The sequence below is a fragment of the Mustela erminea genome, chromosome 20, assembly GCF_009829155.1.
Source record: "Mustela erminea isolate mMusErm1 chromosome 20, mMusErm1.Pri, whole genome shotgun sequence".
In the NCBI taxonomy this organism is placed as follows: Eukaryota; Metazoa; Chordata; class Mammalia; order Carnivora; family Mustelidae; genus Mustela; species Mustela erminea.
Window position 1 is genome coordinate 24,048,837 of NC_045633.1, and position 67,045 is coordinate 24,115,881.

At 55.8% G+C, this 67,045-nt stretch overlaps 4 protein-coding genes across 13 annotated transcripts; 3 read left to right on the top strand and 1 right to left on the bottom strand.

The window, feature by feature from the left end:
• Positions 1-1,107: 1,107 nt before the first annotated feature.
• RHBDF1 (rhomboid 5 homolog 1) lies at positions 1,108-14,800 on the top strand. 9 transcript variants are annotated; one of them, XM_032327603.1, is made up of 17 exons: positions 7,430-8,033; positions 8,103-8,233; positions 9,118-9,331; positions 9,751-9,960; positions 10,045-10,167; positions 10,239-10,396; positions 10,875-11,132; positions 11,263-11,374; positions 11,493-11,567; positions 11,656-11,817; positions 12,508-12,608; positions 12,740-12,803; positions 13,186-13,280; positions 13,413-13,488; positions 13,560-13,660; positions 13,792-13,945; positions 14,155-14,800. In XM_032327603.1, exons 1-17 carry the CDS (start codon positions 7,875-7,877, stop codon positions 14,572-14,574), a joined length of 2,613 nt encoding a protein of 870 aa, XP_032183494.1. In that variant the 5' UTR covers positions 7,430-7,874; the 3' UTR covers positions 14,575-14,800. The 9 variants fall into 9 exon arrangements, with proteins under 9 accessions (XP_032183488.1, XP_032183489.1, XP_032183490.1 ...); XM_032327597.1 differs by adding an exon at positions 1,108-1,205 and having other exon boundaries at positions 7,894-8,233; positions 12,508-12,803; positions 13,203-13,280; positions 13,560-13,693; XM_032327598.1 differs by adding an exon at positions 1,703-1,807 and having other exon boundaries at positions 7,894-8,233; positions 12,508-12,803; positions 13,203-13,280; positions 13,560-13,693.
• A 592-nt stretch (positions 14,801-15,392) lies between these two features.
• On the bottom strand, positions 15,393-18,229 carry SNRNP25 (small nuclear ribonucleoprotein U11/U12 subunit 25). Its single transcript, XM_032327647.1, has 6 exons — positions 18,149-18,229; positions 17,937-18,088; positions 16,948-17,038; positions 16,611-16,716; positions 16,035-16,109; positions 15,393-15,596 (listed from the first exon to the last, which is right to left on the bottom strand). The coding sequence occupies exons 2-6, from the start codon at positions 17,976-17,978 to the stop codon at positions 15,539-15,541; spliced, it is 372 nt and encodes a 123-aa protein (XP_032183538.1). The 5' UTR covers positions 17,979-18,088; positions 18,149-18,229; the 3' UTR covers positions 15,393-15,538.
• Positions 18,230-18,287: 58 nt separating this feature from the next.
• Positions 18,288-22,226, top strand: POLR3K (RNA polymerase III subunit K). The gene is made up of 3 exons (XM_032327666.1): positions 18,288-18,461; positions 20,384-20,471; positions 21,680-22,226. Exons 1-3 carry the CDS (start codon positions 18,351-18,353, stop codon positions 21,805-21,807), a joined length of 327 nt encoding a protein of 108 aa, XP_032183557.1. The 5' UTR covers positions 18,288-18,350; the 3' UTR covers positions 21,808-22,226.
• Positions 22,227-26,855: 4,629 nt separating this feature from the next.
• IL9R (interleukin 9 receptor) lies at positions 26,856-36,541 on the top strand. 2 transcript variants are annotated; one of them, XM_032327624.1, is made up of 9 exons: positions 26,856-26,938; positions 30,379-30,492; positions 30,786-30,897; positions 30,995-31,173; positions 31,689-31,834; positions 32,153-32,360; positions 32,856-32,964; positions 34,151-34,235; positions 35,738-36,541. In XM_032327624.1, the coding sequence occupies exons 1-9, from the start codon at positions 26,911-26,913 to the stop codon at positions 36,236-36,238; spliced, it is 1,482 nt and encodes a 493-aa protein (XP_032183515.1). In that variant the 5' UTR covers positions 26,856-26,910; the 3' UTR covers positions 36,239-36,541. The 2 variants fall into 2 exon arrangements, with proteins under 2 accessions (XP_032183515.1, XP_032183514.1); XM_032327623.1 differs by lacking the exons at positions 26,856-26,938; positions 30,379-30,492; positions 30,786-30,897 and having other exon boundaries at positions 31,090-31,834.
• Positions 36,542-67,045: the final 30,504 nt, after the last annotated feature.

Sequence of the window (67,045 nt, forward strand, 5' to 3'; positions counted from 1 at the left end):
AGCAGTGAAAGTGTCCTTAGGGGACCTATGGTTCTAGTTCTGTTTTCTGCGGGGCCATAAGCGAGGCCACTGTGAGAAAGTCTGGGTGGTCAGCCCTGCTTATGCCCTGCTATTGGCAGTCCCCGCCCCGCTTCCCTGGTCTTCCTCTGGGTGGTTCAGTCCCACACACTCTGGCGATGTTGAGAGACAGGGATGCTGGGAAGTTCCACCAGGACCTCAGCCTCAAACAGATGGATCATCTTGTGTCCAGCTCCGAGAGTGCAGGGCTGAGCCCATGGTTGGGGGCTCTGAAAGAGGGAACCATCCACAGTGGACGGAGGTCCTGCTCCCTTCAGAGAAGCGGGCTGTGGAAGAGAGAAGGCTGTAGGCCCAGCCTGGCCTGGGAGCACCTGCTGGGGGGCACAGGGGTCTGGGGAGGGGCCCACTGCCCTGATCCTGCCTTTGTTGTGAGGCAGTGTGTAAACACACGAATGGGTGTACAGTGGTTGTGTGCATGTGTGTAACTGGATGGAAGGGGCTATGAAGTCGTGTGTGTGTGGATATGTGAGTCGGTGTGAGGGTTTAGAGCATGGGGGCTGTGTGTGTGAGTGTGCGTTTCCATGAGGCTGGCTGAGTGTAGGGGATGTGATTTCGTGTGGCCTTTGGAGGAGGTCGGCAGTTCGGTTTGCAGGAAATGCAGGGACACTGTCCCGCACCGCCCCCTCCCCCTTTCTGAAGCACAAGTCAGGGCAGAATGAGGTCTGGCCTCACCCTGGAGTCCCGGGAGAGGCGAGGAGCCCGGGACTCCCGCGGGACCACGAGGTCTCTCTCCGCGGCCAAGGAGCCCGAGACCCGCCCCCCTCCCCGCCCCCCCCCCCCCCCCCGCCCCGCCGCCGCAGCTATCCCCGCGGGCAGACCGAGCGGAGAGCAGAGCCCAGCGGCCTTCCCGGAGGAGGTGACTCGGGCCGGGCGGGCCGCTCGCATTCCTGAGCCCTGAGTCAGCGCGGCCGCCCCCTCCGGCCGGGCCCGCCCCCGGCGCGCACGCCCCTCGCTCCATGGCATTCCCGGGCGGGCGGGCCGGACGGGCGCGCGGGCGGGGACTCGGCGCGGGCGCCCTCCCGGCCGGCGGCGGCGGCGGCGGCGGCGGCGGCGGCAGCCCCTGCCCGGAGCCCTCAGGACCTCCGAGGACCCCCGAGGACCCCCGCGAACCGGGGCCGGCGGCGGCGGTGAGTGAGCGCGCGCGGGAGCGGGGCGCAAGGCTCCGCGGGCCGGGCGGGGCCCGTGCTCCGTCCGCCGCGGCCGGGGACGCGGGCAGCGGCCGGAGTCGGGTCGGGTGCGGGGTCCAGGCCTGGGTCCGGCCCCGGGATCGGGCGGGTCCCGGCGCGGAGCGTCCGGACTTTCCTCCCCGGACTTCCCGAGCCACCCGCGGAGGCGGCCCGGCTCGGGATTCCTCGCCCGGCGCGCCGCAAAAATAGCCCAGGGCCGGATTAGCACGTCCGCGCGGCCTGACCGGGCCGGACAGCTCGGCTCCAGCCGCCTCGCAACAGCTGAGGGTCCCGCGAGCTGTAGGGCTCGCGGCCCGGGGCCGTCCCGGGGCCCCTCTGCGCTGCGCCCTGCCCCCCCTCCCCGGACGAGTTCCGCCGCGGCCCCGCCGGTGGGTGGTGCTTCGAGCCGAAACTGCGGCTCCGGGGGTGGGACTCCTCGGATCGTCCCGTCGCAGCCGTCGTCTCCGGGTCTGGGAGACTGTCAGCACCAGTAGCCGGAGCTGGGGAGCGAGGGGCGGGGGCCGGCCCTCCGTCCCGCTCCGCAGCCTCTGTCTCCCCACTCAGTAAGTCCCGGAACTGCAGGGACCTGGGAGCGGCTCCCCAGGACACCCCCCTACCTTGTGCTTAGTGGCCAGGAGGAGCGGAGGTGGGGGGCGTGGGGGCGTGCCTGGAAACAGGCCTTCTATTGGCAGGTGAGACCGACCCAGGTGCTCCGGGCGCTGGGGGAGGGCCTAGGCCTAATGGGGGCCTGTTTGTGGTTGGATGCGGCCTGGGCAGGGGGTCTCGCAGCCCGGCCTGCCCCTGGCCCAGCTGGCTCCTGACGGGGTGCGTTCTGTGCAGCGTGGGCTGTGTGTCCCTGTGTCCGCCTGGGTGGGCGGGGCCTGGATCTGGAGGCCGTAGCCTTGGACTGGGAACTCCCCCCCCCACCTTGGGACTTCCTGAAGGAGAAGATTCGAGGATGAAACTGGCTTTTCAGGTTTGGCCCAGCTAGATGCTGGGTTCTCCCCACCTCCCTGAAGCCAGCCCCAGCCCTCTAGAGAGCCCCCAGAAATCAGGAGGAAGGAGAGGAACCCAGCAGCTGTCTGGGGTCCACGAGGTCCCCCCGGGCAGCCCCCTGGGCTGCACCCCCTGCCACCGGGGGACCGTTCTGGGCCAGCTGGGCTCTTTTCCATGAGAACCAGGCAGAGGTAGTAGGTGGGCACGGGAGTCAGTGGCCCCACGTGGAAGGTTCTGGGCCCCAGGCCCCATCCCAAGCCTTCAAAGCAGCTGATCAGTGTCCCAAGGCGTGGACCGGCTGACTGAGGGCGGCCGAGCTGGAGGATGGCCGGGACCGTGTCCCTTGTGCCGGTTAGCGTCCCACCCCAGTGGCTGTCCTTGGGAACTCCTGTTCTCAGGGGGCCTTGGCTCAGAGGTGCTCACTTAGGTGTCCTCTGCCTTTCAGCACCTCCCTCAGAGTCTTCTCAGCTCCTGGCCCCGGCTCGGGGCATAACCTGTTGCTCTTTTCCCTGGATGTGAGGTGCTCCCCTTCCGGCTCCAGGTCCCCGACTTAGGTGTCTGTGACAGGATCCGCTTTCTGTCCGAGGATCATGTTCCTGGCTTCTGCCTGTTTTCTGGGTTGGGTGTGTTGCGTGTGTTGGAGGGTGAACCCCTCCTCCCTGAACTGAGAGGCTCTGGGTTGGGATAGGGTGGAGTTGGGGGTCCAGATGGGATGCCCCCGCCCCTGGGGGGCTGTGGCCAGTGCCAGCTAGGCGGGCACACAGGTCCCTTGGACCCCAGCTCCTGGGCAGACACTGTCCAACGCTTCCAGCCCCTTTGGAGTCACCAGGTGGTGACTGGCCTCTCAGGGCCTCTGTGTTCTTATCTGGAAGGTGGCTACAGAGAACCCTTCCCAGGGGCTGTGTTAGGTCAGCAGGCTCTGTTGGAGCCAGGTTTCAGGCCAGTGTGCCAGGCTGCTGATGACAAGCCATTTCCGCTCTTACAACAGACTCCAGGACTTGGCTTCCTTCCCCTCCCGGGACCTCTCCAGTGCTCTCCAGGAGCTGGCCCATCCTGGGAGGAGGTCGCTAAGCCCGAGGGTGTCAGGTCCGTGGGGGAACTTCTGGGGGCGCTGACCTGGGGCCTGGCTGCTCACCTGCCCTTGACCCAGGCAGACTGGTCCCTGTGCAGCTTGAGGGAGGGTTCCCCTAGCCCCAGAGCCCCAGCGAGGCCACAGGCTGTTGCAGCCAGAATTGGCCATAGCTAGACTCCGCCCTTGCGCCCTTGCTGATGGATGCGGGGCCCGGCCCTGCAGCCTCTCTGAGCCTTGGGGTGCGCTTGCCCTGTCGGGTACTGTCGCAGCCAGTGGGGTCAGGGACTTTGGTTCCGGCTGTCAGTGACCCCCAGGTTTGGGCGGTACCCCTCCCCGGGACTTGAGCTCCCTCTGCACCACCATCCCTGGGGAGGAACCTGAGTGTAATTATCTCTAGGTATTCCTGTGCCTTCAGGGGACCGCCTGAGCCAGGAGCCTCCGGTTCTGTTACTGGCCTTCTGCATACCTGTTTGGGGTGATGTCTGTCCCGTGATAGGTGACGAGGGAAGGTGGGATTGATGGGTCCCCTTGGGGATGGGCAGAGGGGCACTGTGGGGCCATCAGCGAGGTCTTGGGCCTGCCCTGCTGCTGTCGGACCTCATTTCCTTCACAGACAAGCGGTGAAGTCTGGGAGGGTTGAGGAGGACTGAGGACCCAACCATGACCAATTTCAGCATTTATGCCATTTATACGTAAGACAAAGAGGCAGAGAGAGCTCCGGGGGATTTCTGGGGTTAGGCATCCATTTGATGGGGTGGAACCGAAGTGTGAGGGTCAGAGGTCAGGGCTGTGGTGTGGAGGCTGGAGGATTTGGCCCCTCCTGGGATCTCGCTCAGGTGAGGCATGACGGGTCTGGGCGGGTGTCCTGGGGTGGGGCCCACTGCTGCTGCTGACCTTGGTGGTGGGCGGTCCCCTGCAGGGCATGGCCAGGGTGTGGCAGGTCTTGTCCTGGGGCTGGGCGATCCCCACTGCCCACCCGGCCTCCAGCTGCCCACAGTTTCATGGTGGCTCTGGCCGCTGTCTAAGCTGAGCCGGGGCATACCTGCGCCCCCCCCCCCCCCCGCCCCCCGCCAGTGTCCTCCTGCCTCTTGGTCACGGCCTCCCAAACTGGGTATCTCTGCAGGCTCCCATCTCCAGGATCCTCCCATGGCTTCTGCTCCGGTCCTACAGGCTCTTGGGACGTTGCACTCCCCCACCTTGCCCCCCCTTTGGCTGCCCTCAGGGAGTTCTTGGGAGCCAGCAGGCAGGGGCCAGCCTGGCTGTTGGGTCCCGCTGTGTGCCCGGCACTGCTGTGGTCCCTCATTTTCAGAGGAGGAAGTGGAGGGGCTTACAGAGGGTTGCATGTGGTGAAGACGAGCGGGAGTGCCCAGTGTCTCAGGCCAGGCTCTCCCCTGGCTTCCTGGCTCCCCTTCCCGCGGCCCCCACCCAACCCCTGCACCAGCCTCTCATCCCCAGGGCAGGAACAGGCTTCAGTAGGACCTGCCCCTGTTCACCCAGCCCTCTGCGCTGAGGCTGTCCATGGAAAGCAGCCCTTGTGGTCCTCTGACCCAGTGGGTCCCTCTCGTCCCCCAGCCTGGTCTCGGTCTCTCGTCCATCGTGAGCCCCACGCCTCTCCTGTGCTGCCCAGGATGTCTGGGTGTCATGTCTGCCCCTGTTTCATGCGCCTGGCTGGGCTTAGGCCCCACTTGTAGCATTTACTAAGCCGCTGTGTACACTTTCTACTTGACGTCTCCTCGCCCAGTGCAGGGTCTCCTGGTGGGGCTGGGCTCTGGGTGGGCAGCCTTGACTGTTGTCAGCCTGACTCAGATGCTGTGTGACCCTGGGCTGTCAGGCCCTCCCCGGGCTGCGGTTTCTTCCGGCCCTGAAGGGGGTCAGTGGAGCAGAGATGCTGAGATCCTCTGGGATCCCCCCCAGAGGGGTTGGCTGGGAACAAGAGCCCACTGTGCTCCTGGGGGAGGCCCGGACACTGGGCCACTGTCTCCTTTGGGTGGGCACTCTTTGTCCTCTGGGCCTGCCCCCTCCTGCTGGGGCCCATTCTGGGGCACCCCCCTTGTGAATCCCACCCACTTGAGGCCCAGATGGGGAACTGTGCACAGAGGGGTGGGGCAGACCAGGAGCCCAAAGCATGGGGGCCCCTGTGGGTTACAGAGCACCCCCCACTGCCCCTAGAACAGGAAGGACTTGGGTGGAGGTGAGGGGCACCAGGAGATGTGGGCAGACGGGCACAGGGATCGGGTGCCTCCCTCGTGAGCTCAATGGCCCTTGTGTTCTTGGGGCTGCCTGGAGGCCCAGCCTAGCAGGGGTGGGGAGTGTCCCTGTGTACCTCACCACCCTTTTCCCAATTCTTGCCTTGTTCTGTCCCTGCCCCGACCTCGTCCTGGGGTCCGCTCCTCCTCCCAGACCCAGTTGAAGGGTCTTTTTCGGGAACTGTTCATCACTCTAGATCCTGAGGACGGGCCCTGTGTTTCCCAAGCAGCGGCTCGGACCAGGCCTGCCTTGGGCACCGTGGGCCCAGTAGGAACAGTGCAGCCTACACGTGGACGGTGCCCTGGGCTGTGCCTGGGAATCCGGGGCTGGGAGCATCTGCCAGGGGTGGGGCCAGTCTTCTGACCCAGGCTTTGTGCAGGGGTGAGGCATGGCGGGAGCCGTGAGCCGGAGGTAGAGAGCTGGCTGTGGGGAGAGGCTGCGGGGGCAGCAGAGCTGGGAGGGTCCTGGATGTGTGGGGTGCTGGGAGCGGTCAGCTGGCGGGGTTCCTTGGACTCCTAAGTCGAGAACCAGTCCATACTCCTGGGAGGTGCTGGGAATGTCTGTGGAGGCTCCTGGAGAGGCCAGCCCCCTGGCGCTTGGCCTGGGGCCTCCTGGTGGCCAGTCTGGGGCCAGGAGGAGCTGAGCACTGGTGGGAGGGGGGCCGTTCTTGGCGATCCATGCCCGCCTGGTCTGTGTTGGGGTTCTGCTCTCTCAGGTAGGGAGAGCTGCGAGTTGCTCTGAGCGGACCCCTGGCTTCCCTGTTCTGTGTAAGCGCCGCGGAAGCCGCGGGGCGGCCCCTCGGGCCCGTCTCTGGGAACGAGCACCCCCAGCATGCGGCCTGTACCTCGGGGAAGGCAGGCCTCTGTTCTCTGAGACTCCGCTGGCCTGTTTGTAAGGCGGGGCGGGGGGGGGGTGGGTTCTGGACCTCTCCTCAGGCAGGCGAAGGGAGGCTGTTTCTAGAGGCATCCGTGGGTGGGGCCCCAAACCCAAATTTTTTTTTTTTTTTTTTTTAAGATTTTATTTATGTGAGAGAGAGCGTGCGAGCGGGGTGGTGGTGGTGGTGGCGGTGGCCGTGGCGGTGGGGGGAGGGGAGGGGCGGAGGGACATGCGGCCTCCCTGCTGTGTGCGGGGCCTGCCTCCACCGGGCCCCCTCCCAGGACCCTGAGATCCTGACCTGAGCGCGAGTCACGGGCGCCTCCCCCAACCTGAGTGTCAGAGTTGGTCCAGCTCCCAAGCTCTTGGATGTGACAGAGGAGTTTTGGGGTCTCCACCCCCCTGCTGTCTGCGCCCCACACTGTGCTTTGGACCCCGTGTCCAGACACCTTGCTGTCCTTCTTTGGGAGAGCCGCCCTGAATGGGACCTCCTGTAATGGGAGGGGACCCGGCCTTATGGTCGTTGTCTCTCCATCCCCTGGACAGAGTCAGACCCTGGGCTTTCCAGCCCGGGTCTCAGGTGCTCAGGGAGGTGCGGGGCGTGGCTGGGGGGCCGTCCCGTGGTGCGTGGCGCGTGGCGCCCCCTGGTGGTCCCAGCCGTCACCCCCACCCAGGTGGCTTGGGGAAGCAGGCAGGATCTCCCAGACTGGTGGAAGCCCTGTGGCCACTCCTCCGGGAGCTGGAGGGGTCACGCCCCCTGTGGTGGGTGCACAGGGTCTCTTGTCCTTGCAGCAGATGGCACCGGGGCTCTAGGGTGAGGTCTGGGTCCGACAGGGCTGAGATGCAGACTGGTGTGGGACCTGGATGTCACCTTTTCAGGAGGACGTCTGTGGCCCGGGAACCCTAACATGTTGTTTTCCCTGTCATATGTCTCACGTTTTAACATAGCGTGTTGACTGACTTACAGGTTATTATTTTTTTTTTTTAAGATTTTATTCATTCACTTGAGAGAGAGCGAGCGTGCGCATGTGTGGGGCAGAGCAGAGGGAGAGGGAGAAGCAGGCTCCACGCTCGGCACACGACCCTGAAGTCACTACCCCAGCAGGAAGCCAGAGTCGGAGGACGCCTAACCGACTGAGGCACCCAGACTCCCCGTGCTTACTTAGGGGTTATGTTTGGACGGTGTGCACCAGGAAGGCTGGGATTTTGTCCCTTCTTGTTTCCTTGTCTCTCCATCCGTGTATCCCTAAGTTCCTGGGAGTGGCTCTTAATGGACGCTCAGATATTTGTCATGAATGTCTTTCATCAATGAACGGATTCGTGTTGTCTGAGGATCTCGTTCATGCCCTGCGATGTCTCTTGGGGCGTGGAGTTCAGAGAAGGGCTCCAGGACCATCCCTGGGTGCAGCAAACCCTGGGAGGTCTGTGGGCACCGTTCCTGAATGCCCCCTGCCCCCCTAGGCCCGCCGTGCCCCTCCAGCGCCATGAGCGAGGCCCGCAGGGACAGCACCAGCAGCCTGCAGCGCAAGAAGCCACCCTGGCTGAGGCTGGACATCCCGGCGGTGGCGCCCCCAGCGGCGGAGGAGCCTGGCCTCTTCCAGGTAGGCCCCGGCCGACAGGGGCTGGGGGGGTGCCCTGTACAGCCTCCTCACTGCGACCCCGCTGCCCAGCCCCTGAGACGTCAGGCTTTCCTGCGGAGTGTGAGTATGCCCGCCGAGACCGCCCGTGTCCCCTCGCCCCACCGTGAGCCCCGGCGGCCCGTCCTGCAGCGCCAGACGTCCATCACACAGACCATCCGCAGGTATTCTCCTGGTGTGGCGGCTCTGCTGGCCGGGGGGAGTGGTGCTGGGGGGCTGGGGCTTGGCACTTGCGTCCCCTGCAGGCACGGGGGCTGGGAACAGAGCCAGGGTTCCTCCTGTCTTGGCTTTCTCCTTGATCTCGTTCCCCGGGTCACCCTGTCCTCCTTCGTAGATCTGGGGACCAGCTGCTCTCCCCTCCAGCACTTGCTTTCTCCTTCTCTGTCTCTCCTATCTCCACGCTCTGGTCCCCGGATAGCCGACAGGTGCGCTTCGGGCGTGTCCACACTCTGCCCCTCTTGGGTCCCCCCGCTGCCTGCAGGGCTCTCCCGCAGCGCCGGTCTCTTTCTCGGTCCCTGCTCAGGTACCTGGGGCCGGGCATGAGTGTGCGGACGTCAGGTGGCGTGCATGGCTTGTGATCTCTTGGGGCTGCCGGCGCTGTTGGTGTTCCCTGGGGTTCCTCAACAGTCGGTGCTGGCAGTGGTTTTCCTTGCATGGCCTGGAGGGACAGATGGCTTGCCTGGGCTTGCAGTGCCCACTGTCTGAGTTCTCGGGCGTTTGAGGTCACGCTGCTGCCCGGGGCCAAGCTCCCTGGCTCCAGGCTGAGCTCTGCGTGCCGCCTGTGGACTTGGTGTCTGTCCCTAAACGTCCCTCTCTGTCACGGGTTGAGGATCTGTGTAGCATACTCATGGGGCGAGGCCTGCTGTCTGCGGTTCTGGCGGGAGCCTGGAGCTGGCTAAGTTTTTAGGGGGTGGCCGGGGCTGGAATCCACTGCCCTCTCAGTGAGGCCCAGCCCACCAGGCCTGCCCCAGTGTGATGGGAGGCTCGGGGCGGGTGTCCGTGAGGAGGGCCCCCGAGGCTTCCCCATGCTGAGAGCCTCCTGTGGCAGGGGCACCGCGGACTGGTTCGGGGTGAGCAAGGACAGCGACAGCACCCAGAAGTGGCAGCGGAAGAGCATCCGTCACTGCAGCCAGCGCTACGGAAAGCTGAAGCCCCAGGTCATGCGGGAGCTCGACCTGCCCAGCCAGGACAACGTGTCTCTGACCAGCACGGAGACGCCCCCTCCACTGTATGTGGGCCCGTGTCAGCTGGGCATGCAGAAGGTATGCCCGTCCACTGCCGCCTCCAGGCAGCCTCTTGCGCAGCTCCTGGGGCTGGGGCTGTGTGCCCACCGCAACCGAGGGGATCCCTCAGAGCTCCTGGTGGGGCAGGGTGCTCAGACGGTGCCAGCAGGGCACCTTGGATACCCTCTGGGAACCGGGAGCCAGGCTAGGGGACGGGGTCCTGGGATCGTGCCCTGGGGCCCGTCTCTGGGTGTGAGACCATCTTGGGATGAACAGCAGGGCACAGGCACTGTAGGTGAGGATGGGGACCCTCTTGGGTTCCTGCGCAGCCATCCAGGGACCCACTGACCCACCGGGAGGGGTGGCAGCTGTGTTCTCCACGGCGGGGTCTGGGGTGGGGAAGGACCCCCGTAGCGATGACCCTGGCCTTGACTCTTACGTCTCCTTCCGTCTGCCAGATCATAGACCCCCTGGCCCGGGGCCGGGCCTTCCGCGTGGCGGATGACACGGCCGATGGCCTGAGTACCCCGCACACACCTGTCACGCCGGGTGCCGCTTCCCTCTGCTCCTTCTCCAGCTCCCGCTCGGGCTTCAGCCGGCTCCCGCGGCGACGCAAGCGCGAATCAGTGGCCAAGATGAGCTTCCGGGCAGCCGCGGCCCTGGTGAAGGTGGGTGCGGGGCCTAGGGTGTGGAGCCGGGGGTGGGGGTGGTCCGGCAGCCCACACGCTGCACGCTCCCCTCCTTGCCGGCAGGGCCGCTCTCTTAGGGATGGCACGTTACGCCGGGTGCAGCGCCGAAGCTTTACTCCTGCCAGTTTCCTGGAGGAGGACACAGCGGACTTCCCTGACGAGCTGGACACGTCCTTCTTTGCCCGGGTAAGAGCACACGGACATCCCTGCGACCCCGCCGTCTGCGTGTCCTGCCCTGATCGCCCCTGTTTGCTCAGGAAGGAGTCCTCCATGAGGAGCTGTCCACGTACCCGGACGAGGTGTTCGAATCCCCTTCGGAGGCTGCACTCAAGGACTGGGAGAAGGCCACGGAGCAGGCTGACCTCACGGGTGGGGCCCTGGACCGCAGTGAGCTCGAGCGCAGTCACCTAATGCTGTGAGTGCTGCTGGGCTGGGGGGGGAGTGGTGAGGAGCAGCTGGGCCCTGGGACATGGGTACCCTGGAGGCCTGAGGCAAGGAGTACTCTCGTGGGCTGTGGCTGTGGGACCCAGGGCGGGGCACTCTCCAGGGCTCAGTGGCCCACCTGCCTGACAGCAATGGCCCTGGAGGCCCTAGGCTGAACAGAACCCAGCAGGGAGGAGGCGGGTGTTGTACTTAAGGCTTGTAGATCGCCAGGGGTGATGGGGGAGCCTTAGGTAGGTAGGTTGGTAGGTCAGATCATAGGTCGAATTCCACCTCTCCATCTCCAGAAGAGCTCCGAAGCTTTCTGGGGTAAGGAGGACACTGGTTGACCCCATGGCACCATCCCTGCTAGATGGGAGCGAGAGGTGGGGGAAGGTCAGTCTGGTCCTGCCGGGAGGGATCACTGCAGGCCGGGCATCTAAGGCGGGAGGTGACATCCCCCTTCCCCCCAGGCCCCTGGAAAGAGGCTGGAGGAAGCAGAAGGAGGGGGGTGCAGCGGCCCCGCAACCGAAGGTGCGGCTGCGGCAGGAGGTGGTGAGTGCGGCGGGCCAGCGGCGGGGCCAGCGTATCGCCATGCCGGTGCGCAAGTTCTTTGCCCGGGAGAAGCGGCCATACGGGCTGGGCATGGTGGGCCGGCTCACCAACCGCACCTACCGCAAGCGGATCGACAGCTACGTCAAGCGGCAGATCGAGGACATGGACGACCACAGGTGCGCCGGGCGCGCGCGGGGGGGGGGGGGGGGCGCGGGGGGGGGGGGGGGGGCAGCTTCAAGCAGGCAAAGCGGGGGGCCGGGGGCGCGCCCACACCCCCCTGAAGCTCTGCCCCGCCCCACCGCGCAGGCCGTTCTTCACCTACTGGCTCACCTTCGTGCACTCGCTCGTCACCATCCTGGCGGTGTGCATCTATGGCATCGCGCCCGTGGGCTTCTCGCAGCACGAGACCGTGGACTCGGTGAGCGCGGCGCCCTTCCCGGCCTGGCCCGGGCGTCTGCAGTCTGGGCCCACACTCCCTCTGCCACAGTCGGGGAGGAGAGTGCCCGGGCGGCCTCTGTGAGCTCTCCCACCTCCAGGTGCTGCGGAACCGCGGGGTCTATGAGAACGTCAAGTACGTGCAGCAGGAGAACTTTTGGATCGGGCCCAGCTCGGTGAGGGCAGGGCCTCGTCGGCATCGGAGGGTGGGGACCCTGGGTGGGCCGAATCAGGTCCACCACTGCCCATCTCGCTCGCCCGCAGGAGGCGCTCATTCACCTGGGCGCCAAGTTCTCGCCCTGCATGCGCCAGGACCCACAGGTGCACAGTTTCATCCGCGCTGCGCGGGAGCGGGAGAAGCACTCGGCCTGCTGTGTGCGCAACGACCGGTCCGGCTGCGTGCAGACATCGGAGGAGGAGTGCTCGGTGGGTGCGCCCGCCCTGGTTTGTGGTTGCTCTGGGGCTTACCAGTGAGGGCACTCCGCTCCCCTGCGCGCCCTGCCTCCCGCTTGTGCATCGCAGACAGCAGCTTCATTTGGTCTGGGACTGGGGCGCGCCCTCTGTGCGCATGCGAGTCCTGTTCTTGTGCACGTGTCTTATGTTGACACAAGCGGTGCTGCCTTACTCTTTCCACTATGCAATTAGAAGAGACGCCCCCCCCCTCCACCAAGGATTCAAGTTAAAAAAAAGTTATTTAAAAAAAGATTTATTGAGAGCACAAGCTGGTGAGGGCAACACAGGGTGGGGGGAGAGCTGACTCCCTGCTGAGCACAGACCTGGCCACAGGCTGGAGCTCACCACCTGGAGCTGAATGAAGAGTTGGAGGGGTACCACCGAGCCCCCGATCCGGGCTTTTATCACCTCGTACGTGGAGGTGCTACAGTTTGTACCAGTTCCTCATTTGGGTTGTTTCAATTGTGAAGCTCTTAGGAATTCTGTTGAGCCCCTTTCAACAGTGCCCCCACATGCTTGCATGTTTCTGGAGTGAAATTCCAGTGCCACGGGCTGTGGGCTAGCGTGAGAGTCTCAGTGGCTTTGGTTTTGATTCCTGTCTCCTGTTGGCTGCACTGGTCAAGGGGTGGGCTCTGACTGGGGGTCGACTGTGTCCTCCCACAGTCCACGCTGGCAGTGTGGGTGAAGTGGCCCTTGCATCCCAGTGCCCCAGACCTTGCCGGCCACAAGAGGCAGTTTGGCTCTGTCTGCCACCAGGACCCCAGGTCAGTCTTGATGCCTCTTTGTCCAAGCTCTGTGGGGTGTGGGGGAGAAGGCATAGCCTCCCCTGTTGTGGAGCTGGACAGGTGTGGGTGCCAAGGAGATAAAGGATCTGACCACATACTGGTTCATGCAGAGTGTGTGATGAGCCTTCCTCGGAGGACCCCCATGAGTGGCCAGATGACATCACCAAGTGGCCGGTGAGCTGGAGTAAAGGGCTGTTTGGGAGTCACCCCCATCATGTGGGAGAGGAGTCCACACCTCATCCCTCAGTGAGGCCAGAGACCCCATCCAGGGACCACCCTGTATGTTCAGATCCTGTGCCCATGGCCTTTGCCCAGCCTGTCTGGCTACCAGCACCTGCTCCTCTGAGCAGGTAGCCAGAACGAGAGGACCAGGGGACACTCGGGAGGCACATGACCTTGTTCCGACCTGACGGATGGCTTCTCTAAGTCTCAGGGTGTGGCGGGAGGGCGGTTTCCTACCATAGGACCTGTGCATCTTTGCCCCAGTCCCCAAGCACAGTGTGGGGCCCAGGGTTGGGGGAGGCCCTAACCCAGCTCACCCGCATTTGTGACCCAGATCTGCACCAAAAACAGTGCCGGGAACCACACCAACCACCCGCACATGGACTGTGTCCTCACGGGCCGGCCGTGCTGCATTGGAACCAAGGGCAGGTAGGTGCGCTTGTGTATGGCCGATCCGGGGGTGGGAGGTTGCGTTGCCCTGGGCCCCCCCCCCCCCCCAGGTTCTGAAACGGCCCCAGCTGCCCCCCTCCAAGTCTTCTCAGCCCTGGCCTGGCCTCGCAGGTGTGAGATCACGTCTCGGGAGTACTGTGACTTCATGAGGGGCTACTTCCACGAGGAGGCCACGCTGTGCTCGCAGGTAAGACTCTAGGGCAAGTGTCCCTCCCGTCGCCCCAGCTGCAGTGGGTGCTGACAGGCCACTCTGCACAGGTGCACTGCATGGATGACGTGTGTGGGCTCCTGCCCTTCCTCAACCCCGAGGTGCCTGACCAGTTCTACCGCCTGTGGCTCTCCCTCTTCTTGCACGCCGGGCAAGTGATACCATGTGGGCTGAGCTGTGCCAGGTGGGGTGGGTGCCCCCAGGGACTCTAGGTGTGGCTGGCCAGATGGTGGAGGGGTGGTCTCCCCGCTGAGACCCTGCCGCACCCCGCCCTCCCTGCAGGATCCTGCACTGCCTGGTGTCCGTCTGCTTCCAGATGACCGTCCTGCGGGACCTGGAGAAGCTGGCCGGCTGGCACCGCATAGCCATCATCTACCTGCTGAGTGGGGTCACTGGTAACCTGGCCAGCGCCATCTTCCTGCCATACCGGGCAGAGGTAAGGCTGCCCCCAGGGCAGGGACCCATCCCAACTGGCTCCGTGTCCAGCACGGAGCGTGGGTCCCCGCACAGTCCAGCCTGGGAACATCTCCTTTTGGCTCCTCAGTGTTGACGTGAGCCCCCGGAGGCAGGACGGGAGACGGGGCTCTGGGTCCGGGGAGGGTCTGCTGGGCCTCACCAGCTCATGGACACCCTCATTGTTGCCAGGTGGGCCCGGCCGGCTCCCAGTTCGGGATCCTGGCCTGCCTCTTTGTGGAGCTCTTCCAGAGCTGGCAGGTCCTGGCGCGGCCCTGGCGAGCCTTCTTCAAGCTGTCGGCGGTGGTCCTCTTCCTGTTCACCTTCGGGCTGCTCCCCTGGATCGACAACTTCGCACACATCTCGGGCTTCATCAGCGGCCTCTTCCTGTCCTTCGCCTTCCTGCCCTACATCAGCTTTGGCAAGTTCGACCTGTACCGCAAGCGCTGTCAGATCGTCGTCTTCCAGGCGGTCTTCCTGGGCCTCCTGGCCGGCCTGGTGGTGCTCTTCTACTTCTACCCCGTGCGCTGCGAGTGGTGCGAGTTCCTCACCTGCATCCCCTTCACCGACAAGTTCTGCGAGAAGTACGAGCTGGACGCACAGCTCCACTGAGGGGCCGCCCCAGGCCTCCCGGGCCCGACCTTGGCCTGCACGCCCGGTGTGCGGCCGGCCGGTGCCCTGCACTGACCTCTTGTGCCTTGCTCACTGTGGTGGACTTCTCGTCCTCCAGGGCGTTTACTACACTAGTTACCACGATTACCTTCTAACGAGTTTTTTGACGACCACCTCGTGTGGCCAATAAATGCACCGGGAGCGTTTTAGCTGCCACTAACTTACCGGCGCTGCCTCCTCTTTGTGGTCTCTGGCTACGGCTGTGGAGGGGGGCGGGTCCTTCAGGCCTCTTCCTCACCCTCCCCTCCCGCTTACGGCTCTGCAGAGTGGGGAACAAAGTGTGAGACACACCTCCCAGTAAAGTCCCTCTGCCAGATGGCTGGCTGGACCTTGTCCCCGTCTTTAGGGTGACTGGCAGCTGACGAGAGAAGAACCCATGGTTGTGCTATTGTGCCCTCCCCTGCCCTGAGAAGTACCTGACCCCAGCCCTCCCTCTCCAGCCAGAGGCTGCCTCCCTTTCCAGGAGCCACAGGGTGAAGGGTGCTGCTCCAGGTGAACCCTGGGAGCTGAGGCTGGAGACCTCACCCACACTGTTGGATGCAAGGCCCCTGCTGCCCCGTAAGCGCACAAAGCCAGCCATCGACTTTATGTCCCCTTGCCATAAAAATCATGGTAGAATCACTGGTCTGGTAGCCAGGGGATGGTGTGGCTGCAGGGTTCAGAGCAAGCAATGGAGACCTCAGGGCTCCCCCGCACCATTTTCTGCCCTTGTGTCCTCTCTGTGAATGGGCAGCAGCACGGCCCAGACTGTGGCTTTCTTACTTTTCAAACTGAGGAGCAAGTAGATTTATTTTGTATGCAAGGCCAGGCCCACGTGCCACGCAGCTCGGCTGTTCGGGCCCAGGGCTCAGCTTCGTTCCAGCCGGTACCAGCCAACGGCACAGAGCTGTCCGTGTCCGGATGTTCATTTTTGCCTCAGCTTTTTGATGAAGGACACCTCATCTCGATTCCGGATACCGTAACTGGAAAAGAAAGAGGACTACAGTGTGTGATCGGTAGAAGCTGTGTCTGACTCCTCACCTGAGATCTGTGAGAGACCAAGAAGGAACGGGCAGGAGGAGCGCTGTGTCCAGGGAGGAGAGGAAGTGGCAGTGACCATCCTCTTGCCTGCACACACACTGCCTCCCCCTGGCTCTGGGAGGCCCTTCACTGCCACTGGTAAGCGCTGGTCCCACTGCCCCTATGCCTCCCATTCCAGGGGGGAGGGCCCCCAGGAACCCCCTCGCAGGAGGCTCTCAGTCCAGCCAGGCACTCTCCGGGTCTTGCAAGTTCCCCAGGAACTGATTTAATCACGACTCCTCGTTCCTGGGAAGAAGCCCCAGCCCTCTGGTGGGGCTTGGGGAGCTGGCGGGTGAGAGACCAGATGCCTCCCTGCACCTCAGAGCGTGGCCCACACTTACTCTCGCAGCTTCTTCCTGTCGTCTGTGAGCTTCTCTCCTGCGGAGGTCAGGTAGTAGGTCCTCCACACGTAGGACCTGTAAGGTTCAGGGGTTCAGGCACACCGCGGGCAGGGTGATGGGGCAGCTGGGACACGGGGGCTGCGTGTGAGATGGGCTCAAGACACTCAGCTCGGGGGGACCCAGGGCAGGTGGCCTCGTCTTGGCTCTTCCTGTACCACGCACGCACCGGGCCCGATGGAACTCTAAGGAGGCACTGCTCCAGGGGCTGTGGTGGGCCCGGTCTTACTCACGAAACAGGCTGCAGTACCGAGACCCAGACGACAACCTCTGGCCCAGCAGGCCTGGGAGAGCACCCAAGGGATGATGGGCGGGACCACTGACAGCTGCCCCACCTCCAACCCAGGAGACCCCTTACACTGGAAATGCCCCGAGGTGCCCCCGTTTAGGAATCCTGGTGGCTGCCCAGGTGGCATGCTATAGACGCCAGAGCAGCTGAGGCAGGAGTCCCAGGCACCGGCCACGCCTGAAGGCTCACCAAGACCTCACAGCACCAGCGCTTCCCACAGCCCCACTTACCAGCTGATGTGCTGGATGCCCCCCTCACGCTCTTGCCTGAGCTGCACATATCTCTGAATGGCCTTCTTCAGGTCCAGGACCGTAGCGTTCTGGACCACAACCACAGCTGCAACACAGGTGGGAGAGTAGGCACGGTGGGAATCCTCGGACGGCAGGAAAGGAGGCCAGCAGATCTGTTCAGACTGTTCTTGACGGAGACTCAAGTGCAGGTGGAGTGGGCTTGTGCCTGGCCCAATACCCCTGCACATGCCCCTGAGTCTCCCCCGAGCCGCCATGTCAGTACCCCGCCTGTGGGAAAGCTGGGCTGCACGGTCCCGGGGAGATGGCGAGCACTTACGCATGATTTCTCCGTCCATCTTGCACACTCGGACTGTCATTGCTTGGCCGTATTCTAGTGCTATTTGGGAATTGACTTCTTCCAAAGTAACCTACAGAAAGACCAAGGGTGGGAGCCCGGCTTGTTGAACAACAACAAGAGAAAACAAGCTGAGAGTATCCAAAAAGGATAAGAAACAGATTTCTTGCGTCTATGTCTCTCGGCTCCACCCACATTTTGTATTTAATGCTCAAAGCGGAAGACAGCTCAGGAAGAGTACAGAGAGCAGGGAGGACCAGGGTCAGATCTGGGTTCTGGGCTGGGCAGGAGCACAGACACTGTTGAGTCCAGGGCCCAGGACAACGTGGAGTTGAGGCAAGTGTGCAAAATTCACCAGGCCACCCCCATCCCCGCCCGCCAAAAGCAGTCACAATAAATAAGCCAATACAACCTTAAAAACCCGACAAGTTGGGCACCTGGGTGGCTCAGTCGGTTAAGCGACTGCCTTGGGCTCAGGTCATGATCCGGGAGTACCAGGATCGAGTCCCGTGTCCGGCTCCCAGCTCCAGGGGGAGTCTGCTTCTCCTTCTGACCTCCTCCCCTCTCAAGCTCTCTCTCAAATAAACAAGTAAAATCTTTAAAAATAAAAATAAAACCCGACAAGTTCAGTCTACGACTCCAGGAGGGGCCGAGAGCCGCACGGAACCAAACTGAAGGCGGATTAATGAACACCGGTCCGGGTCCTGCTCCCCATCAAGGGTGCGTCCCGTACGCCACGGACGACCTCTGCGTTCCGCCCCCGTGTGTCAGAGGGTCCTGCGCCGACGCACGTTTCCGTGCGCCCCTCTCCATGCCGCGCGCCCCCGCCGCGTCCCCGCGAAGACCCCCGCTTGGGCCCAGAGGCGCCTCCTCCAGGGCTGCGGGCCGCGGTACGCCGTCCGGGCCGCCCCAGGGCCGTGCGCGGCCGGCGGGGAGAGGGCCCGACCCCGGCCCCCGGCGCCCGCGCGCACCTGGATCGGCAGGTCGCAGAGCAGCGGGTCCTGCACGACCATGGCGAGACCCTCCTGAAACACGTCCACCGCCTCGGAGTGCGGCAGCGCCTCCTCTTCGTCCTCCTCGTCCTCCGGCGCCTCGGGCCCCGGGGCCGCCTCCGCCCCCGCCCCGGCCCCGGCCCCGGCCCCGGCCCCCGCCCCGGCCCCCGCCCCGGCCCCCGCCCCGGCCCCCGCCCCGGCCCCGGCAGACTCCAGGTCGCCTCTCAGCGCGCGCACTCCACCCGCACCGTCGCAGCGCGCCCGGGTTCCGGCCAGGGCGACCGCGAAGGGGCGGGACTGCCGCAGGGACCAATGGGAAGCTCGAGGGGGGCCAGCTGCCGGGCGTGCCGGGCGCGAAGGCTGCCGGGAGCCTGCGGGGCGCCGGGGGCCGCCATGCTGCTCTTCTGTCCCGGCTGCGGGAACGGGCTGATTGTGGAGGAGGGGCAGCGCTGCCATCGTTTCGCCTGCAACACCTGCCCCTACGTGCACAACATCACCCGCAAGGTGCGGCCCGGGGTCCGCCTTCGCCCGTCCTCGCGCTCGCGGCCGCCTCCCGCGGGCTGCGGGTCCTGCCGCGCGTCCCATCGTGTGCGCCCGCGATCCGGCCGCCAAGCCTCAGTGCAGCCCCGCGGGTCCCCGGCCATCTCTCCCGCGCTGCGCTCCTGACCGCGCCCCGGGGCTTCCCCTCGAGCTCGCGGCCCGTGCCTCCCCGTCCGTCTCTCCCGGGCTTGCGGCCCCCACGCGGGCTCCCGGCCCCTGCCTCCCCCTTCCCCGGGCTCGCGGCCCCCACGCGCGCTCCCAGCCCCTGCCTCCCTCTTCCCCTCCCCCTCCCCCGGGCTCGCGGCCCCCACGCGCGCTCCCGGCCCCGTCCCGAAACATCCCCCTTCCCAGCGCGGACCCCAGGACCCCAGCCAGGCCCTACGAGGGTGCCGCCCATGCCCGGCCTCATGCATGCGCTGTCCCGAGACCCGAGGCGTTCTGCTAGGAGCCCCGTCGCGCACGCAGCTGCGGCCGGGCCTTTGCACGTGCTTTCTGCTCGGTCTGCTTTTCCGGGGGCGCCGTGCCCCTCGGGGGCCCTGTTTCAAGTGGTTGCTCAGTTTACAGCGTTTCGGCGTCTTCCCTGTGTTCCTGAGGGACCCCTATTCCTGAGTCCGGGGGCCTAAGGCGTGGGAGGGCGGGGGCTTCTCGGTTTTGGTGCCGCTTAGGGCCGAGGCCGATCCTCGAAGTAGCGCGCGCGCGGGACGGGAACGACGCGCGCGGGGTCGTGCCTCGTCTGTCTCCAGCGTGAGCTGCGCGGATGGGAAACTCGCCCCCCCGTGTGCGCGGGGCTGCGCCGGGCTGTCGCGGTCGCCGGCTACTGGGGGAGCGGTCGCGCAGGGAGCCCTGACGTTCCCGGGGCACTTGGCGAGCCGGGGAGCAGCCCAGGTGTGGTCTGCTGGGCAAGGCCTGGGGCTGCGCTCTGCGGGCCGTGCCGGGGAGGGGACGGTCCCACCTACCGGCTTTCCTGCCGCTCTGGTGCGTCCTCCAGTGCCCGGAGCGACGCTCTCACCCCCGTGTGGTCCCTGCGCCGAAACAAAGGAGCGGCCACGCAGGCTCCCTCTGCGAGGGGAGCAGCCCAGCGGGGTTCCGCGCGGAGCTGTCGTCTTACTTTACCGGAGAAGCAGGGACGCGTGCCTCAGAGCGAGGGAAAGGACCGCGGACGGTGGCGGGTGCCTTAACGCGGTAAAGCCGGCCTGCACCGTCCTGAGCGCGGGCTCACCGGGAGGCAGACGTGGGTAGGGGCGGAGTGGGATGTTCTTGCTAGTCATCGCCAGGTGCAGGGAGGGGCGGAGGGGTACCGTCTTCCCTCGCTCCTAACCCGTGCCCTGTCCTTGGGGTCACGGAATTCTGTTCCTAGGGAGCCCTGGCGGTCAGTAGTAGCCTGAGAACAGGACCGCTGCTGCTGTTCCAGCTGCTTCCACAGTCACTCCTTAGGGCTTACAATGCATTTCCTTTCTTTGTTCCTGTTTTAAAAAGGTTTTATTTATTTGAGGCAGAGAGAGAGAGAGAGAGCACGTGAGCGAGTATGGGTGTGGGGAGGAGGGGCAGAGGGAGGGAGAAGCAAGCTCCCCGCAGAGTAGGGAGCCCAGTGCCTGCATCCCAGGACCCTGGGATCCTGACCTGAGCCCCCAGGCACCCGCCCATACGTTTTCTAAGAATAGCTCCACACTGCTGAATCCTCCTCTTTGGGACTGCAGGAGACCTGGATTCTTTAAATGCCAGTGCTGAGTTCTGCGCTGAGAGGAGAAACGTGGGACTGCTTTAGTGTCCCTCCAGTCTCTGTTGAAGGAAGCAGGTCTGGGAGACCCTTGAGGATGGGAATGGTTTGGGGGCCCAGGTCGGTCCTCCTCCATTGTGTGGAGCCTGAGGACCCACTGTTCCATTAGGTGACAAATCGGAAGTACCCGAAGCTGAAAGAGGTAGACGACGTGCTCGGTGGGGCAGCGGCCTGGGAGAACGTGGACTCCACCGCAGGTGAGTCGCGAGCAGTGACGGTGAGGCACGGGGCTGCCGTCCTGGGTCTGCATCAGGGACGCCGAGGATGGGGGAGCGCCTAAAGAGAAAGTTTCCTGAGCACTTGCTAGACTGACAGTAATGGCTCAACCCCCACCCAGAGTTGGACGGGCCTGGGCCGGGGTCTCAAAGTGACCTCCCAGCGTTTTAGGACCTTGGAGGCCTCCCCGGCCCTTCCTGGGGCTGTTCCATGTGCGCTGGGTGTGGGAGACAGCGGTGGGCACCCCATGCGCTCCGAGGGCTGGCTGTGGTGGGAGCGGCGGTTACAGGAGTAAGGGAAGTTAGAGCCCGAGGAAACACATGGGGTCCCTTGTTCTGGTGTGGACTTTTACATGTCAATGTCAGAGAGCATTCAGCTGTTTATTCCGAGTCTTGTTCGTATGCGGAGGGGGGAGACGTGACCAGTGAGGGAAAGGGGGGAGCCCCAGACAGTCCTGGCCTGGGTGGACCGAGAGCAGCTCCTGTTCCCTGTCGCCTTTTCCCCTGTAGAAGAGCGTCCACATCTGATGCGGTAAAATTGGCATCGGCAGAATTTGCTAAAAAAAAAAAAAAAAAAATGACTCACGTACCTAATGTTTGAAATGGTGTCTGAGAGTGTGATGGAGTTGGGTCAGTTTCTCAGGGTGAAGTCACTTTGCCTCGAGGCACTTGGCAGAGGTGTGGGGCGGAGGGGCGGAGGGCAAGATGGCCCTGAGAACAGCCCGAGGGCTGTGGCCAGGATGGGTCCCTGCCCTGGAGGGTACGTGTGTTCACTGCCCACGGGGGCTCTTCTGGGAGGCGTGAGGGCCCACGCGATGGAAGGGCTGTTGGAAGCCTCGCAGGAGTGGACCCATGGTGCACAGGTAGCCACCGTCCCCTTCCTTGTGACGTTCGCAGCCCGTCTTCAGCAGATGGGAGGAGGAGCAGGGGGCCAGGGAGGGAGCTGGCGTGTATTCTTGGTCACAGGTCTCAGTTCCCTCACTGCGGGAGCATAGTGGGACCGGTGCCACTAGCGGTCGCCTGAAATCATGGCACAAGGGTGCCCAGGCAAGGGATGCCAGGTAGCCGGGCCGGGACAGGGTCTTGCTGCCTTTCCGTGACACCTCCTTCTAGCAGGTATGTCTGGCTATGGGCAGTTTGTTTCTGTTTTTGTTTTGAATGACGTGGGTTACTCGTTCTTCTGTTTCCAGAGCCGTGTCCTAAATGCGAGCATCCTCGTGCCTATTTCATGCAGCTGCAGACGCGCTCTGCCGACGAGCCCATGACCACCTTCTACAAGTGCTGCAGTGCTCAGTGTGGACACCGCTGGAGGGACTAGGGTCCAGCTGGCCTGGCCGCGTCACTGTCTCGGACCTCACTCCCCAGGGTGCACTCCCCGCCAGGAGTGCGAACTTTGTCCAGAGGCGTCTTTGTGGGGGTGGCGGGAAGCTGACCCTTGGAGGGGAGCTGGCCCGGGGGCCCGTAGATGCAGCCCGCCTGTCAGTCTGCGGATGAGCTCACCGTGCCCGGGGGTCGCGTGTGCGGAGTTGGGTGTCCGCACGGAAGCGTGCTCTTCCGGCGTGCACCTGTCGGGGCCGACAGATGTCCTCTAGCCATCACCCTTTTCAGATGTGTGCCCTGTCGGCAGTTGCGAAGTAAAGTTGTGTTGATAGTACATCGATGTCCCTGAGTATTTAACTGTAAACTTATTTTATCACCATCTGTTGTGAACGTTTAATTAAAATGGAAACCTTAATGCTGCCTTTTCAGTGTTTCATTTTTTTTGCCAAGAAGTGTGTTTTATTGTCATTAATCATAACCTGATTTGCTGTAGTAGCCCAGGGCACACTGGAGGGTTGGGCAGTCTGCCTGGGGGTCCTCAGAGACCCACAGGCCTGTCGTGTCGCCCTGGGTGCCCAGTCCACAGTGCGGCCTGTAACATGTGTCCACCGGCAGGTAGTTCTTGCTCCACGGCACGGCCGGGCGGAGGTCTTGCAGGTGACGAGGGCAGGGAGTCCCCTGGGTGCTTAGGACGGTCACTCTGCTTCTCCCCCAGGGAGGCCTTTGCCTGGTGGGTGTTCTCCTCCAGCGTCTCCGTTTTCCCCAGCTTGGCCTTCTTGACGTGTCCAGCCTCTGCCATTTCCTTAACGTGATCTGTGGCGTTGTGCTCTGAGCCTGGCGCCTGGTCCTCGCACTCGTGTTGCTACCGCAAGAGACCGCGTTCAGGTTTTCAATGCTTTGAGACGTTGACCTCAAACTCCTGCCACCCTTCGGGCTCTTCTGGTCGAGAATCACTGATGACCTGGATTTCAGGCGATCATTTCTGTTTGGGTTTCCTAGGATTGCAGTAAACTGGTGAGATAGAAGGCATTTCTGTTGTTTTCCTTCATATTTTCTCCTGCAAAAGAAAAGGGATGTCCCAGCATGGAGGGGGACCGGATGGCATTTTGCCGCCAGGCTGGTTTCTTGCCCAGGACCTCGGACTTCATTACGTTCCCAAATTTCTTCCCAGTGAAGTCTCGTTTAGGAAGTTGTGGGATGTGAATTCATACCCCTGATACGGGTGTGTACGTTTTCGAGACTCGCATCTTTTCCAGAAATGGCTAATCCTGAAGTCTGACATGGCGGTGCGTTCTTTTGGCTTCGTTTTGTTTCAGGTAGGCTCCACGCTGGAGCCCCGCGTAGGGTTTGAACTCCTGATTCGCTGGTCATGGCCTGAGGCTGAGATCAAGAGTTGGCTGGTTCACTGACTGAACCACCCAGCGCCCCAACCTGATGGCTTTCTTTTTGCCATGACACGTAGCCCGGGTCGTGAGCCTGTGGTCTGTAGTGGGTCATTCCCCGGAACAAAACAGCGTCTTCCAGTTATGCTGATGGAATGTTAGGATACAGGCGTTGCCCTCGGTAGCTTCTGTTTGTTGCATCAGTTTTTGTGGTTTCGTTTTGTTCCCACGTGCACAGTTTCCTCAGATCCTCTGCAGATGCCCGCCGTCTGGTCAGTGGTAAAGGCCAGCATGTCTGCCGCTTCGCGGTGAGACAGCGGCGAGCTGAGCTTCTGCCCTCATTCCCCTGTGTACGGTGGCGATGACGATCGTCCAGTGCAGGGGTTCGCAAACTTCCATCAAGGGCCGGATAGTAAATATCTTCGACTTTGTGGGTCAAGAGTCAAAATCTAGGAAGACAAACTTCGACAGCCTTTATATAGACAAAACCCGACATGGCCGCAGTCCTTGGGTGCAGCGTTTTGTGTGGGGGTCTCCCGGTGAAAGAGAGGATATTGGTTCACTTAACGGGGCTTCAGAGTTAGCAGTTCTCTTCGTGCAGACAGATGGCAAACAGGCATCTGTCAGTGCCGGTTAAGTGCTGGGAGCATGTGAAGTCGGCTGTTGGTGTTGCCGGCAGGTTGGAGTCTGCACCGACGGGAGTGGCGGGTGGTTTCCGCAGAGAGCTTGCTGTGGTGTGGGAGCGGACGCCAGTCCACGCTCTACCCACCTAGTGTTTTCTCGGTTTTGAGGATAGTCTTGCCTCTGGGGTTGGGTGGTTCTCTGCGGGCCGGCTCCAGCTCCGTGCGGGTTCCTGACTCTCCGGAGACACCCTTGGGCGGTAGCAGTCACATCTGCGGAGTCGTCGGGGTTCGAGGGAAATCACTTCGGTTGACGTGGGTTGCCTTCCTGCTGCTCCCAGTGCCCTTAGGTGTTAGAACCGTTCTCCGAGGGGCCGGGGTTTTCAGTCTAATCTCTTGGGACACACTTCAGCTGCTACGAATACACGCCAGTCGCCATCCTCACAGCTTTCCTGGCTTGGGTAACGCACGAGCCACTAGGAAATTTAATTTAGTTGCTTCATTTTTGTATTTAATTTTTCTGGAGAAATTCTGTGCCACGTTGAGAATCGTGCCAGTGACCGGGTCGGCTCCAATAACGTTGACCTGCTGGGGTGCCCTTGTGCCGCCAATTCAGGGTCCACTTTCTGGTTTCGTCTCGATGCGTGTGTACTGGGAAGAGGTTAAGGGAAGGAAACACGTGATATGTTTGTATGACTGCTTCACGCTCAGGATTGACAGTCCTAGGGATTCTCTGGGGCTCTCCCTGGCTCCCAGCCTCCGGGAAGGGCTGTGCACTGACTTTCACGGATGTCCTCTCTTATGTCTTTTTCTTGTTTTCTGCATTGTTACGATACTGTGTTTTTCTCTTACGTATTTTCCTTTTGGTTCTTTTCTGCAGTGTGTATCTCTCCTCGCGTATTTCCTATGTCTTCCTTGGGAGCCTATTTTCCTTCACAACTTGGAGCATAAACCTATGCTCATTCCAACAGGTTGGTCCTGGGAGTCCCTGTCCATCGACGTGGGTCACCTGGTTCTGTGTCTTCCTAAGTCCGATATTCTCGGGTTCATCTCGGAAACTGTGAACGATGTAGACCACAGATACTGGATTCTGTTGGGTTTCTCCGGAGAGGGTGTTTCGTACTGCTCCCTACCGCAGGCTGTAAACGCGGTGTCTGATCTTTAACCCTTCGCTGGCTGCCCGGAGTCACTCTTATGCATGGAGTTCGCGGGGAGCTAGAGATTTTGTTGTTTGTGTTGGGGGCAGAGTTTCGATCTAGAATTTGGTGCTCTTCTCCCCTCCAGGTTTCCTCCCTTTCCCACCTGTGTGGTTGCCCCTGGAGGGGTCATGGCTGTGGTGTGGGTGCTGTGGTCTGACAGACTTGAGGTGGTAAATTCTAGTTTTAGCAAGGTGGGAGGGACCCTGTCAGAGGGAAGGAACCTCTCTTTAGGTGGGTCCTAGAGAAGCTGCAGTCATCGTAAAGGTGTGTGCTTCTAACAGGTAAGGTGGGCATCATGCTGACTGAAACTTAAATAGTAGACAGCTGTGTGGGGGTCGCCTGGGCGGCTCAGTCTGACTCTTAATCTCGGCTCAGGTCACGACCGCACCGGGTATGAGCCTTCTCCCTCTCCTTCTGCCCCTCCCATCTCAACAAAACAGATGCGTGATGTATGTTTGCCTCCGGTCCTCAGGTGTTCACGGGCTTAGACTTCTGGTTTCATCTCTCTGTGGGTCCTGGTTCTTTGCAGAGCTCAGAGCTGCAGCTCCGGGTCCTCCAGACCTAACCCGAGATGTTTTGATGCAGAGACACACATGCACACTGAAATGTGCCCTTATTTGGTACCCCAGAGAACACACAGACAGTAAGTAAGGGAAAAGAAGCATATCTTCACTAATAATCAGCAAAGTGTAAATGAAAGCGACGTGAAATGTGTTTGCTTAGGAGATAGGCAAAGATTACAAAGACTGATACTGTGTCCTGTTGGGGACAGGCACTCCCGGACTCCGGGTGGGAGTAGATGTTGATCCGTGTTTGGAGGGCCACGTGGTAGGATCAGTATTTTAAAATGCTGAATCGTATTGTTTTTAGTTTTTATTTTTAAAATAAATTTAGATTTTATTTGTCAGAGAGGGAGGGGTGCGTGTAAGCAGGGGCAGAGAGAGGGGGACGCAGTCTCCCCGCTGAGCAGGGAGCCGGATGCGGGGCTTGATTCCAGGACCCTGAGATCATGACCTGAGCTGAAGGCAGGGGCTCAACCCACTGAGCCACCCGGGTGCCCCATTAAAATGCTGAGCTTCAGACCCTGCATTTCCACCCGTAGAATCAGTTGCACAGAGGTGCTCACTCTGGGTATTAAGGGTCCCTGCCCAGAATCACTCACTACCTTTGTTTAAAATTGCAATTATGGAAATTAACGTAATGTTGCACGTCCTTCCTCAGAAAATAAAGATAGCACACACGGCAGCAATCCCAATGTCTCCCGGCAGGATTATTGAACTGTGGTATGTGCTACCGTTAAAGGCACTAAACGGGCTTTTCTGTGCCGACCTAGAAGAGCATCGAAAATACAGGAGCCAGGAGTCCACCCGCTCGGCGCAGCCTGAGGCCAGGAAAGACATACACCTGTTTGGGCTTCCCCCTCGTGTGGAAGGACTTGTGCCTAACTTCTCACAGAGGCGTCCTCTGGGGTGAGAGAGCGGGGTCTCATTTTTTATTTTCTTCTGTGTCGTTTGCTCTCCTTGACGTGGGAGTGCATCACTTTCCTGTTTAACCGCCTCTCCAGGGCTGTTTCTCGGAAAGGTTCCAGTGGACACTGCCCCTTGCTGGACGGGTCCCCACAGCCCATGTTTAGCTACCTTCCGTGTCACAGGGAATGAAGGGTCACCCCATGTCCCAGTCCCCGGGCTTGGGGTTAGCGGTGGTGGTTGTCTCCCAGCCCCACTTGGGGCAGCCGCTCTGCTCTGCGTCGTGGTTTCGATATGGGCGGCCCGTGTGAGCCGCGGGAGGTTCACGTCACTGCTCACTGCACTTGTAGCCTGAGTCAGGCTGAGAGGCTTTGCTGCAAGCACAGGAACAGTCATCTCCAGGTCTGCAGGGTTGGGGGCCCCTCTGACTTGCCATGGGACCCAGCAGGTGCATCTGGGAAGGTGAGTCTGGCTGTCAAGACAGCCATTCTGGGGCCAGATGGTCTGAGCTGTGGTGGCCTGGACTGGAGATGAGGTCCAGGTCCTGGGGCCGGCAAAACCCCTTCAAGCCCCCATGATCTTGGGGGGCCTTTGGGCAGAAGAGGAGCCAGAGTCTGGGGATCCCCCGGTTGGGGCTGTGGGTGGGCAGCAGGTGAGAGTGTGGTCCTAGAAGGAAGGTCAGCTTGGCCAGGCGGAGGAAGGGGAGGTGAGGGTTCCTGCTCTGGTCCTGTCCCAGTGCCCTCTTCCCAGGGGCCAAGGCACACACCTAGAGACAAGGTCTGCCTCCGCAGGGGGTTCAGGATGCATTTCTCTTCCTGTTGGGGCAGGCACGGGACCTCACGCCAGTCACACAGGTCTCGCCCTAGAAGAGCCTGGTGTGAGGAGGCAGCGGAGCCGTGGGCTTGGCTGACCTCGCCGCCGGGGGCTGCGGCGGGGAGGTGGGTTCTGGGCAGAGGAGGGCCATTAACAGGTGCGGGAAGAGCAGGTACAACATTTAACCCCCTTTTGCCCCCAGGTCCCCTGCAACCGTGTCAACATCCTTATTCTAGACCTTTCCCACAGCCCTACCTGCTCCCCTGCTCCTTTCCTGAGCTGACTGGCCTGGCTTGGGGATGTCTGGTCTGGCCAGAGAGACACTGGGGGGCTCAGCAGGGCTTCATGAAGGATGTGTCTTTGTCCCCCCGAGGCGCAACTGGGGCCAGCTCATGTGTCTCCGAGGCTGCAGCCTGGTGTCTCCAGGGCTCCCAGACCCGCTCTTTCCAGCTGCAGCCCCTCCTGCCCACCCCTCTCAGCGCGGGGAAGCTGCTCGGGGCCGGCTCTCCCTCTCCCCAGCCTTCCCTGCACCTCTTCTGCGCCCACCCTGGCTGGCCTTCCTGCCTCTGAGCCTCCAGCCTGTGGCCTCCCTGTCAGCATCCCTGTAGGAAGCTCGTGTTCAGGTCCTTTCCGCCAACAGCACTGGCAGTTTCCACCTGTGCTAGACGGGCCCCTGTGCGCTCATGTGGCCTAGAGGCGCTGGGGGGACTCCTGCCTCCATCTCCAGCTCACTGTTTATCACAGTCCCCATGTCCTCCTGTATCTGGTTCTTGGGAGCCAGGGCCTGAGTTTCTCCGCCTTCCCCAGCAGAGAGAAGAAAATGCTTGGTAAGTGTCCATTGAAATAGCAGCCTCCTTCCTCTGGAGGGAGCTGGACGGCTCTCCATCCGTTAAAAACACAGTGTCTCTGTAGGAGGGGACAGTAAGTGGATGCAGGAGTTGGCGTGAAGCCCGCTTGGAGGGTGTGCTACAAAGGCACCTTGCTCTGGCGGGGCCTCCCCGGCCTCAGTGGGTCCTTGGGGGCTGAAGCCCATGGCGGGGAGGGGCTGTGTCTCTCTAGAGACCTGCCTCGGGTCTGGCCCTGTCGGTGGGTTCTGGTGCAGGGTCCAGCTGCAAGGCAGCCCATGGCTTTGTGGTGGGCCAGGAAACCAGGGCAGGAAAGCTGTGAGGCCCCAGTGGTCAGACCTCGTGGCCAGATCTTGACCCCAAGGTCACGGAGGAGATGGGTCCTGAGAAGGGACCAGAGTGCTCCAGGGCTGAAGGCGTGTCCACAGACGTGGGGCGGTAGTGCTGGGTGGTGGCGTCAGTCACACTCCCTGGCAGGACTGTCCCGAGAGGGATGCCCTGGCTCACCCCCCAGCCCTGCCAGCCATCCTACGAGGTGGTGTCGTGTTGTCCGAGCGGTGATGAGGTCCCCCTGCTGTCCTCGCAGTGCCTGTTCCTGGACCAGGGAGTGTGTGGGTGGGGGTTTCCGCGCTGCCTGGCCTAGTGCCTGTTGTCGAGGATGCGGGTGGCCAGAGGAAGGACAGGCCAGCGGTGCCCAGGGCGAGGTGGGTGCTCCCAGGCTGGTGTGACTACAGGTCGGACCTGTGCTGGGAACAGAGGTACCAGGTGCCAGCGTTGGGCACGTTGCTCCTGACCCCGGCCTTGACGGCCACAGCTCGGGGAAGGGCGGCCCCATCCAGCTCACGTCGTAGACCCAGAAGCATCCTATGTGGAGAGTTCGAGGAGAAACGTCCATGTGTCCGTCTCTGCTGCTCCCCCAGAGGGGTCCTGGCCCTGGTAGCTCGCTCTTGTCCCTGCCCTGGGGCCAGCCGAGCTTGGAGCCACCCCACACCGTTCTCTGGAACCATCCGCTCCTAGGTCAGTCTGGGGCAGGAACGGCCCAGTTCAGTGTGCACAGAGGAGTCCTTCCACCAGGGCCTGGCTCAGCTCCTGGCTGGGAAGTGGCTGCCATCCCTCAGGCCCCCAGACCTTGGGGCTCACTGTGATTCTGTCATCCCACACCCTGCCTTGGGCTCAGGTCAGGCCGCTCCCTCATCTCCAGCCCCGCACGCACGGGAGGGGATGCGAAGTGTTGGGCAGAACTTGCCTCCCATGCTGTGGCTGGGGGTGCCGGGGGATGGCGTGCCATCTTCCTGAGCAGGGATTGTACTGGGGTCTGTCCTGCGGGTCCACGGAGAGGCTGCTGGCGTGTTGGAGGGGTGTGTGCTGCCTGGGTGCGTGCGGGCTCCCCAGGAGCTTGCGTGCTGTGGTCTGTGAGCACGGTGCTGCTTGTTGGCCTCCTTATCACCCATCAGGCTTGCGTAACCAGGCTCGCCCTGCTTCCTGCTTCGGAACTATCAGTGCACCATCTGGAGCTACAAATGGGGTGATCGGATGTCAACGGCCTCCCCGCACCCAGGCACTTCCTAACACCCAGCGCCTTTGTCTCCCGTGAACCTCCGGTCCCCCCGGGGCCCTGCTCTTCTTCCCAGGATGGGTAGCTCCAAACAGGGGTGCGGCCGTTCGGCTCAGGGAGGGCCCTCTGTTGCACGGACACCCCACTCACTGCCATCCTCCTACTAGTCCCCAGCGGGTCTTTATTTAAGGATGCAGCGGGGAGAGAGGGTGTGTGGGTGTCGGCCACATGACCCTGGGCGAGGCACTACCCCTTTGGGACTCGGTTGGCTTGTCAGGAAGCGGGGACGGTCTCTCTACCTCACGGGGCTGCCGTGGGAATGCAAGCATGTGATGCGTGCTGCATGGTTGGCACAAGGTTGCTGTGACCTGATCTCCCTTGCGTGACGGGACCTGGGACCATGCTGGCTGAGGACGTCTGTCCCAGAGAGGAGGCTTCTAGGCAGACTCAGACACTTGCTGGTTGGGAATCCGGAACCCAGCAGGAGGCTTGGGTCTGCAGGCACCATGCTGTACACCGCGGCCATTCGGATCTTCCCGAGCTTCTGTTTCTTAGGAGAACAGCTTAGCCTCTGGTGCCCAGTGGTGGGACGTGGTGAGGGGACAGGCGGTGACCCACTTGAAGCCCTCCACAGGGGAGACCTCCTGGGGACAGTCCCACGGGGGTGCGCTCAGCCCAGTCCCTTGCAGGACGGACCTTGGAGGCTGAGGCCCTGACGCGAGAGCTGAGCGCCTGGCTGCTGATCTGTGCCTGCATGGGCGCCTGGGTCGGCGCAGCCGTCTCCGTCCAAGGGCAAGGAGGAGGTGAGCACGGGGCACTCGTGTCTGTGGGGGTGGTTGGCAGAGAGCTTGGGGCAGGGCAGTTGTCTGTCTCACTCCACAGGGAAGGGTTTGGCTGGACGTTCTGGGGCGCTACCTCCTGGGACCAGCCTGGAGTTCCCACCCACACCTTGTGGGTCAGAGCCCTTCACCTCCCAGCCCTGCCCTTGAGGCCTCCTCCTGGGACCACTCTTGGGGTCGGCCCTGTCAGAGTGTCCGCTGCAGGTCTGACCCTGCCCTGAAGCACGCTGTGGGCTGCAAACCGTGCCTGTCCCCAGGGCTCGGGGCCGGGGCTGTCACCTGTCTGAACAACAACATCCTGAGGATCCACTGCCGCTGGTCGGCCCCGGAGCCGGGCCGGGGCCCCCGTGCCTGGCTGCTCTTCACCAGGTGAGGCCGCAGGGCCCTGAGGGCGGGGTCCCCACGGTCGCGGTGCAAGGGCCGGGCTGGCGCGGTGGCCCTTGGTGCCGACACACACCCTTTCCAGCAACCACGCGCCGGGCGGCCAGCACAGATGTGTCTTCTGGGCCGGGGAGTGCACCCTGGTGCTGCCCCCCGAGGAGGTGCTTGTGCCTTCCGACAACTTCACCGTCACGCTGCACCGCACCGTCTCTGGGCAGGAGCAGGTCAGCCTGGTGGACCCGCAGTACCTGCCTCGGAGACATGGTGAGGCCAGGTCTGGGCGCCCTGATGGGGAGCGTCCTGGCTTCGGGGGGCCTGGGGGCAGGGTTGCATGGCCCCTAACCTTCGTGGCCCCATGGAACACCGGGGGCTCGGAGATGGGAGGGGAGGGTCCCCGGCTCCCTGGAGACGTAGGGTTTGGGAGGAGGGTGAAGATACCGGGCTTCAGGCTGGGCCCAGGGCACAACTCCAGTCACCTGAAGTGCACCTGAGGCGCAGCAGGAAGGGACACAGTGAGACACGTAGGACGGGAGCGGCTGGCCAGACCGGGGGCTCTCTTTGTCTGGCTGCAGGGCCTGGAGTTGCTCACCGTTGTCTTGTCCCTCCTGGGGCCTCGCTGGGAGACGTCACCAGCGAGGAGACAGAGTCCTGCCTCCCAGGAGGGCCCCGGGCTGGGAGGGCCATGACCATGCCCCCGCCCCCTGACCCCCAGCCTGTTTCAGACCTCGTTCCTGGGCATGCCAGCAGACACACCCTCACGCAGCCCCACTCTGTTTCAGTGAAGCTGGACCCTCCCTCTGACTTACAGAGCAATGTCACCTCTCACTATTGTGTCCTGACCTGGAGGATCAGCCCTGCTCTGGAGCCCCTGACCGCCATCCTCAGCTACGAGCTGGCATTCAAGAAGCAGGAAGAGGGCTGGGAGGTAATGCTGGGCCCACTGCTCCGGAGCCTTCTCTCTCCTGGGAGCCGCGGCGGGGGCCAACCCTCCCCCACAGGAAGATGTCCATGTGGATGAGGGGAGGGGGTGCCCTCAGAGCCCGGAGCGTGGCTGTGCACACGTGTGTGTGAGCATGCGCAGGTCCACAGCTGTGTGTGTGCATGAGGGTGGATAAGTGTAAGTGTGCTTATGAGCCTGTGCCCGCGTGCGTGGGTGTGGCTGTGTGGCCGTGTGTGGGCGTGGTCTCAGGGGCCACGGGCCCTGTCCCCGCTCTGCGCCTGCTGACGGTCCTCTGCCCCACAGCAGGCCCAGCTCAGGAACCACATCGTCGGGGTGACCCGGCTCTCGCTGGACGCTGTGGAGCTGGACCCCGGGTCCCACTATGAGGCCCGGCTGCGGGTCCGCATGGCCACCCCGGAAACGGACGTGGAGGAGGAGCTGCGCTATGAGGGCCAGTGGAGCGAGTGGAGTCGGTCTGCCCGCTTCCCCTCGCCCCCTCGCCCTGACCGAGGTGCGGCTTTCCCTCCCGGAGGACCTTATACCCATCCAGGCCTCTCAACCTCCTAGAGCCCCGCCCGGAGGTGGTCCTGCCCCGGCTGGCCACCTTTCCCTGGAGGTCTGGGATTTTGAAGGAGGGAACACACAGCTGCCCAGCGTCCGGCTTCTTGGAACCTGTAGTTACTGTGTCATGGGGAGAGACTGTGGCCCTGGGAGGCATGCCGGGCCTCTGCTTCCGTCCGGAGTGGGACGTGGTCTCACCTCTTTAGGGAGGGCTGGGCTGACCCTTGTGACCGGCTGGGGAGGGTGACTGACCCCGATGACCTTGCAGATGGAGGAGGTGGGGCCCTGTGGTGGCTGATTCGGGAGCAGGCATGACACAGGCCCTGGGCCTGGGAGGAAATTCCCACGGTGGGCCCAGGCACTCCTACTAGAGCTTTGCCACGTGGGTTTAGAGAACACCTTGGTTCCAAGGAAGCTCACTGCCCCGGGCCCTTCCTGCCCACAGGCCCCCTGTCCTCCTCTCGGGGGCAGCCCGGCAGCAGCACCCTTGTTGCTGTACCCGTCTTTCTGCTGCTGACCAGCCTGATCTACCTTGTGTTCAAGCTTTCACCCAGGTGGGTAGGCAAGGTGTGCGTGCGTGCGTGCGTGCGTGTGTGTGGCTGTGGGGGGGGCATCTTGGACCAGAGCGGCCCTCCCTCCCACCATCTGCCCTCCCCGCCATCTGATCCTGGACGGGCTAAGCCTCTGCCCTGGGCCTCTAGAGAGTTCCCCACTTGTCAAGTGTGTTGGGGGTTGTAGGGCCCCAAAGACGCTCAGGGGGACCCAAGTTCACTGGGACCGCGTCACCCAAGAGCCTCTGGGGGTGCTCTGTGGTCTGCTGACTTTTAAACGCCTTCTCTGAAAAGACCGTTCTGGGGCCCTGGTGTGCTCAGGGCTCCAGTGCACGCCACAGAGAACCTACCAGATGTAGGGCCCGTCTGAAGTAAACCATCACCCGTGTCAGGGTGAGGGAGGGGCCCGGAGGAGACTGACCAGCTGCAGACTCACGGTAGAAAGGACGAGAGCGGGCCGGGTGGGGGTACTGGGCGGTGTGGACGCCAGACTTGACCTGGAGCAGAAGAGAGGTCTTCAAGCTCGTGAAACAGTGTTTGTATTGTGAGGATAGATTTTGGGGGGTCCGAGGGGATGGGGAGGACCCACCAGGAGGCCGGGGTGGCGTATGGAGGACGGCTGTGTGCCAGAGCTGTGGGGAGAGACAGGGAGGGAGCCGAGGGAAGGCAATTGCAGGCCTAAGAAGGGAAGCGGAGGGGGCAGAGGACCGGTGATCCCCGAGGTGGGGACCTGGGGGGCGCCATGTCCCCCCCGGGGAAGCTGGTGAGGCCAGTTTGGACCTGCTGTGTTGGAGTTGTGGGCCATATCCTTGTGGGATGGCCCGTGGCTCTGTATTGCTCAGGGAGAAGTCAGGTGGGGCAGGGAGCTGCCTCCTGTCTGTTCCCTCTGTGGGATAAGGACCCAAGGGGCACCCTGTAGCCCTGAGCCCAGCGTCACGACTCACCCTGTAAAGGATGTGTGTCTTGGTGTGTGTCAGTTCTACAGGGTCATTGGTCTGGCAAGCCACAGGGATGGGTGTCAGGTTTTGCCCCGAGAACAGGTTTGGACCCAATGAGAGGCAGGACGTGGGGTGGCCTCTGGCGGGAAGGGTGCAAGGCTCCCATGGGGTCCGGTGCTTGCTGGAGCCGGGCCTCCAAGGACCCCTCGCTGGGCATGCAGAGGCCTCTAGCTGTCCCGTCCTGGCCTCAGGGTGAAGAGGAGCCTCTCCTGGAACGTGCCCTCTCCGGCGGCCTTCTTCCAGTCCCTCTACAGTGTGCACCACGGGGACTTCCAGGTGCGCGCAGCCCGCAGTGGGGAGGGGGCGGGGCTGGGGTCTCCCCCAGGTCGGGCCTGCCGAGGATGTGGGCTTCTGGTGAGAGTGGGGCCGGTATGGGGCCTTTGTGGGTGCTCGGAGCTGTTTTTGGTAGACGTAGTGGGTTTAAATTTACACACGCCATCTCAGATGCGTCCAGACAATTAGCCTTATTCTCTCTCGCGGGTTTCTTTTTCTTTTGGGGAAGCGGCCCCTGTGAGGTATGTGGTCACGTCACAGGGAGACTATGGCCGCTGTGTCTCGTCCCGGCTTCTCTGAAGGCGTCTGTGGGGAGGGTCTGCTGCTCACGCCGGCCTTGGGGTCCTCAGGGGTCCGGGGAGCTACGGCTGTGCCAGTCACTGAGGAGGGCCTGGCCCCTCTGGGTTCCCGTGGGTAGCTCTGCCACACTCCCTTTTTCTCCCTTTGTGGGCCCTGGTGAGCCCCACCTGAAGGGTCTTTACACCTGACGCCTCCCCTTCCTGCCGGCCTCGTGGCTCCTGCCCCCTGAGTGTGTGTTGCGGGGAAGCTCCCGTGGGTGGTCTCCGGATCCCCACTGCGGGCGGAGGACAGGACGGGATGCTTCCTGGGGTCCTTCCCCGTGGCCCCTGCCGCTGCCGGGCTTCCCTCCGCCTCCCACTTCTGTCTCTCAGAAGGGAGCCGGGAAAACATGCGACAAGGGAGCCCGGGGTTCGAGGTTGTTGTCCAGAAGTGTACCTCCGAGCTTAAAGCTGAGCGTTCTACCCTCGGTGGAGGCCGCCTCCTTCTCCCAGGCAGCGGCCGTCACAGTCGAGAGCCCCAAGGTGACCGTCCTGGAACACGTCATCTCAGCCACACGCACCCGGCCCTCCTCTCGACCCCAGTCACCCTCCCGGTGATTAGACCCCTCGGGGGCTCTGTGTTGCCATGACTCAGCTCCCGGCACCCGGGGAAAAAACAGGGTCGCGTGTGTGTGGTCCGCCTGGTGCGGTTCCTGGTCCCACAGAGGAAATACTTTCCTTTGGGAGGTGGGGGCCTCCCGCGACCGCATGGGGGGCCCGGGTCTGCTGCCACCAGCCCCAAAGTGGTGTCCCCGTGGCATCTCCTGGTGTGTGTGTGAGTGTGTGAGAGTGTGAGTGAGTGTGCGTGTGTGAGTGAGCGGGGCTCCAGCAGCTGCTGCCCAGCCTCTGTAGCTGGTGCCTGGAGCAGAACCAGGGATCTTCTCTGTCCCCGCACCCATCGGCGCCCGTACCCTGTTCCAGGCTGCTGTGAGCGGGAGGTGGGGGCTCGCTGAGTGTCCTGACGGGCCTCGGGGTCCCGGGGCAGGTCTGTGGGCAGGCTGGCACGTGGCGGGTGAGATGGAGTGCTCCAAACACAGTCGTTGCTTGGACTCGGGGTGAGGACGCTGGGAGAGCTTCTGGGAGGAGAGGGGAGGCTGCTTCCGGGGCGGGTCCCGAGCCCGCTGCCTGAGCCCTTCCCACCCCCTCCCCCCATGCTGTCTGTCCTAGACCTGGACAGGGGCCCGCAGAAGCGGTGTGCTGCCGAGCCAGGACAGTGGCTGTTCCCCACGAGGAGCCTCGGAGTCCGGCGTCCATGAGGACATCGCGTGGCTGACCTATGACCCAGTGGACCCCTGGCAGTCAGTGATCCTGGAGGAGGAGCAGGAGGGCCCTGGGGCTGGCCTCCTGGAGGCTGCACTGCTGGCCAGGCCTGTGGTCCAGGGAGGCCAGCCGCCTGCCTACCTGCCGCAGAAGGACTGGGCCCCCACGTGTCCCCTCAGGCCAGCTTCCCCACCGTCAGAGGGCGGCAGCCGTGACTACTGGACCCTGGGCTGCTCCGGGGGTTGCCACACCCCCACTTTCCCAGGAAACTCACCGAGCACGGGGCCCAGCCCGGCTTTGGCCGGGGGCCCTTCCTGTGACCAGCAGAGCCTGGACGCCCAGCCAGGAAGTAGTACTGTGGGAGCCGGTCACGGCCAGTGGCAAGACCCCGCTGCACAGGGCGTGTGAGGACCCCAGGGCCTTTGCTTCACCCCCAGCCTTCAGAGTCACCCGTTTCATCTAGAATGCTGACTCGGTCAACTGCACAAAGTCCGTTTTGTGGAAAATGGATGAAAGTCTCTCTGAGAACGGAGCCCTGTGCAGACGTCCTGTCTGGTTGGGGGCAGGCCGGCCGGCGACCCCTACCCCCATTCTCCCTGCCCTGCCCGCCACCTCCCTCCCTGCTCTTGGGCTCTGTCCCGGCCCCCCAGAGAAGGGCGGTGTTGGCCCCGACCCCCTTAGAGGGCCGGTTTGCTCCTGGCAGGCACCACTGAGGTGAGAAAGCTGGGGCTTTCTGGGGTGGGGGCTGCTGACGTTGGAAATGGAGGAGCAGACAAGCCGGTCCCTGTCCGTGGGGCTCCGGTGACCCCTGGGCTCTGCGCAGAGACAAGCACTTGTGGCCCCTGGGTCCCCCAGGTGACAGCTCCCTCTGCCTCAGACAGGCATCCCCCTCCTCCACACCCATGGAGCCCCTGGGGTTTTGTGGGGAGCCTCAGCAGAGCCAGAGCGTGGTCAGCAGGGGTGAGGCAGGGCCCAGAATGTATTTGTAGCCATAGAGAGTGGGAGGGGTGTGGACAGACGTGACATGCAGCATCTTCAGTTCTAACCAAGGATGAGAAAAACCAGCGTGAATTCACGTCCTGGAACCCACCCCTGGTGGGCCCTGGGCCGGGGGCTTAGAGCAGCCTCTGTGAGCAGTGTGGCTCCTATGGCTTCCCAGGGAATGTAGGCCACCTGCGTGTGACAAGTGACCCCCACAGCTGGGATGCCTCTTCCGTGTGGCCAGAGACATCGCTCCTGTGGGTCCCACGTTTTCTCTTCACGGTGCCTGGAGCTGGAGCACCCCTCGGAGGCTGTGGCACGGTGGGTGAGCTGTGCCGGCCCCTCCAGCTGTGGGGTTCCCCGTCCCTCCTCGTTGTGCTGCTGTGAGTTCCCCTGCGGGTCGCTGCACACCTGCATGCCCAGATAACGCTTGCTTCCCCCGCTGCGAGGAGAAGAACCGGGGAGGCCACGTGCCGGGGCTCCCCCCGTTTGAAGACCATGGATGAGGAAGTGGTTGAGCCCTGGGCCCTGAGGGGGTTGGAGTGCAGGGGCCTGGGAACGGATCCCGAAGTGGGCGCGTGTTTCCAGGAGTTGGAGGCAGGGCAGGGTCCCAAATGTGGCCGGCTGGACTGTGGAGGGCCTGGGAGGCCAGACTGAGAGCAGTGAGCCTCAGGAGGCCAGACTGAGGCAAGCAGGCCTCCCTGGCGAGGGGGGATGTCCAGCAGTCTCTCTGTTTTTGTTTTTAAAGATTTTTTTAATTTTTAAGTAATCTCTACAGCCAATGTGGGGCTTGAACCCATGACCCCCAGATCAAGAGTGCCCTGCGCCGCCGGCTGAGCCAGCCCCCTCTGTGTTTTCCAGTGTGGTGAAATCCTCGTAGCTTAACCCCAACTTTTAAAGGGCGTAGCTTAACCCCCCAATTTTATGCATGATGTGGGTGTTTCCACGTTTCCCTGCTGTGAGCGGCACTGCTGTGAATGCTGACGTCAACGTTTTTGTTTCACACCTGTTTTCTGTGTTTGGGGTACATTCCTACAAGTGGAATTGCTAGGTCGTACGGCGACTCAGTGTTTAGAATTTTTGAGCAACTGCCAAACCGTTCTCCACAGAGACGTCAGCACCTTCCATCAGTAACATACTCGCATCCCCCTTCTCCACAGCCTCACCGACTACTGTTAGTGTCCTTTCCTAAATTTGGTTTGTTGTGTCATTTTCCTTATTTGAGGAATCACTACACCCAGTGTGGGGCTCGAACTCACAGCTCTGAGGTCAAGAGTCCCGTGCCCAGGGTGCCTGGGTGGCCCAGTCTGTCGAGTGTCCGACTCTTGGTTTTGGCTCAGGTCAGGATCTGGGGGTCGTGCGGTGGAGCCCGGCATCAGACTCCGCACTCGTTGTGGTCTGTGTGGCATTCTCTCTCCTTCTGCCCCACCTTCTGGTCTCTCTTTTCCTCTAAAAGTAAGTCAATACATTCTTAAAAAAAAGAAGAGTCACGTGCTCTTCTGAGTGAGCCAGCCAGGGCTCCTTGGATCGCCATTCTGACCGGTATAAGCGGGTACCTCAGTGGGATTTTGACTTGCGTCTCCCCAATGGTTGGTGATGGTGAACATCTTTCATGGGCTACTGTATCTCCTCTTTGGAGACAAGCTGTTCAAGTCCTTTGTCTATTTCTTAGTTGGTTTGCTTGTCCTGGTGTTGTTGAGTCGTCAAAGCTCTTTGTATATTCTGGATACTGAAGTCATAGTACATATTCCATCCCCAAATGTTTTGTTAAATCCTGCATGTTATTTGGTGTCTTACACGTGGGTCACTGCCGAATCCAACCCCAACACACACATGAAAAGATGCTTCACGTCCTTAGACATCAGGGCAATGAACATGAAAACCACAGTGAGGTGCCAGTTCACACCCACGAAAACGGCTGTTATCTAAGAAAACCGGAAACGACTTTTGACAAGGATGTGAAGAAACTGGAACTCTCGTGCACTGAGATGAGAGATGACAGTGGTGACGGTTACCCGGCCGTGTGAACGCTCACTTGAAAACGGTGAAGATGGTTTTAAGTTTTTATGGTGAAGATGTTTAACGGTGAAGATGTTTTATGGTTTTATGTTGTGTGTATTTTACTAGAGTTTTAAAAATAAAAACTAATGAAAGGAAAAGTTAATGTCATGTATATGTTACCACACCCTCAAAGAAAAAAGTCTCCCTATGAACTGCTCCTGAAATAGTGACACACGTGGTGGAGGAGACCCTTGTCCCCTAGAGCTGGAAGGACTTCTCCCAGGGACCCCGCTGCTTCAGACATCTAGCGGGGATCCCCCGTGGACGCCCGCGGTCGCCCTGGCCTGTGGGCACCTCCTTTCAGCGCCTCATTCTCTGGGTCAGACCCCGCCAGCGACTCTCAGTCACTGCCGTTCACCGTCTCTGTGATGTCTCCTTCCCAGCTGTCACACACGTGGTATGGTATGGTCAGTCAGATCGTCTCCCTTCACTCGGTGACATGCACGCACGACTCACCCATGTCTTGGCGGGGCTCGATGGATCATTGCTCCCCGTGGGTAAGTCGCGTCCCGTCGCACGCATGGACGCATCTCGCTTGGTTGTCCACTCACCTGCTGAAGGGCACCCTGGTCCGCTGGAAAGTATCTGGCCGTTGGAGAGAGAGGAGCTGTGCGGAGAGCAGGCTGGGCTTGGCTTGGGAGCCGTTGTCTAAATACCCAGGAGTGTGCTTGTTGGCTTACACGGTGAGATCGTGTGTGGTCTGGAGGGAGCAGCTCTGGGGCCTTCAGCATGGCGGGGGCAGTATGCGCTGCGGCAGCGGCGAATGCCAGTCCCGCTGCCACCGCCATTTCTCCGGAGATCGTGGCGCTTCAGCAGATGCGCGGCCCAGTTCACTGTTTTCATTTGCTTTCCCTCGTGACTGGTGGTGCGCAGCTCTGTTCTCTGTGCTCGTCTGTCGTCGGTACCTCTGGTTCACCGAGGGCTGTGTTTGGATCTTTACTTTCTTTATTTGGGTTGTGGGTTCTCTTTTTCGCTTTTGGAGTTTGCCTGGATATTTTGCACGGGAGTCTTTCTTCTGATGTGTTTTCCGAACGTTTTCTCCCCATCTGTGGCTTTTCTTCGGGTTCTCCTAAGTGCATCTTTCACGAGTAGATTACATTGTGCCAGAGAGAACGTCAGCAATTGTTTTCTTTCAGGGACTGGCTTTGGTGTTTTAAAACTCATCACTGGGGGCATCTTGTTGGCTCATGGGATAAGCCTCTGCCTTCAGCACAGGTTATATCTCAGCGTCCTGGGATTGAGCCCCGCATCGGGCTCTCTGCTCAGGGGGGAGCCTGCTTCCTCCTCCCTCTCTGCCTAATTGTGATCTCTGTCAAATAAATAAATAAAATCTTAAAAAAAAAAGACTCATCACCAAGCCCAAGTTCATGTATGTGTTATTTCTTTATCTTATGTTATTTTTTCTTTTCTTTTCTTTCTTTCTTTATTTTAAAAGATTTTATTTATTCATTTGACAGGCAGAGATCACAAGTAGGCAGAGAGGCAGGCAGAGAGAGAGAGGAGGAAGCAGGCTCCCCGCTGAGCAGAGAGCCCGATGTGGGGCTCGATCTGCCAACAGACACGTGAAAAAGTGCTCCACATCATTAGTCATTAGTCCAAGGACCCTGAGATCATGACCTGAGCTGAAGGCAGAGGCTTAACCCACTGAGCAACCCAGGCGCCCTCAAACCTGAATTTCTTAAAGATTAAAACTGTTCTGGCTTTAATGGATGTAAACTCATCAAACATTTTTTTTCTTTTGTTGGGAAAGTCCCCGTTGAACTGGGAGCACGTTTATGATGGTACATACAATCATGTGTACTTTGGAATCACTGGCATCCCACTTTAGATGAACTATAGAAATCCATCCCGCTTTGATACTATAATCAGAACACTCGGGTGTTTGCTATGAACCCCTCTGTTTCTGGGGAGATTCCAGTGGGAGATTTCCAAGGCTTACTGTACCTTTCCATGCTCTTTGGTCTGTTTCTGTTTTCTTTATATTAGCGTCCATTTCGTTAATGTGCGTTTTTACTTGGAAATTACTCATTCCCTCTAGTCTTCCAGTGTTCTCTCTAATTTGACTTTTACAATTTTTAAAAATTTTATTTTAAGTAAAATTGGCAATGCAGGGCTTAAACTCATGACCCTCAGATTAAGAACTTAGGTGAGATCAAGAGGCCAATGCTTACTTAACCAGTTGAGCTACCCAGGTGCCCCTCTTATTTGACTTTTAATTTCTGTTCTGCTTCTATTTTTTTCCCCAGAGTTGTCACAGTTGATGGACCAATATTGATATCTCATATTTTTAAGATTATTTATTTATTTGACAGACAGAGATCACAAGCAGGCAGAAAAGCACTCAGAGAGAGGGGGGAAGCAGGCTACCCGCTGAGCAGAGAGGCTGATGTGGGGCTCAATCCTAGGACTCTGAGATCATGACCTGAGCTGAAGGCAGAGGCTTTAACCCACTGGGCCACCCAGGCACCCCACTTCCTCATTTTCTGATACTTCTGATCCTGGGTCCTGCAGCCACTGTCCCAACCCCTAGAGCCAGACATGTCTTCCAAGGGTCCTTTTTATAGAGAATGGCATAAAAGACTCATATACCGCGGGAACTCTGTTTGGACGACGATGCAGGGAAATATATGCGTGTGTTCTAACCTGCATCTACACACCTGATTTTAAAGATTTTGTGAAAATTAAATGGAGGGAACCTTACTTAAAGTGGAGCCAGGAAGCCTGAAGGGGAGAACTCTCACATGGCTACCACCAGTTGGGTCACAGCCAGGGGAAAGAACCTGGTCTAAGCCTGCCCTTTTTTGATGCAAAAAAGTGGTTTTGTTAACGCACAGCTCTTTCCTGGGCAGAAAGAGCTGCACTGGGATTGTGAGGAGTGACTGATTACAGACTTTCAAGGTGGGCTGTTAGGGATACTGTCAGTCTCTAAGGAATTTGGAAGCAAGGTGGACCTCAAGGGGTCATTTACTACAGTCCGGTAAAACCTTAATTCGTGAGACCCAGAGATGTATGTCAGTGGGCCATATGTTTAGAGGATAGTTGGTAACATACATCTTGGGGGGTGGTGAGACAGCGGAAGTTTCTAAAGGAATTTTTTTTAAAGATTTTATTTATTTATTTATTTGACAGAGAGAGAGAGAGAGAGAGAGAGAGAGAGAGAGCAGGCAGAGGGGCAGCAGAGGCAGAGGGAGAAGCAGGCTCCCTGCTGAGCAAGGAGTCTGATGCGGGACTCGATCCCAGGACCCTGAGATAATGATCTGAGCCGAAGGCAGCTGCTTAACCAACTGAGCCACCCAGACGTCCCCCTTTTATATGTGGGAGAAGACATAGGATCCTGATGGCCGGGCTAATGTCAACCCAAGGTTCCTTTTGTCCTTAACAAAGTATCAGTATTGAGGCAGCTGAGTTCCTGGAGGAAGACCACGGGGCTTGTCTTAAGTCTGTATCGATGGGCTATGATGAGGGGACAGAAGGCTGGCTGAGGACAAGACACAAGCTGACACCCTGCACCCGCCACCCCCCCACTCCTGGGTGCAACATGGGTGACATTCTTCCAGGAATCTCACAACTATCTTAATGTCAAAACCTTGCTAGATCAAGTCCAAAAAATGGGCAGAAGGCATGAGCAGATACTTCTGCAAAGAAGACCTACAAACGGCCAACAGACACGTGAAAAAGTGCTCCACATCATTAGTCATCAGGGAGATTCCAATCAAAACCACCTTTGTGTGGTTTTGTGATACACTGTGATACCACCTTGCACCAATGAGAATGACAATAATCGAGGCAGGAAACAACAGATGCTGGAGATGATTTGGAGAAAGGTGAGCCCTCTTCCACTGTTGGTGGGAACGCAAGCTGGTGCAGCCTCTCTGGAAAACAGCATGGAGGTTCCTCAAAAAAGTTAAAAACAGAGCAACCCAACAACCCAGCAATTGCATTTTTGGGTATTTACCCCAAAGATACAGATGTAGTGAAAAGAAGGGGAACCTGCACCCCAATGCTCATGGCAGCCACGTCCACAATAGCCAAACTGTAGAAAGGGCTGAGATGGCCTTCCACAGACAAATGGATAAAGAAGATGCGGTCCATGCGCACCACGGAACACGACTCAGCCATTAGGAAGGATGAAAACCAGTGTGCACCGACATGGCTGCACTGGAAGGGATTCTGCTGAGGGAAATAAGTCAAGCAGAGAAAGATAATTATCATATTGTTTCACCCATATGTGGAATGTAAGGAATAGCACAGAGGACATTAGGAGAAGGAAGGGAAAATCGAAGGCGGGGGAATTGGAGGGGGAGATGAACCAGGAGAGGCTGTGGACTCGGGGAAACAAACTGGGGGTTTCCGAGGGGAGTGGGTGGGGGACGGGTGAGCCCGGTGGTGGGGATGAAGGAGGGCGCGCATTACAACGAATACTGGGCGCTATAAGCAAACAATCATGGAACACTACATCTGAACATTAATGCAGTACTCTGTGGTGACTAACAACATAAAAAGAGAAAAAAAAAACCTTGGTGGAGGGGAAAACAACCTTAACTTGACAATGGCTTGACCTCTGATATCTTGTAGGTCAGTACCCTTCAGCATTCGAATGTTCTTTTGAAACCTCCTTCTTCTTACTTCCTCCAACACCCACTAATTAATCACCACTCCTCACGACCCTGGTGAAGCTCTTCCTGCCCACGGGCCCTGTCCCCATACTTTAATAAACCGCCATTTTGCATCAGAGAGTCTCAAGAGCTCTTTCTTGGTGGTTGGCTCTGGACCTCACCCCTCCGAACCTCACCTGTGTTCCAAAACCTCATTAGGCTGCAAAAGAAATCCAATCTTTTGTGTATTTGTTTTGCCTTTGTTCTCCATATTAAGATGAGGACCTCTTGGGGCGCCTGGGTGGCTCAGTGGGTTAAGCCGCTGCCTTCCGCTCGGGTCATGATCTCAGTCAGGGTCCTGGGATCGAGTCCCTCATCGGGCTCTCTGCTCAGCAGAGAGTCTGCTTCCTCCTCTCTCTCTCTCTCTGCCTGCGTCTCTGCCTACTTGTGATCTCTCTCTCTGTCAAATAAATAATAAAATAAAATAAATAAAAAAAAAAAGATGAGGACCTCTTGCCCTACTGCCTACAGCCAGTTTTGCCCCATACGTTTCTTTTTTTTTTTTTTAATATTTTATTTATTTATCTGACAGACAGAGATCTCAAGTAGGCAGAGAGGCAAGCAGTGGTGGGAGGAAGCAGTCTCCCCACTGAGCAAAGAGCCTGATGCGGGGCTCGATCCCAGGACCCTGAGATCATGACCTGAGCTGAAGGCAGAGGCTTTAACCCCCTGAGCCACCCAGGTGCCACTTTCTTTGTTTTTTTAAACTTTTATTTATTTGTCTCAGAGAGAGAGAGAGCGCACACATGAGCTGGAGGGAGACGGGGAGAGGTAGCGGGGGAGAGCATCTGAAGTAGACTCTCCACTGAGCGCAGAGCCCAGTCGGGGGCTCCGTCCTGAGCAAGATCATGACCTGAGTGGATACTAAGTCACCCACTTAACTGACTGAGCCACCGCCCCCCCATATATTTCTAATACAGTTAGATGACGTGTCACATTTTGTATTGCATCTTGTGACGATCACGCGTTCCAGGTCACTTTATCTGAATAGATGATGATTGACTCTTCAGGTCCACAAATGCAAAGATGTTATGTTTTCTTTTGGATAATCTGATAGTTGTGCTTTTAAGAGCGAAGACTTGGGTATCCGTCATTATTCTATGTGAAACTTCTTTTTTTCTTTTTTTAAGATTTTATTTATTTGAGAGAGAGATTGAGAGAGCACGAGTGGGATGAGGGGCAGACAGCCCGCTGAGCAGGGAGCCTGAGGGGCGGGGGTGGGGGCAGGGTGGGGGCCCGGGTGGGGGTTGGGTTGGGGGTGGGAGGGGCACTGCTCAGTCTCAGGGCTTGGGGGTCATGACCTGAGCAGAAGGCAGAAGCGTAAACGACCGAGCCACCAACGTGCCCTTCCATGTGAAACTTTTAACCTCAACCCCAGAATCTGTTTATCATTTCTTTAGTTTTGCTTTTCCGCATGTCATCTAAATGGGTTCGTGCTGGATGTAGCCTCTTCAGACTGACTTTTGTCCACAGCAAAATACATGTAACATTCATGCACGTCTTTCCATGGGCTCACTGTTCATTCTTTCCTGTTATTTGACAGCTCTGCATTACATGTGCAGGTGAGCAAAAGTAATTTTCCCTCTCTCCACTAGGTTCTTGGCTGAGACTCCCAACTCCCCCCAAATAAAAGGAGGGAAAAAGACCCACACAAGTTTAAGACCACGGATACCTAGGAAGATGGAGTCACTCTCCCGAATGCGTCAAAGCCATCACGGTCAGTATCTGCAGCAGAAGACAGAGGGAAGCTGTCAGATGGTGGGAAGGTCCGTTAAGGGACTTTGTTAAGCCAAACACAGTAAATGAGGCTATGGTTGTCAAGCAGATTTGAGTCTGCCCTTCTCTTTTGATAAGAGTTTCTTCCACCTTAGTCATTCTGTTCTTGGTAGAGACAGCCTTACCAATGGAACCTTCTTTTAGAAGCGTAAATTGAGGGCGCCTGGGTGGCTCAGTGGGTTAAGCCGCTGCCTTCGGCTCAGGTCATGATCTCAGGGTCCTGGGATCGAGTCCCGCATCGGGCTCTCTGCTCAGCAGGGAGCCTGCTTCCCTCTCTCACTCTCTGCCTGCCTCTCTGCCTACTTGTGATCTCTGTCTGTCAAATAAATAAATAAAATCTTTAAAAAAAAAAAAGAAATATTAAGAAGCGTAAATTGAAAATAAAAGGAGAAGTGTAAATTTCACTCACCAAATAGTTGCTTCTGCCCGGTTTCAGAGGTTCTCCCGTGTCTGCTGTTCTTCAAAATGAATCAGCCCAAGTAACCCTCGTGCAGTGGTACATTCTGTCTGCTTCACAAGGAGGCAGCCGTCTGCCTACGGACCCATCGATCGAAGGACATTCTGATTTTTTCAAGTTTTTAAACCATTATGCATACAGCTGCCGTGCATAACTGTCTGCTAGTTTTTGTTTGGAAATGGTTTTTCAAAGCAGTTGTCCAAACACTAGAAGCGCTCTAGTTGGATCCTAAAATGGGACCTGTTCAGCCTTGGGAGAAACTGCTCTGACGCCTTCCAAAGTGCCGGGCCCTGAGTCCCCAGCGTGAAAGCTCATTACTATCACTCCCCACCCTCCGCCAATGCGGAGGACCTCACTCAGCATTTCTAATAGGAGCACAGTGCTATCTCACTGTTGTTTAAATTCGTAATTTCCTAATGATAGAGGATAGACCGTCTGTGGCTTGTCTTTGAGTTCCCTGAGCAAGGTCTTTCATGGTAGAGGTGTTACATTTTTAAAGTTCACAGTATCCATTTTTCTTCTTTTTTTGTATTGGCTTATGGTGTTGTGGGTTAGAACTCATCACCAAGCCCAAGGTCACGTAGGTTTCTTTTATCTTTTCTTTTGGATGATCTGATAGGTGTGCTTTTACGTTTATGTACAATTATGGTGAATTTTGGTGTTAGTTGTGAAGTTTTGGTCTGCATTTCATTTTATTCTCTATGCTTTCCAAGTAATTGTTCGTTAGGTATCCTGTTCGTTAGGTTTGTTAGCCAGGACATCCTACTCCATTTCAGTTAGAAAGTTCCAAAATCTGTTGGATTCAGCTGGGCCCAGGGGAGGGGACAGGTGTTTCCACTGAGCTGAGAGCATGGGGTCCTGCACCGCCTCCCCTGGCCTTAGGGGGCTTCCTCTCTGCCTGTGGGAGACCAGGGGAGACGTGGGACCTCCTTCACAGCGACAGGAGCCCAGCTTCCTCGGGACCCTCGGTGGGGGCTTCAGGAGGACGTGCGGCAGTGTCCACACGAACAGGAGCCCGGCCTCCTCCTGACCCGCCCTGGAGGTTTCTAGAGAAGATGGGGTGGTGTTCACGCCAACCAGAGCCGGGCCTCCTTGGGACACGCTGTGGAGGCTGTGGAGGACGCGGGGCCGCGTCCAGGCCAACAGGCGTCCGGCCTCCTCAGGCCCCGTTGTGGGAGAAGGTGAGCAGAAGCCGCTGGAGCGGGGACTGCCGAGGGGGTGCGGGGCTCGCGGGGCCCCGCCGAGGAAGGGCGCGCTGTGTAGACGGTGCGGCTTCCGCGGCTTTGTGTGCGGCGCGGTGGTCCTGCGGGGCTGAGCGCGGTGCTGTGGGGTACCCACTGTCCGGGCTCGGATGCGCCGCGGGTCGCGGCTGTGTCTGTGCGCTGCAGACTCGGCTCCTGTCGCCCCCTCGGGGCTCGCGCTCCCTGCGCCCCGCCCGCCTCGGCCCCGCGCGTCCTTCCCGCGTCCACACCCACCGCGGGGCCGGCCGGAGTCCGGGCGTCCCGGCGTCCGGGAGCGACAGCGCGGGCTCTGCGGGCGGCTGCGGGCACGTCGGGTGTTTCCCCGCGCCCTTCGTCCCGGAGCCCGAGCGTCTCCCGTCCCCGCGCGTCCCGCTCTGTGTCCGTCGTCAGCGGCGCGCGGCGTCGGAGGACCGACCTGTCCCTGGCTCGGCGGGTCCCGGACAAGGCGCGGGAAGCCGGGAGGGCTGGCGGGATGGCGTGTCCGTGGGGAGAGGCGGGGGCCGGGGGGATAGAGGTTCCCGCCGCGGAGCTGCGGGGGCGGCGACTTCCTGCGGGGGATGAACCGCGGCTCCCGGCCCGGAGCTGGCGCTTCTGCACCGCGGGGTCTGTCGTGCGCCGAGCCGCCCCCTTCCCGCGGCCGCTCGGGCTCCCTGGCCGCCGGCCGAAGGCCCGACCCGCTTCCTCACGGCTCCGGGCTGTGGGGGCGCCGCGTTGACCTGGGACCCCGAGTCCCGCCACGTCTGACTCGGCCCCGACTCCATCCTCCCGCGAGTCTCGAGCCCGCCACGGCCTCCTGCGAGGGCGAGTGGCCTGTCCGCGCGGGGGGCCTGGACCTGGCGGGCTCGGCCTCCCTCCCTCCCAGAATCTGACGTCGTCTCTGCTCCTGCGACCTGGTGCCGCGTGGGTGCGGGAAGCGCCGCGTCCTCTGTGGTGACCTCGGATCTGCGGGACCGGGTCGTCACCGCACAAATACGCGACATCTCCGCACGCAGACCCCCCGCCGTCGCTTCCGAACCGGGTCTGTCGTGTGACACGGGCTGCTTCGGGCGTTTGACCCCAAACAGGGACACCGTCCCGCGGAACCCCCACGGAACCCCAGGTGAGGAAACCCTGACGGCACCCGCAGTGGCCCCCGGACCGCAGGCCCACGTTGGCGGTCACCGCCCGCCGCACCATCAGCGCCGTCTTCTCCGGTCCCGGCCCGTTTTCTCCCTCCAGAGCCGCTCCCGAGACTCCCCTGTGTGCACGACCCGGACGGGTTTACGGAGCGCAGAGGGTCCAGTCTGAGGGGCATTTCAACAGGGTTGTGTCACTGGGGCCGTTTCCGGGGTCCACGAGCGTGGTGACAGGCGTCATCCTTCGTGTTCTCACGGCGACTACACACGACAACACGGACCGCTTCAGACACGGTGGGTGGCAGTTCCACAGCTGAGGCCGAGGTCACGTGCCGCACGTCGTTCTCCAGAACGTTCTCGCTCTCCCCGAGGGGGACTGTGTGTGCGACACACCAGCTCCCTGGTCCCCTCCCTCCGCCCCGCAGCTGCGTCCGACTGTGTCCCGGACGCCTCCTCCAAGTGCGGTCCTGGGGTCTGTCCCTCTCTCACTGGCTGGTTTCACTCAGCGAGCGACTTCAGGTTCAGTCCGTGACGTAATCTGGGTCAGGACGTCCGTTTTTAAGGCCAAATCGCGTTGTCTTGTGTATTTACCAAATTTTGTTTGCCCGTCCGTCTGCCAGGGGACACTTGTGTCACTTCCACCTTCCGGCTGGTGTGAAGGTGCTGTTCTGAAGAAGGCGCAGGATGCCTGCTCCAGTCTTTGTTTTCAGTTCCTTTGGGTCCCCCGCTGAAATGGAATTCGGTGTTAAATTTTTTGAAGAGACATCATCTTGTTTCCACAGAGGCATCGCTTTTCTTCCATCTTAAAAAGCTTTTTTTATTCATATTCTAGTCAACCTGTTAAATGAATCCATTATGGGCTAAAACGTCTATGTATTTTATTGTATTTATTTATATTATTTTTATTTATTTATTTATTTTAAAAATAATTTTTAAAAATTTTATTAACATATAATGTATTATTAGCCCCAGGGGTACAGGTCTGTGAATCACCAGGTTGACACACCTCACAGCACCATAGCACATGCCCTCCCCAATGTCCATAACCCCACCACCCTCTCCCTCCCCCCACCCCCCAGCAACCCTCAGTTTGTTTTGTGAGATTAAGAGTGTCTTATGGTTTGTCTCCCTCCCGATCCCATCTTGTTTCATTTATTCCTTTCCTACCCCCAAACCTCCCATGTTGCCTCTCAACTTCCTCATATCAGGGAGATCATTTGATAATTGTCTTTCTCTGATTGACTTATTTCACTCAGCTTAATACCCTCTAGTTCCATCCACGTCATAACAAATGGCAAGATGTCATTTCTTTTGATGGCTGCATAGTATTTCATTGTTTATATATACACCACATCTTCTTTATCCATTCATCTGTTGATGGACATCTAGGTTCTTTCCATAGTTTGGCTATTGTAGACATTGCTGCTATAAACATACAGGTACACGTGCCCCTCCGGATCACTACGTTTGTATCTTTAGGGTAATTACCCAGTAGTGCAATTGCTGGGTCATAGGGTAGCTCTATTTTCAACTTTTTGAGGAACCTCCATGCTGTTTTCCAGAGTGGCTGCACCAGCTTGTGTTCCCACCAACAGTGTAGGAGGGTTCCCCTTTCTCCGCATCCTCGCCAGCATCTGTCATTTCCTGACTTGTTAATTTTAGCCATTCTGACTGGTCTGAGGTGGGATCTCATTGTGGTTTTGATTTGTATTTCCCTGATGCCGAGTGATATGGAGCACTTTTTCATGTGTCTGTTGACCATCTGGATGTCTTCTTTGCAGAAATGTCTGTTCATGTCCTCTGCCCATTTCTTGATTGGATTATTTGTTCTTTGGGTATTGAGTTTGATAAGTTCTTTATAGATTTTGGATACTACCCCTTTATCTGATATGTCATTTGCAGATATCTTCTCCCATTCTGTCAGTTATATTTTAGTTTTGTTAACCGTTTCCTTTGCTGTGCAAAACCTTTTGATCTTGATGAAGTCCCAATAGTTCATTTTTGTCCTTGCTTTCCTTGCCTTTGGCGAAGTTTCTAGGAAGAAGTTGCTGCAGCTGGGGTCAAAGTGCTTGCTGCCTCTGTTCTCCTCAAGGATATCAATGGATTCCTGTCTCACATTAAGGTCCTTCATCCATTTTGAGTCTATTTTCATGTGTGGTGTAAGGAAATGGCCCAATTTCATTTTTCTGCATGTGGCTGTCCAGTTTTCCCAGCACCATTTGTTGAAGAGACTGTCTTTTTTCCATTGGACGTTATTTCCTGCTTTGTCGAAGATTAGCTGACCATAGAGTTGATGGTCTATTTCTAGGCTCTCTGTTCTGTTCCATTGATTGTGTCTGTTTTTGTGCCAGTACCATGCTGTCTTGATGATGACAGCTTTGTAATAGAGCTTGGAGTCTGGAATTGTGATGCCACCAACTTTAGTTTTCTTTTTCAACATTCCTCTGGCTATGAAGTCTTTTCCTCTGGATGAAGTCGATTCCTCTGGAATCAAAGTCTTTTCTGATTCCATATAAATTTGAGGATTACTTGTTCCATTTCTTTGAAAAAAATTGATGGAATTTTGATAGGGATTGCATTGAACATGTAGTTGTTTTAGGTAGCATAGACATTTTCACAATATTTGTTCTTCCAATCCATGAGCATGGAACATTTTCCCATTTCTTTGTGTCTTCCTCAATTTCTTTCATGAGGACTTCATAGTTTTCTGAGTAGAGATTCTTTGCCTCTTTGGTTAGGTTTATTCCTAGGTATCTTATGTTTTTCGGTGCAGTTGTAAATGGGATCAACTCCTTAATTTCTCTTTCTTCTGTCTTATTGGTGTATAGAAATGCAACTGACTTCTGTGCATTGATTTTATATCCTGACACTTTACTGAATTCCTCTACATGTTCCAGCAGATTTGGAGTGGAGTCTTTTGGGTTTTCCACATAAAGTATCATATCATCTGTAAAGAGTGATAGTTTGACTTCTTTGCTGATTTGGATGCCTTTAATTTCTTTTTGTTGTCTGATTGCTGAGGCTAGGATTTCTAATACTATATTGAATAGCAGTGGTGATAATGGACATCCCTGCCATGTTCCTGACCTTAGTGGAAAAGCTCTCGGTTTTTCCCCTTTGAGAATGATATTTGCTGTGGGTTTTTCATAGATGGCTTTGATGATATTGGTATGGACCCTCTATCCCTATACTTTGAAGAGTTTTTTAAAAAAAGATTTTATTTATTTATCTGACAGAGATCACAAGTAGGTAGAGAGGCAGGCGGGGTGTTGGGGGGGAAGCAGGCTCCCTGTTGAGCAGGGAGCCTGATGCGGGGCTTGATCCCAGGACTCTGAGATCAAGACTTGAGCCAAAGGCAGAGGCTTAACCCACTGAACCACCCAGGTGCCCCACACTTTGAAGAATTTTCATCAAGAAAGGATGCTGTACTTTGTCACATGCTTTTCCAGCATCTATTGAGAGTATCATATGGTTCTTGTTCTTTCTTTTATTAATGTATTGTATCACATTGATTGATTTGCTGATGTTGAACCAACGTGCAGCCCTGGAATAAATCCCACTTGGTCGTGGTGAATGATCCCTTTAAACTACTGTTGGATCCTGTTGGCTAGTATTTTGGTGAGAATTTTTGCATCTGTGTTCATCAGGGATATTGGTTTGTAATTCTGCTTTTTGATGGGGTCTTTGTCTGGTTTTGGAATCAAAGTAATGTGCTGCTTCCAGTCGGCAACGAGGGAAGAATTAGGCACAAACAAGTCAGCTGCAAAAGATTGGGAGCAGGGGACAACGGTCGAAAAGGACTGCTGCCACGAACAACTCCACAGTCTCACTTTTATTGGATAGAAAACAATAGCCAATAGAAGGATTGATGAAGGTCACACGTTAATCCCATCTAGCAGACAAGCAAGAAGGAGGATCAAGTTTATAGTTAAACAAGCACATTCAAAGGACTCATCTAACTAACAACGGGTGCTTCTGGGAAGAGAAAGGAGCGATAACCGATAAGGGAAGCAGGTGGTTTTCGTTCCACCCTGAGCTGACCGGGCGTTCCTGGGTGCTCAGCTTCTCGGAAGCAGGCGGCATTCTGCCCTGGGCGGGCCGGGCGTTCTCGGCTGCCTGGCTTCGGTGATGGGGTGGCGTTCCGCCCTGAGCAAGCCAGGTATCCCCAGCTGCCCAGCTTCTGTGAAGGGGCGGCATTCCGCCCTGAGTGAGCCGGGCATCCCCAGCTGCCCAGCTTCACGGTCGTACATCGTCCTTCTCCCCAAAGACCTGTTGTCAGCATATGTATTTCTTAAGGCCGTATCTAAATGTGCTTGGTAACTAGTAAAATCCTCCAAGGGTTACAGTTTAAGTAACAAATTTTTCCGAGGGGCAGCAGCAGTAATGCTCAAACTCATAAAATGACTTTGGAAGTTTCCCTTCCATTTCTATTTTTTGGAACAGTTTCAGGAAAATAGGAATTAATTCTTCTTTAAATGTTTGGTAGAATTCCTCTGGGAAGCCATCTGGCCCTGGGCTTCTTACTAGTTATGGGTCTATTAAGACTTTCTGTTTCTTCCTGGTTCGGTTGTGGTAGTTTATATGTCTGTAGGAATGCATCCATTTCTTTTAGATTGTCAGATTTGCTGGTGTATTGTTGCTCATAATATGTTCTTATAATTGTTTGTATTTCTTTGGTGTTGGGTGTGATCTCTCCTCTTTCATTCATGATATTATTTATTTGGGTCCTTTCTCTTTTGTTTTTGATAAGTCTGGCCAGGGGTTTATCAGTCTTATTAATTCTTTCAAAGAACCAGCTCCTAGTTTTATTGATTTGTTCTATGTTTTTTTTAATCTCTATTTCATTGATTTCTGCTCTGATCTTTATTATTTCTCTTCTCCTGCTGGGTTTAGGCCTTATTTGCTGTTCTTTTCTCCAGCTCCTTTAGGGTTAGGTAGTTAGGTAGGGTTAGGTAGTGTATGTGAGACCTTTCTTGTTTCTTGAGAAAGGCTTGTATCGCTCTGTATTTTCCTCTCAGGACTGCCTTTTCTGTATCCCACAGATTTTGAACCACTGTGTTTTCATTATCATTTGTTGCCATGATTTTTTTTTTCAATTCTCCTTTAATTTCCAGGTTGACCCATTCATTCTTTAGAAGGATGCTCTTTAGTCTCCATGTATTTGGGTTCTTTTCAACTTTCCTTTTGTGATGGAGTTCTAGCTTCAGAGCATTTTGGTCTGAAAATATGCAGGGAATGATCCCGGACTTTTGATACATATTGAGACCTGATTTGTGACCCAGGATGTGATCTATTCTCGAGAATGTTCCATGTGTACTAGAGAAGAATGTGTGTTGTGTTGCTTTGGGATGGAATGTTCTGAATATATCTGTGATGTCCGTCTGGTCCAGAGTGTCATTTAAGGCCTTTATTTCCTTGTTGATATTTTGCTTGGATGATCTGTCCATTTCAGTGAGGGGGGCTGTTAAAGTCCCCTACTATTATTGTATTATTGTCAACGTGTTTCTTTGATTTTGTCATTAATTGGTTTATATAGTTGGCTGCTCCCATGTTAGGGGCATAGATATTTAAAATTGTTAGATCTTCTTGTTGGACAGACCCTTTGAGTATGATATAGTGTCCTTCCTTATCTCTTATGATAGTCTTTGGCTTAAAATCTAATTTATCTGATATAAGGATTGCCACCCCAGCTATCTTTTGGTGTCCATTAACATGGTAAATTGTTTTCCACCCCCTCACTTTAAATCTGGAGGTGTCTTTGGGTCTAAAATGAGTTTCTTGTAGGCAGCATATTGATTTTTTTTAATCAATTCTGATACCTTGTGTCTTTTGATTGGGGCATTTAGCCCATTTATATTCAGGGTAACTATTGAGAGATATAAATTTTGTGCCATTGTATGCCTGTAAGGTGACTGTTACTGTATATCATCTCTGTTCCTTTCTGATCTACTGCTTTTAGGGTCTCTCTTTGCTTAGAGGACCCCTTTCAATATTTCTTGTAGAGCTGGTTGGTGTTTGTAAATTCTTTCAGTTTTTGTTTGTCCTGGAAGCTTTTTATCTCTCCTTCTATTTTCAGTGATAGAATAGCTGGAGGTAGTATTCTTGGCAGCATGTTTTAGTGCTCTGACTATATCATGCCAGTTCTTTCTGGCCTGCCAGGTCTCTGTGGATAAGTCTGCTGCCAATCTAATATTTTTACCATTGTACATTACAGACTTCTTGTCCCGGGATGCTTTCAGGATTGTTTCTTTGTCACTAAGACTTGTAAGTTTTACTATTAGATGACAGGGTGTGGACCTATTATTATTGATTTTGAGGGGGGGTTTCTCTGTGCCTCCTGGATTTTGATGCTTGTTCCCTTAGCCATATTAGGGAAATTCTCTACAACAATTCTCTCCAATATATCTTCTGCTCTTCTCTCTCTTTCTTCTTCTGGAATTCCAATTATTCTAATGTTGTTTCATCTTATGGTATCACTTATCTCTCGAATTCTCCCCTTGTGGTCCAGTAGTTGTTTGTCTCTCTTTTGCTCAGCTTCTTTATTCTCTGTCATTTGATCTTCTATATCATTAATTCTCTTGTCTGCCTCATTTATCCTAGCAGTAAGAGCCTCCATTTTTGATTGCATCTCATCAATAGCTTTTTTGATTTCAGCTTGGTTAGATTTTATTCTTTTATTCTCTTCTTTTATTTCTCAAAGGGCTTTTATTTCTCCAGACAGTGTTTCTCTAATATCTTCATGCTTTTTTTAAAATGCTTTCTTTCTTTCTTTTTTAATTTATTTTTTATTTATTTTCAGCATAACAGTATTTATTATTTTTGCACCACACCCAGTGCTCCATGCAATCCGTGCCCTCTATAACACCCACCACCTGGTACTCCAACCTCCCACCCCCAGCCCCTTCAAAACCCTCAGATTGTTTTTCAGAGTCCATAGTCTCTCATGGTTCACCTCCCCTTCCAATTTCCCGCAACTCCCTTCTCCTCTCTATCTCCCCATGTCCTCCATGCTATTTGTTATGCTCTACAAATAAGTGAAACCATATGATAATTGGCTCTCTCTGCTTGACTTATTTCACTCAGCATAATCTCTTCCAGTCCATCCATGTTGCTACAAAAGTTGGGTATTCGTCCTTTCTGATGGAGGCATAATACTCCATAGTGTATATGGACCACATCTTCCTTATCCATTTGTCTGTTGAAGGGTATCTTGGTTCTTTCCACAGTTTGACGACCGTGGCCATTGCTGCTATAAACATTGGGGTACAGATGGCCCTTCTTATCACTACATCTGTATCTTTGGGGTAAATACCCAGTAGTGCAATGGCAGGGTCATAGGGAAGTTCTATTTTTAATTTCTTGAGGAATCTCCACACCGTTCTCCAAAGAGGCTGCACCAACTTGCATTCCCACCAACAGTGGAAGAGGGTTCCCCTTTCTCCACATCCCCTCCAACACATGTTGTTTCCTGTCTTGCTAATTTTGGCCATTCTAACTGGTGTAAGCTGATATCTCAATGTGGTTTTAATTTGAATCTCCCTGATGGCTAGTGATGATGAACATTTTTTCATGTGTCTGATAGCCATTTGTATGTCTTCATTGGAGAAGTGTCTGTTCATATCTCCTGCCCATTTTTTGATATGATTGTCTGTTTCGTGTGTGTTGAGTTTGAGGAGTTCTTTGTAGATCCTGGATATCAACTTTTGTCTGTACTGTCATTTGCAAATATCTTCTCCCATTCCGTGGGTTGCCTCTTTGTTTTCTTGACTATTTCCTTTGCTGTGCAGAAGCTTTTGATTTTGATGAAGTCCCAGAAGTTTATTTTGGCTTTTGTTTCCTTTGCCTTTGGAGACATATTTTGAAGGAAGTTGCTGTGGCTGATATCGAAGAGATTACTGCCTATGTTCTCCTCTAGGATTCGGATGGATTCCTGTCTCACATTGAGGTCTTTTATCCATTTTGAGTTTATCTTTGTGTACGGTGTAAGAGAATGGTCGAGTTTCATTCTTCTACATATAGCTGCCCAGTTTTCCCAGCACCATTTATTGAAGAGACTGTCTTTTTTCCACTGTATATTTTTTCCTGTTTTTTTTTTTGAAGATTATTTGACCATAGAGTTGAGGGTCCATATCTGGGCTCTCTACTCTGTCTTCCGTGCCTTTTTGGAGCCCGGCTAGCACCTTGAAAATCATCATTCTGAACTCAAATCTGACATATTACCAATGTCTGTATTGATTAGGTCCCTAGCCTTTGGTACTGCCTCTTGTTCTTTGTGTGTGTGTGTGTGTGTGTGTGTGTGTGTGTGTGTGTGTGTTGAGTTTTTTGGCCTTGTTATTTTATCCAGATAAGAATATATGAAGGAGTAGAGAATAAAATACTAAAAGGGTGGGAACGACCCCAGAAAAATGTGCATTAGCCAAATCAGAAGAGACCCCAAATTGTGGGGGGATAAAAGGGGTTAAAAAGAAGTTAAAAAAAAAAGAAAAAAGAAAAAATATATAGACTGGTGAATAGAACAGAGCCACCAACTTGATTTTGGGAGTATTTTGCTCTCTTAGAAGAAACTACCTCCCAAAATTTTAAAGAAACACACACACACACACACACACACACGGATAAACACGATGATTGGATAAAATATGACTATATATGAAAATTTTAAAAAATTCTATAAAAGGAGTTGATAAGATAAGTTGGTTGGGAAAAGAAAGAAAAAAAAAGTGGAGAGAATTTGCTCAGGCTGGAGACTAGAACAAAGCCCTGTGCTAGATTTAGGGTATACTTTGATCTATTAGAAGTTGTATCCCCAGGGCGCCTCGGTGGCTCAGTGGGTTAAAGCCTCTGCCTTCGGCTCGGGTCGTGATCCCGGGGTCCTGGGATCGAGCCCCACATTGGGCTCTCTGCTTAGCAGGGAGCCTGCTTCCTCCTCTCTCTCTGCCAGCCTCTCTGCCTACTTGTGATCTCTGTCTGTCAGATAAATAAATAAAATCTTTAAAAAAAAAAGAAGTTGTATCCCAAAATATTTTAGAATAAAAAACCCTATGTGTATACAAAAAATAAAGCTAGATACAATGAAGGATAAAATATGACTATAATAATGAAAGTTCAAAAAGATTTTTTTAAATGAAAGGTATTGTTAAGATAAACTAGTTAAAAAATGTCAAAAAAGGAAAGAGGAAAAATTAAAAAAATTAGAATAAGAAAAAAAATTTAATTAACTTTGCAAGACTAAAGAATCATGGGTAGAAAACCATGAATTCCAGGCTTTGTTTTCCCCTCCTCTGGAATTCCGCTGTTCTTGATCAGTGAGCTTGGTCTTGGCTGGATGTTCTTGTTGACCTTTTGTGGGGAGGGACCTGTTGTAGTGATTCTCAAGTGTCTCTGCCCAAGGCGGAATTACACTGTCCTTGCCAGGGGCCGGGCTAAGTAATCTGCTCGGGTTTGCTCTGGGAGCTTTTGTTCCCTGAATGCTTTCTGTAGAGTTCTGGAGGACAGGAATGAAAATGGTGGCCTCCCAAGCTCTGGTCTGGAGGAGCTGAAAGTTTGGGGCCCTGCTCCTCAGTGCGCCCTCGGAGAAAAGCGCCCAATCACTCCTGTCTCCCTGGTCTCTGACCATGCTCCAAACTCATCTGGCTTGTGGCTGAGTGTCTGTCTCTGGCACACAGCCCCCTCTGGAGTCTCCATACCCAGCAGATCCCTGCCACTCTTCCAGGGGGTCTCCCTGGATGTGCCACTTGTGGGGTCCCTTCTCAAAGAGCAGTGGCCCAACTGTGCCGCAGATCACAGTTTAAGGTAACCCCGAGCTGAAAGCTCACTCCTCGGCTCTGTCTCTGTAGCCAGTTTCCCTGATCTGATACCAGCAGGCTCTGTGATACTCAGACACCCCCAATCCTTCTGTGACCCGGTGGGACCTGAGACCACATTGTCCCTGCGAGGGCTCCACCCAGCTTAGCCTCTGGAAGATGTCCCTCAGTGGGGCAGACTTTTAAAAGTTCTGATTTTGTGCTCCATTGCTCCGCTGCTTTGCATGCAAGGAGCCAGCCCCTCCCCCTGTGGTCTATCTTCCCATTGTTTCGGATTCATATCTCCACACGTCCTACCTTTCAGAAAGTGGTCAATTTTCTGTTTCTAGAATTGCTGCTCTTCTTTTCTTTAATCTCCAGTTGTATTTGTAGGTGTTCAGAATGGATTGTTAACTAGCTGATCCCCTGCGACCTGATGTCGTCTCAGCCTGCTACTCCTCTGCCATCTTGACGACTCCTCCTATTTTTATTTTTTATTAACAAATAATGTATTATTTGTTTCAGGGGTACAGGTCTGTGATTCATCAGTCTTACACAATACACAGCATTCACCACAACACATACCCTCCCAATGTCCATCACCCAGCCACCCCATCCCCCCAGCCACCTCCACTCCAGCAAGCCTCAGTTTGTTTCCTGAGCTTAAGAGTCTCTTATGGTCTGTCTCCCTCTCTGGTTTTGTTGTGTTTCATTTTTCCCTCCCTTCCCCTATGATCCTCTGTCTTATTTCTCAAATTCCTCATATCACTGAGATCATATGATCATTGTTTTTCTCTGATTGACTTATTTTGCTTAGCGTAATGCCCTCTAGTTCCATCCACGTTGTTGCAAACAGTAAGATTTCAATTTTAGATGGCTGCATAGTATTCCATTGTGTGTATGTATATATGTGTGTGTGTCTATATGTATATACATACATACATACATACATACATACATATATATATCATCTTTTTAAAAAAAGATTTTATTTATTTCTTTGACAGAGAGAGAGATTACAAGTAGGCAGAGAGGCGGGGGGGGGGGGCAGACTCCCTGTTAAGCAGAGAGCCCGATGCAGGGCTCTATTCCAGGACCCTGAGGTCATGACCTGAGCCGAAGGCAGAAGCTTAACAAACTGAGCCACCCAGGTGCCGCTCACATCTTTTTTTTACACAAAATTTTTATTTTAAGATAATTGAAGATGTACTTGTAACAAATAATACAGAGAAATATCACATACCCTTTATACAGGTTTCCCCAAAGTTCACCTGTATAAAACCATATAGTAGAATATTACAACCATTATATTGACAATGATTATACCACATCTTCTTTATCCATTCATTTGTTGATGGTCATCTGTGGTTTTTCCATAGTTTGGTTATTGTGCATGTTGCTGCTATAAACACTGGGGTGCAGGTGCCCCTTTGATCCCTACATTTGTATCTTTGGGGTAAATACCCAGTAGTGCAATTGTTGGGTCATAGGGTAGCTCTATTTTCAATTTTTTGAGGGCTGTCCATGCTGTTTTCTAGAGTAGCTGCACCAATTTGCATCTTACCAGCAGTGTAGGAGGGTTCCTCTTTCTCTGCATCCTTGCCAACACCTGTCATTTCCTGACTTGTTAATTTTAGCCATTCTGACTGGTGTGAGGTGGTATCTCATTGTGGCTTTGATTTGTATTTCCCTGATGCTGAGTGATCTTGGACACTTTATCATGTGTCTGTTGGCCATTTGGATGTCTTTGAAGAAATGTCTGTTCATACATTCTGACTATTTCTTGATTGGATTATTTATTCCTTGGGAGTTGAGTTTGATAAGTTCTTTCTAGATTTTGGATACTAGCCCTTTATCTGATAAGTCATTTGTGAATATCTTCTCCCATTCTGTTGGGTTGTCTTTCTTGTCCACCATTTCCTTTGCTGTGCAAAACCTTTTGATCTTGATGAAGTCCCAACAGTTCATTTTTGCCCTTGCTTTCCCTCCCTTTGGTGGTGCTTGTAGAAAGAACTTTCTGTGGCTGAGGTCAAAGAGGTTGCTGCCTGTGTTCTCCTCAAGGATCTGGTTGGATACCTATCTCACACTGAGGTCCTTCATCCATTTTGAGTCTGTTTTTGTGTGTGGTGTAAAGAAATGGTCTGGTTTCATTCTTCTGCATGTGGCTGTCCTATTTTCCCAACACCATTTGTTGAAGAGACCGTCTTTTTTCCATTGGACATTCTTTCCTGTTTTGTCAAAGATTAGTTAGCCATAGAGTTGAGTGTACATTTCAGGGCTCTCTGTTATGTTCCATTGATCTATGTGTCTATGCTGCCTTCCTAATGGTGCATGGGAGAAGAATGTGGCACAAACAAGTCAGCTGTAAGAGAGAGGGAGCAGGGGACAAAAGCTGGAAGGACTGTTACCCTGAACAACTCCTCAATTCTTTATTTATTAGATACAAGATAGAAACAGAGGAGAAGAAATGAAGGTCATACAATAGTTATATATCAGTAACAAGAAGGAACGTGAGTCATATGTTGGTCTTAAGTTTTAGAGGTAAACAAGAACAGAAGTAAGGTGTGTCTGGTCCAGCGGCATGTGTCTCTAGTTGTGCAAGCACACTTAAAGGGATTACTTTGACAGGAGGCTTTCTCTGAGCTAGAGGAGACTATGAAAAAGGAAAGTGGGTGGCGTTCCACCCTGAGTGAGCCAGGCATTCCAAGCCATTTGGCTTCAGGGGCGTGTGTCATCCCCTCCACCAGAGGCCTGCTGCTAGTACATGTACTGCTCAAGGTCATCTTCAAGCATGCTTGCATGACCACTACAACTCCTCATTGCTTAAAGTAATAGTTTAAGCAGTATATTATTCTGAGGGATGGTTATATGTCTGTTTTTGTGAAAGTATCACACTGTCTTGATAATCAGAGATTTGTAATAGAGCTTGAAGTCCAGAATTGTGATGCCACCAGTTTTTGCTTTTTTTTTTCCAGCATTTTTTGGGGCTATTTGGGGTCTTTTGTAACTCCATACAAATTTTGGGATTACTTGCTCCATTTCTATGAAAAAGTTGATGGCATTTTGATAGGGATTGGATTGAATGTATGGATTGTTCTGGGTAGCATAGACATTTTCACAGTATTTGTTCTTCCAATCCATGAGCATGGAATGTTTGTCCATTTCTTTGTGTCTCCCTCAATTTCTTTCATTAGTATTCTGTAGTTTTCTTAGTACAGATCCTTTCGCTCTTTGGTTAGATTTATTTATTTATTTATTACGATTTTATTTATTTATTTGACAGAGAGAGATAGAGAGGGAACACAAGCATGGGAAGTGGGAGAGGAAGAAGCAGGCGTCACACCGACCAGGGAGCCCGACACGGGGCTTTGTCCCAGGACCCCAAGATCATGACCTGCAACGAAGACAGACGCTTAATGACAGCCACCTTGGCACCCCTGGTTAGCATTGTTCCTGGTACCTTACAGTTTTTCATGTGATACTAAGTGGGATTGATTCCTTAATTTCTCTTTCTTTATTTTGTTGTTGTTGTATAGAAATTCAACTGATTTCTGTGCGTTGATTTTATATCCTGCCACTTTAATGAATTCCTGTCTGAGTTCTAGCTGTTTTGGGGTGGAGTCTTTTGGGTTTTCCACATAAAGTATTATGTCCTTTTGAAGAGAGAGAGTTTGGCTTCCTTGCATATTCAGATGCCTTTTAGTTATTTTTTTTGTCTGATTGCTGAGGCTAGGACTTCTAGTACTATGTTGAACAGCAGTGGTGATAGTGGACATCCCTTCTGTGTTCCTGACCTTAGGGGGGAAAGCTCTCAGTTTTTTCCCCATTGAGAATGATATTCACTGTGAGTTTTCATAGATGGCTTTGATGATAATGAGGTTTGTACCCCCAATCCCTACACTTTGAAGAGTTTTGATCAAGAAAGGATGCTCTACTTTGTCACATGCCTTTTCTGTGTCTATTGAGAGTATAGTATGGTTCTTGTCCTTCTTTTATTAATGTATTGTATCACATTGATTTGTGAATGTTGAATCACCCTTGCAGCCCAGGAATAAATCCCACTTGGTCATGGTGAATAAGCCTTTTAATGTACTGTTGGATCCTACTGGCTGGCATTTTGGTGGGAATTTTTGCATCCACGTTCGTCAGGGATATTGGTCTGTAATTCTCCTTTTCAGTGGTGTCTTTGGTTTTGGGATCAAGTTAGTGTTAAAACTCATAAAATGAGTTTGAAATTTTTCCTTCTGTTTCTATATTTTGGAACATTTTTAGGAGAATAGGTATTAATTATTATTTAAGTGTTTGGTAGAATTCCCCTGGGAAGATTTGTGTTTCCTGGGGTCTTGTTTGTTGGGAGATTTTTGATGACTTCTTCAATGTCCTTGCTGATTATGGGTCTGTTCAGGTTTTCTATTTCTTCCTGGTTCCATTGTGGTAGTCATTATGTCTGTAGGAATGCATCCATTTCTTCTAGATTGTCAGATTTGCTGGTGTACAGTTGATCATAATATGTTCTTATAATTGCTTGTGTTTCTTTGGTGTTGGTTGTGATCTTTCCTCTTTCAGTCACAATTTTATTTTTCTGGGTTCTTTTTCTTTTCTTTTTGATAAGTCTGGCCAGGGGCTTATCAGTCTTATTAATTCTTTCAAAGTACCAGCTGCTAGTTTTGTTGACCTGTTCTACTGTTCTAGCTCTGTTCTACTGTTTCTAGCTCATTGATCTCTGCTCTGATCTTTATTATTTCTATTCTACTGCTGGTTTAAGGCTTTATTTGCTGTTCTTTCACAAGCTCCCTTAGGTGTAGGGTTAGGTTGTATATTTGAGACCTTTCTTGCTTCTTGAGAAAGGCTCGAGGCCCTCAGAATGGGACCTGCTGTTGGGGTTAGGGGCAGGGTCATGGCAGGCCCTGTCTGCCAGTGCTTTTTCGATCTTTATGGGGTGCTCAGTTGAGAGCCTGGTTCAGGATGAATGTCAGACTCCAGGATTGTGTTCAGGAGGGCACTGAAAGTGGGGGTGTCCTCAGGTGGGCATAAAGATTTCTCCTACTCTGAGTCCTTTTGGGAGTTCCAAAGGGCATGATTTTTTCTGGGTATCAGGCTGAGTCCTCTTGTAGTGCACAGGTGTCCTCAGTCACTGGGATATTGGAGCCAGGCAACTGGGGACAGACCTCTCAGAACCAAATCTAGGGTTAGCCTTAGGGTCTATTATCATGGCTGTGCTGATCTGAAAGCACTGTGCTGAATATCTGGGGGCTGAGTTAAGGGCCCAAGTCAAGGTCATTGTCAGGTCCTGGGTTTTTGTCCAGGAGCTGTGGAATGTGGGGTGGCATCTATTGGTGAAGAAGATTTCTCTTCAGGTTAATCCCTGCCTATGTTCCAAGTGAATCTTTCTTTCTAGGTGGCAGATTGAGGCCTCTGGTATGGCTCAGATGTCCCTAATCTGGAGGACTTGGGGGCCAGGTCTGTGGGGACGGAAGCCTGAAAACCTAACCAAGGGTTAGGGTTAGGGCCTAGGGGCATGGCAGGCCCAATCTGCAGGTGCCGAGGTGGGCTTTCCACAGGGTTGAGCTGAGGGCCAGTGCCATGCAGTGTCAGACTCCGAGTTTGTGGCTGGGGGGGCCACCAATGATTGGGGTGGCTTTAGGGTGGCATGCAGGTTTCTCCCACTCTGAGGGTTTTGTGCAGCTCCAAATGGCACGGTTTCCTCCTGGGTGGCAGGCAGAGTCCTGGTGTGTGGCTCTGGGGTCCTCAATCTGGGGGGCTTGGGGTCTAGGCCCCTGGGAATGGAAGCCTGAAAACCCAAACTAGAGTAGGGTTTAGGGCCTAGAGGCATGGCAGACCTGATCTGCTGGTACTGAGGTGGGCTTCCAATGGGTGAGTTGAGGGTGGGGGTCAGGCGCCATGTCAGAAACTGAGTTTGTGGCCAACAGGCTGAAGAAGCTGGATGGCTTCAGGGGGCATGCAGGTTTCTCCCACTCTGAGGGCTCTGTGTAGCTCCAAATGACATGGTTTTCTCCTGGGTGGCAGGTGGAGTCCTGGGGTGTGGCTCAGGAATCCTCAATCCAGAAGGCTTGGTGGCCAGGCCTCTCAGGACGGGAGCCTGTTAACCCAACCTAGGGTTTGGGTTAGGGCCTAGGAACATGGCAGGCCCAATCTGCTGGTGCTGAGGGAGGCAACCCATGGGTGTCAGTTGAGGGTGGAGCGCAGGCGACACGTTGGAATCTGGGTTTGTGGTGGGAGGGTGCTGCAGAATGTGGGAGTGGCCTCAGGGGGGACATGCAGGTTTCTCCATCTCTGAGGGTTTTGCGCAGCTCCAAATGGCATTGTTTCCTCCTGGGTGGCAGGCAGACTCCTGGGGTGTGGCTCTGGGTTCCCTAATCTGGATTTCTTGCACGCCAGGCCCCTGGGGATGGAAGCCCAATAACTGAACCTAGGGTTACTGTTAGGGCCTCCGGGCATGGCATGCCCGATCTGGCCATGCTGAGGCCGTCTCCCTGGGCTACTGAGTGGAGGGAGGGGTTGCTGGCGTTTTGTGGCTATTTGGGTCATGTGTGCGCCCAACGTTTGGGTCGCATTCTCATGTGATTCTAGCCTTGAGTGCATGGGAGCTCATGCCAGACGCATTGGCTCTGCTGAGGGCCCCCACCCCCACCTCCCAAGCGAGATCTCCAGGGGTGTCCAAGCAATTCTCAGGAGCTTTCTGCCCAAATTGGTATTGATTTCAGTAGAAAGCTCGTGAGAATTGGCTGGCATTCTGTGGCTATTCTGTCCATGCACATGAGGTGATTGGAATGCTTTCTTGCTAGGTTCATGTTGTGAGCATCTGGGACCACAGGCCAGGCCTACATGGCTCCCCTGAGAGCCCCTGCCACCGGAGTGAGTTCTCTGGTGATTTCGGCCAATTCTTATAAGCTTCCTTCCCAAATCGGTTTTGACTGAGATCTTTTGAGCTTTAGAATAAGTTCTCATGAGATTTGGACTAGATTTCACAGGATTTGGGCAGAACGCTGGTGAGAATTGGCCGGCGTTGGGCAGCCCTGTGCACCCCCCCTTCTCCCCGTGGCCCAGGGCCCTTTCTCACCTGGGGCAGGTCGTGGCCACCCACAAAATGCGCCAAGATGCTGCAGCCCACCCTGGGGCCCCGGCGCATGGGAGCGTTCCCGGAGCAGAGTTCAGGGACGTTGGGGCACGTCATCTGTTTGATTTTTTGGGCCGCTGCAGTGCCGATAGTTGGTTGTGGCCTCAGGTGGTTCATAAATTTTTCTCTAGTTCTGAAGATTTTACGCATCTCTGGAAGACGCCGGTTCTGCTTGGGTGGCCTGTGGATTCGTTGGGTGGGCCTAGAAATCCCAATCTGCAGGAACAGAGTCAGGGTGTCTTTAGACCTTCAGAGGGTTTTTGGAGCTGCATAGGAGTCTTTGGAATGCTCGGCAGTACCTATTCATGCCACTGGACCGCGTGGTGGTGAGCTGTGGTTCCTGAGAGCATGCTAGGGTGCAATGCTGCTTGCCCCCAGCGGGGGGCAGCGGTGAGCTGCCGTGACACACACACCAGAAGAGGTGACTGTACAGCCTGCTGGTTCTGTGAGCAGTGGTGAGGGGCTGCAGGAAACGTGAGGTACTGCAGCTTGTTGTTCCAGGACAGAGTGTTGAGCTGAAGACTCTGTTTCCCCATGCTCAGGAATGGTGGTAAGAATTGCTGGAGTCAGGCCCCCACTCAGCACTGTGACCCGTTGCCCCAGGTTGATGGGAATGTGCTGTCAGGATGGTTCAGGAGGGTCCTCCCGGTGGGGGTCTGGAGACGGGGGAACCCAATTCAACCCATGGTGCCTTTGGAACCGAGGGGTTGAATGTCTGTTTGGAAGAGTCTATTTGCTTTTCCAAAAAGAACAAGGGCATTGGCTGGCTTGAGAAGGAAGTGGATGACCACTTAAGAAACAAGCATGTGTCTCTCCTCCAGGAATTGGAGCAGGTGTGTAGGCTTTAGGTGGGAGGTGCCTCCATATCCACACCTGACAACCCTTCTTCGCTCTGGCTCCACGAGACCTTAAAGTTTGGAAATCAGCGTCTGAATCCGTCATGCAGCTTGTCCCAGGACGTCAGCATTCAGAGAAAACAGCAGGCCCATTGGGCACAGTGGCACATCCATGCCAGCATGGGAGGTCAAAGTTCTCTTTCACCCCAAACATCCTGGGTTTTCTCTCATCTCCAGTGGAGCCCAAAAGTCCCACGAATGCAGCTGTCAGCCATCGAGCATGGGTGCTAGGGTTCCTGAGTTTCCTTGCAGGGAGCACCTGGCTGGGGATCTCATTTTCTCTGCTTCTCTCTGGCTCACAGAGGTATTTGGAACATTTCTTTCCTAGGCAAACCCTTGGATTTGAAAAGGAAGATGAGATGGACTCGGTGTGTGTTTGGGACCTAGAATGCATTCCTTCCTCGAACACTGTTGATTCCATGGGTCCTAGGCTGTGGTGGAATGGCCAGCATCTAGAGCGAGGTGGCTGTTTGTGGTCAGATAGAGGCTTGGAGGATGGCTTCCTCCTTTGTCCAAGGGGATGGATCCTAATGGATTTGTCTGTTTTATCCAAAGAGTTCCGATGAGGGCAGAGGGAACATTCCAAAGGATTCCAAGGAGCCTTGGACGATTGAAAAGGGAAGCTTGACTTTCTACTTTCACTCAGTGGACCCTCTAGAGAGTTGGCCATGGCATCCTTTCTCTGTAGTTCCATGGGTGGTGAAGTCAGAAGGAGAGTCTTTGGGAATTCCACTGGATAGAGGCATTCTGATGGCTTCCCAGGGCATGGCGTCAGGAACCCTGGGGTGAATTTCTGGGGCTGCTTGCCGGACGCAGTCCGAGTCACATTATCCCCCAGGTTTTCTGTTTTCTTCTTAGAAAATTGCTGGCAGGGAAGGTTCTGCATCCAGAGGAACACTCCTGCACTGTCGGTGGGCATGCGGGTTGTTGTAGCCACTCTGGAAAAGAGCATGGTGGTTCCTCCAAACGCTAAAAACAGAACAACCCTAGGAAATAGCAGTTGCCCTCCTAAGGATTGCCCTCAAGGGCACAAAAATGCACATTCAGTGGGGCACAAGCCCTGTGATATGGACACCAGCATTATCAACCATAGCAAAACGATGGAGGGAGTCC

Bases quoted from the DNA above. Each gene is read 5' to 3' on its own strand.
- RHBDF1 (XM_032327595.1), top strand. From the start codon at position 7,875: ATGCCCCCTGCCCCCCTAGGCCCGCCGTGCCCCTCCAGCGCCATGAGC. The intron at 9,961-10,044 runs GTGGGTGCGGGG...CCTTGCCGGCAG, and splicing joins CAGCCGCGGCCCTGGTGAAG to GGCCGCTCTCTTAGGGATGG. The intron at 13,281-13,412 runs GTAGGTGCGCTT...CTGGCCTCGCAG, and splicing joins TGCATTGGAACCAAGGGCAG to GTGTGAGATCACGTCTCGGG.
- SNRNP25 (XM_032327647.1), bottom strand. From the start codon at position 17,978: ATGGTCGTGCAGGACCCGCTGCTCTGCGACCTGCCGATCCAG. The intron at 17,039-17,936 runs GTGCGCGCGGGC...GTCTTTCTGTAG, and splicing joins TCTGCGACCTGCCGATCCAG to GTTACTTTGGAAGAAGTCAA. The intron at 15,597-16,034 runs GTAAGTGTGGGC...TTTCTTTTCCAG, and splicing joins GACAGGAAGAAGCTGCGAGA to TTACGGTATCCGGAATCGAG.
- POLR3K (XM_032327666.1), top strand. From the start codon at position 18,351: ATGCTGCTCTTCTGTCCCGGCTGCGGGAACGGGCTGATTGTGGAGGAG. The intron at 18,462-20,383 runs GTGCGGCCCGGG...CTGTTCCATTAG, and splicing joins TGCACAACATCACCCGCAAG to GTGACAAATCGGAAGTACCC. The intron at 20,472-21,679 runs GTGAGTCGCGAG...TTCTGTTTCCAG, and splicing joins GAACGTGGACTCCACCGCAG to AGCCGTGTCCTAAATGCGAG.
- IL9R (XM_032327623.1), top strand. From the start codon at position 31,241: ATGGCCCCTAACCTTCGTGGCCCCATGGAACACCGGGGGCTCGGAGAT. The intron at 32,965-34,150 runs GTGGGTAGGCAA...TCCTGGCCTCAG, and splicing joins GTGTTCAAGCTTTCACCCAG to GGTGAAGAGGAGCCTCTCCT. The intron at 34,236-35,737 runs GTGCGCGCAGCC...TGTCTGTCCTAG, and splicing joins TGCACCACGGGGACTTCCAG to ACCTGGACAGGGGCCCGCAG.